Source organism: Lepidochelys kempii, chromosome 26 (assembly GCF_965140265.1).
Source record: "Lepidochelys kempii isolate rLepKem1 chromosome 26, rLepKem1.hap2, whole genome shotgun sequence".
Lineage (NCBI taxonomy): Eukaryota > Metazoa > Chordata > Testudines > Cheloniidae > Lepidochelys > Lepidochelys kempii.
Window position 1 is genome coordinate 15,987,293 of NC_133281.1, and position 71,337 is coordinate 16,058,629.

At 49.0% G+C, this 71,337-nt stretch overlaps 1 protein-coding gene across 5 annotated transcripts; it reads right to left on the reverse strand.

Annotated features, from left to right (window-relative positions):
• Window positions 1-20,425: 20,425 nt before the first annotated feature.
• Window positions 20,426-56,531, reverse strand: CKAP2L (cytoskeleton associated protein 2 like). 5 transcript variants are annotated; one of them, XM_073324779.1, is made up of 9 exons: window positions 56,434-56,531; window positions 46,551-46,617; window positions 40,586-40,652; window positions 36,660-37,966; window positions 33,864-34,068; window positions 31,182-31,337; window positions 29,563-29,626; window positions 21,764-21,959; window positions 20,426-21,115 (listed from the first exon to the last, which is right to left on the reverse strand). In XM_073324779.1, the coding sequence occupies exons 1-9, from the start codon at window positions 56,462-56,464 to the stop codon at window positions 20,899-20,901; spliced, it is 2,310 nt and encodes a 769-aa protein (XP_073180880.1). In that variant the 5' UTR covers window positions 56,465-56,531; the 3' UTR covers window positions 20,426-20,898. The 5 variants fall into 5 exon arrangements, with proteins under 5 accessions (XP_073180880.1, XP_073180882.1, XP_073180878.1 ...); XM_073324781.1 differs by lacking the exon at window positions 40,586-40,652 and adding an exon at window positions 52,626-52,718 and having other exon boundaries at window positions 56,434-56,512; XM_073324777.1 differs by lacking the exon at window positions 56,434-56,531 and adding an exon at window positions 51,128-52,156.
• Between the last annotated feature and the right edge of the window lie 14,806 nt (window positions 56,532-71,337).

Genomic DNA, 71,337 nt, shown 5'->3' on the forward strand with positions numbered 1-71,337 from the left:
ACACAGTCAGCGTCCTGCATCCTTGCTGGGTGGCTCTGTGCCCCCTGGTTAGGGCAACCTCTGGCATTCAAGGGCAGGCCGGCAGGATGGGGAGAGACAGACGTCAGCCTGACCTCAGGGGGCCAGAGCCCAGCTGAGCTCATCTGTGTTGCAACATCCACAGGGGGTTGCAGAGTCACTCTGCTGGTGGATCTCTGCCTGCACTGAGGGGTGTGGGGCTGGTGTGCTTCCCTCGGGAAATGCCTGGGCACTGGGGGCTCTCTGCCACCCCTAGAGGGGACCCTGATGCAGGAGTCATTCCAAGGGAGGTGGATTGGGGGCAGGAGCTGGGGGCTGGGCTGAGCTGTCCCGCACCACAGGGAGGGCGGCGTGGGGCGTCCCCTCCCCCCTATGGTACCAGCTACCTTCCCTCAGGCCCTGTGCTGGCCTCCTGCCGGCACAGCAGACAATTCAGCGGCTAGTATTCGCAGGGCACTCTTCCGAGCAAGCTCACAGCTCTGGGGATCACACAGTACATGCTGAGCCAGGGCGTATGTGAAGGTGGCTGGATTAGCAGAGCTGTCCAGAGTGACTGAAGGGAGACAGAGGGGAGGGGGCAGCCCCAACCCCAGAGGGGGTTGGGGAAGGGGCTGGCAGACCCAGCTCCCGGGGCAGGCCAGCTTTGCAGCTTCCACCATCCTGGGCACCTGCCAATCAGGCCAGGGACGATTCTAGGCCCAGGGAGCTGGGCAGCAAAGGGGTGGGGGGGGGGGGTGTAGGACCCCAGCTTTCCCCTGGCTGCTGAGTGAAGTGTGGGGGCAGATGCCTTGAGCCCTGGGTTGGAATTGGACTCTGCAGCTGGGAGGTGACTGGTCCAAGGGGCTCCGATCCTGAGCGGGCCCTATGAGCAATACCCTACAGTGGAACGTGGGGATTGGAGTCACCCTAGCAGTCCGCCATAGCCAGGGGGTCAGGGCAGCCAGCAGACTAATGGCCTGGGGCCCCCCTTCCCAGCGCCCTGGGGGGTCACTTCAGTGTAACTGCATCGACCCCACTGCAGTCACTCTTCATAGATCTTGGCAGGAGTCAAGGCCAGGTCCGGCCTGGGGCACAGGCGGGAGGGGCGGTGAAAGGGCAAAACCAACAGAAAGGGGGAAATGGAACTGTGGAGCAAAGAAAAGGGCCAGGCGGCCGCGGCCACGTGCAGACTGAAACCCCCCGCCACACCCCATGCAGAATCGCCCCTTCCCCCCCTCCCCCTCCCCCTCCCGCCCGCCATGGCACAGTACGCACAGCGGAAAGGAACCTGGGAGCTGAACTCAGCAGTGGAATCCACCACCAGGGGGCACCCTGGCACCAAAAAACCGGGGACCCAACTCAGCCTTCGAATGGAGGAGGAGATCCATCTATCCCCAGACCCCCCCTGCAATCTATCCAGTGTCAGACACCCCCGCTCTATCTATCCCCAGCCACCCCCTCTATCTATCTATCTATCTAGCCCAGAGGTGGGCAAACTACGGCCCACGGGACCATCCAGCCCGGCCCTTGAGCTCCCAGGCAGGGAGGCTCGACCCCAGCCCCTCCCCTGCTGTCCCCCCCTGCAGCCACGCCACCGCGCGGGCTTCTGCCGAGCAGAGGGGCAGCGTGTCTAGCTCCAGCCGGGCGGCGCAGCTGCCAGACATGCTGCTCTGAGCAGCACGGTAAGGGGGCCGGGGCTGGGGCCAGAGGGTTGGATAAGGGGCCAGGGGTCCCAGGGGGCAGTCAGGAGCAGTTGGATGGGGTGGAGGTTCTGTGGGGGGGCAGTCAGGGGATGGGGAATGGGGGGGTTGGATAGGTGTGGAGTCCCAGGGGGCCTGTCAGGGGGTGGGGTTGTGGATAGTGGGTGAGGCAGTCAGGGACCGGGGAGGGGGGGCGGGGGGGGGGGTTGGATAGGGGGTGGGATCCCGGGGGAGCAGTTTGGGGTGTGGGGTCCTGGGAAGAGGTAGTCAGGGGACAGGGAGCGGGGGGCGGTTGGATAGGGGCAGGGGGTACCGGGAGGGGGCAGTTAGGGGACAAGGAGCAGGGGTGGTTGGATGGGTGCGGAGTTCTGAGGGGGACAGTCGGGGGGGTGGGAAGTGGGAGGGGGCAAATAGGGGGCGGGGGCCAGGCTGTTTGGGGAGGCACAGCCTTCCCTACCCGGCCCTTCATACAGTTTTGCAACCCCAATGCGGCCCTCAGGCCAAAAAGTTTGCCCACCCCGATCTATCCCCAGCCACCCCATCTATCTTTCTATCTGTAAGGGGACTGTTGCCCCCTTACTAACATTCAGTGGGGTGTTTTAGTTGCTAGCTCCCAGTACTAAAAAGGGGGAAGGGTCAATGGGGAATCAGGACCCTGAGACTGACAGCCCCCAGGAACAATGGGGAGAGGCCAATGCTCCAGGTCAGCCTGAATGATAGGGCGGGCAGGCTAATCAGGGAGTCAGGAGGCCACGGAGGTCCCATCCTCTGTGTGAGCTGGATTTGGGTCAGACAGAGTGGGGCTGAGCTAAGGAGAAAGCAGGGGCCAAAGCTCAGCTGGGGAGCAGAGCTGGGCCAGATGCAGAGGGACCAGAAAAGCAGCCCAGAGAGAGCGGACCCTGTCCTGGGAGCAGAGCTGCAGCCCCAAAGCCAGAGGCGCAGCCCAGAGAGAGCAGACTTGCCCTGGGAGCAGAGCTGCAGCGACCTGAGCTAGAGGGGCCAGAAAAGCAGCCCAGGAAGCAGGTCAGTGCCGGGAGCAGAGTCACGGGAGCAGAGTCACAGAAGCAGCCTGTAGAGCAGACCTGTCCTGGGAGCAGAGCTGCAGCAACCAGAGCCAGAGGGGCCAGAGCAGCAGCCCAGGGAGCTGGAGGCAGAGCAGCTGCGGTGCAGAGACCGAGTGGTGGGGCTGCGGCTGGAGCCGTCCGGAGCTGGGTGCAGGGAGCAGCTGGGGAGAGCGAGGGGGACCCTGGGCAGCAGGCCCAGCACAGGGAGACGCCTCAGCCAAGGGGCTCTGCAGGCCAGACTTGGATCGTAACCCTGACAAGCTGGGGGCGACACTGGGCAGAAGGGTCCTATCACTTAGAGCCTGAGGGCGTGTGGCCACCACCAGAGCAAGTGTCCGACCCACAGCATCCCTGCAGCACAGCCAGGGCCTGAGCAGGGGCCTGGGACCGACAAGGAGCAGACTGTGAACTGCCCAGACGTTACAGAGCCACTGTTTGTGATGTTCCCTGCCACAGAGCCGGGGTGATGTGTTTCCTTTAACCTTTCCCATTTCCCCTTATTCTTTTTAAAATTAATTGTTGATTAAATAACTTGCATTTGCTTTAAAGCGTATGTAATGGTCAGTGAGTCGGAGAAGTGCCCAGTGCAGAGAGAGCACCCCGGAGTGGGGACACCCTAGCCCCTGTCATAGAATCATAGAATATCAGGGTTGGAAGGGACCCCAGAAGGTCATCTAGTCCAACCCCCTGCTTGAAGCAGGACCAATTCCCAGTTAAATCATCCCAGCCAGGGCTTTGTCAAGCCTGACCTTAAAAACCTCTAAGGAAGGAGATTCTACCACCTCCCTAGGTAACGCATTCCAGTGTTTCACCACCCTCTTAGTGAAAAAGTTTTTCCTAATATCCAATCTAAACCTCCCCCACTGCAACTTGAGACCATTACTCCTCGTTCTGTCATCTGCTACCATTGAGAACAGTCTAGAGCCATCCTCTTTGGAACCCCCTTTCAGGTAGTTGAAAGCAGCTATCAAATCCCCCCTCATTCTTCTCTTCTGCAGGCTAAACAATCCCAGCTCCCTCAGCCTCTCCTCATAACTCATGTCAAAAGCTTTGCTAAAGTCAAGAAACAATACATCCACTGCTTTCCCTTCATCCACAGAACCAGTAATCTCATCATAGAAGGTGATTAGATTAGTCAGGCATGACCTTCCCTTGGTGAATCCATGCTGGCTGTTCCTGATCACTTTCCTCTCATGTAAGTGCTTCAGGATTGATTCTTTGAGGACCTGCTCCATGATTTTTCCAGGGACTGAGGTGAGGCTGACTGGCCTGTAGTTCCCAGGATCTTCCTTCTTCCCTTTTTTAAAGATTGGCACTACATTAGCCTTTTTCCAGTCATCCAGGACTTCCCCGGTTCGCCACGAGTTTTCAAAGATAATGGCCAATGGCTCTGCAATCACAGCCGCCAGTTCCTTTAGCACTCTCGGATGCAACCCGTCCGGCCCCATGGACTTGTGCACGTCCAGCTTTTCTAAATAGTCCCTAACCACCTCTATCTCCACAGAGGGCTGGCCATCTCTTCCCCATTTTGTGATGCCCAGCGCAGCAGTCTGGGAGCTGACCTTGTTAGTGAAAACAGAGGCAAAAAAAGCATTGAGTACATTAGCTTTTTCCACATCCTCTGTCACTAGGTTGCCTCCCTCATTCAGTAAGGGGCCCACACTTTCCTTGGCTTTCTTCTTGTTGCCAACATACCTGAAGAAACCCTTCTTGTTACTCTTAACATCTCTGGCTAGCTGCAGCTCCAGGTGCGATTTGGCCCTCCTGATATCATTCCTACATGCCTGAGCAATATTTTTATACTCTTCTCTGGTCATAAGTCCAACCTTCCACTTCTTGTAAGCTTCTTTTTTATGTTTAAGATCCGCTAGGATTTCACCATTAAGCCAAGCTGGTCGCCTGCCATATTTACTATTCTTTCGACTCATCGGGATGGTTTGTCCCTGTAACCTCAACAGGGATTCCTTGAAATACAGCCAGCTCTCCTGGACTCCTTTCCCCTTCAAGTTAGTCCCCCAGGGGATCCTGGCCATCCGTTCCCTGAGGGAGTCGAAGTCTGCTTTCCTGAAGTCCAGGGTCCGTATCCTGCTGCTTACCTTTCTTCCCTGCGTCAGGATCTAAGTTGCTCCCAGCAGGATCTAAGCTGCGTCAGGATGTAAGCTGCTCCCAGCTACTTGCAGCCGAATGACACTAGCCAATACCCCCAGTCCCAGACACAACCTTGGGAACTGCCGTCTTCCAGTATCTAGTTATGCCTGCCTGACGCTGCAAGCTTATATAGGTTTGTCAATTTAACAAAGAAATTTATATGTACCAGGCTTGTTCTCCCAAGAGGAGTCTCTGACACACTGAAAACCAAATGCACGGCTTCAGGTTGAATAAACAAACAGATTTATTAACTATAAAGGTAGATTTAAGTGATTTTAAGTCAAAGCACAAGAAGTCAGATTTGGTCAAATGAAATTAAAGCAAAACACATTCTAAGTTGATCTTAACACTTTCAGTGCCCTTACAAACTTAGATGCTTCTCACCACAGGCTGGCTGTTCAGCCAGGCTCTCCCCTTTGATCAGTGGTTCAGTCACTTAGTGGTGGTGGTGGTGGCTGTAGATGTAGGTGAAGGAGAGGGAGCAGGGCAAAATGTCTCTCCCTTTTTTCATGTCCTTTCTTTCCTCCCCCCCTTCAGGTGAGCATTACTTCATTGCAGTCCCAGACTGCCCAAAGGAAGGGGGTGACCATTGTTCCTATGAGGCTGGGCTGGGTTCATAGAATCATAGAATATCAGGGTTGGAAGGGACCTCAGGAGGTCATCTAGTCCAACCCCCTGCTCAAAGCAGGACCAATCCCCAATTTTTGCCACAGATCCCTAAATGGCCCCCTCAGGGATTGAACTCACAACCCTGGGTTTAGCACACCAATGCTCAAACCACTGAGCTATCCCTCCCCCCATCCATGTTCTGAGGTGTAAACTGCCTCTCTGTTCTTGGAGAGTTTTTGCATGGTCTGGCTTTAAGCCATGAGGATACATTTTCAGCCTCATAACTATATACATTAAATTATAACCTATAACCTTACTATAACATTACTGCAACATCACTATAACAACCATGCTCTGGTGCATTATGAGCCTTCCGAAGACATCCAACATGACAAACTTTGCATTGGATACCACACAATCATTTTACAAAGATGAACATGTGGGTGTAGGGTGTTCCCCAAGGTAAGAGCGTCACATCTAGATAACACTTAATCCTGCCATGAGTACAAGGGACTGGACTAGATGACCTCTGGAGGTCCCTTCCAGTCCTAGGATTCTATGATCCAGTTAAGGGCTGCCTCCTGTCTGTAACCTTTACACACACCTTCTGCAGGGAGAGACAAGCTGCTGCAGGCAAGGAAGGCTGAGACAGGGCTGAGGGACGCTCTCCTCCAGACCCACCAGGAAGCTACAAACCAGACTACCTCTTTGGGGGAAGGACTGACACCCGTGACCCGGGGAAACAGCTGCTCCTGCTCCTTCACTGGTAGGGTCACCACGGGGCTGATCCCTGCACTCGCAGCATGTCCCCCAGGGCTGTCAGGAACCCAGCAACAGACACAGAGTGGAGCCACCAAGATGCTTAATGTCTAGTTGGCAAGCAGTATTAAGCGGAGTGCCCCAGGGGTCAGTCCTGGGGCCAGTTTTGTTCAACTTCTTTATTAATGATCTGGATGATGGGATGGATTGCACCCTCAGCAAGTTTGCAGATGACACTGTGGAAGTATAACATTGTATAAGGGGACATGCTGGATACATTGTATATGAGAGGGCATGCCAAAACATGTTACAAAGTATCTGAGGGAGCACACGTAGGGACAGTTAGCTTTTGAATGGAGAAGCAATTAAGTAGGCATCATGTCTTATACAGCACGTCTGTATAAGTAGGGGCATAGCGAGCAGATCGAGGGACGTGATCGTTCCCCTCTATTCGACATTGGTGAGGCCTCATCTGGAGTACTGTGTCCAGTTTTGGGTCCCACACTTCAAGAAGGATGTGGATAAATTGGAGAGAGTCCAGCGAAGGGCAACAAAAATGATTAGGGGTCTAGAACACATGACTTATGAGGAGAGGCTGAGGGAGCTGGGATTGTTTAGCCTGCAGAAGAGAAGAATGAGGGGGGATTTGATAGCTGCTTTCAACTACCTGAAAGGGGGTTCCAAAGAGGATGGCTCTAGACTGTTCTCAATGGTAGCAGATGACAGAACGAGGAGTAATGGTCTCAAGTTCCAGTGGGGGAGGTTTAGATTGGATATTAGGAAAAACTTTTTCACTAAGAGGGTGGTGAAACACTGGAATGAGTTACCTAGGGAGGTGGTAGAATCTCCTTCCTTAGAGGTTTTTAAGGTCAGGCTTGACAAAGCCCTGGCTGGGATGATTTAACTGGGAATTGGTCCTGCTTCGAGCGGGGGGTTGGACTAGATGACCTTCAGGGGTCCCTTCCAACCCTGATATTCTATGATTCTATGATCAGAATGGAAGGTGTGAAGGGCAATTAGTTAAGTTAACTGGAAGCTGTTAAAGGAGATTGTTAAGGGTGGCAGGTAATTGAAGATACGTGACTGGTCTCAGGGATCTCGAAGGGTGGTGACTAAAATCTTTTTCTTCTTTTGTCTGTAACTTCTCTGTAACTTGTTCTCCAGCAAGCTGTATAAATTAAGAGACACAAGCCCCACTCTGGGGGCTCACTTCTAAATGTATTAGCAGAGCAGCTTTGCTAATAAAACAGAGTGGTCTGATAAATTGTGAGTCTGAGTCAAACTTTGACAATTTGGAGGTTCCACCGAGATGGCAAGTGGCTTCACTGAGGCTGTGTGATCCCTGACTGCCTTGCAGGACGATCGTGGCAGCCGGCGCCTGGACGCTTAGTCCAAGCGATCCTCCACAAGACAGAAAGGTACACAGCAGCAGCGCAGTCTACGCCATTGAACTTGTTGGTTCCCACTCTGTTCGGGTAGGGGTCTTTGGACCCAGCTTCTGGAATCAGACGTCTCAGGTAATTATTATTTTTGTGCTTTATCCGGTTTGAGGACTGTCTTGTCTTTGTGTATATCCGTCTTCCCCGTGGTGTATGTGTGAATCTGGGAGCCATCTCTGTCCGGAGACTGGCTGACCAAGGCGTCCCCGTCCCCACGGTCTGAATAAGTGGAATCTGCACAGCTGCAGCCGCACCACGCCTTGGGTATAACCCCTGGTGTGAAAGCAAGGGCAGTTGAGGCCGTAGCCTGTGGGCTCCTTTCTGTGTGTTACACTGGGTACCGCTCTGCTGAGCCCGAATTTCCTTCTTGTGTGAGTGCTGTGTGAAGTCCTGCTGGATGGGTAATCAGAAGTCTAAGGAAGAACAGTTCCCTAAGGGAACTCCAGCTTATTTTATGTATTTTAGGAGGGGTCCGGACTCTTGTAGATTTCTTGAAAAATGGTCCAAATTAGCTCTAGAGAACCCCAAATTACAGTGGCCACTGTTAGGTTCTTGGGACAAGGATCAAGTGGATGCTTTAAAAAGCAAACTCGTCCTCCCAAAAACCAAATTGGAGAGAGGAGAAGTAGACTGCTTCATGCAGTGGTGGGAAGAGGCAAATCGTAGATGGACTGAGTCAAAACTCACCTCTCTTAAAAATTCTATAAAAAAAACCTAACAGTTCAATTGGATGCAGTCTCTCCCACCCCTAGTCCAAGCGCTCCCCTTTGCCCAGTCCTGTGCAATGATCCGGATCGAACCCGACCCCCACCATACTCCTGTGCAAATAAGAAATCAGAAAAGGAAAAATCTTCAGTGACTACAGATAATGAAAGCGAAGAAGATACCCTCATTGGCCTCGCAGCTCTGCAAAATATTATGAAGAAGAAATCCAAAGCAGTCTGCAAAGATTCTCTTGACATCTCTTCTTGGAAAAGAGAACCTGATGGGAGGTTAATGAGAGACTCTGATCAAACTGTTGTGGCACCCTTACGAGTCCTTAAGATGGGAGAAAGTGAGTCCATATGGGATTATAAGACCTGGACTTGTACGGAACTTTTGTCTATAGTTAAAAGTTTTCCCAAACCACAGGAAAACTCTGTCAAATTTGCTGAGGAGTTTCTGTTAATCTGTGAAACCTATGAACCCTCTGAGACAGATCTCCTCCAACTGTGTAAATTGTTAGCTCCTGCCAGTTATTATGCAAAATGGTTGGCTGCCGCAGACTGGCCAGCTGAGGCACGCCACTCAACCATGAAAGGTACTGGACCAGATTTGGCATACAGAGACCAGTGTATGGCTCTTTGGAAGTGTCTGCATCAAGCCATTCCCAAAGCGTGATCTCCTAAAACAAACTGGACAGCAATACGTTGCTGTAAGCAAGGGCAAGGAGAAAGCCCAGGTGACTATAGGTTCCGGCTAACTGATATTTTCCTACAATATTCAGGAATACAAGAGCCCGATGTAAATGGGCAGGGGGCCTTGGCACATGCATTTGTTGATGGTCTTCTCCCTGCCACAGGCAGCATGTTAAAACGAATAAGTGTGGGATGGGAGACTGAAACCATGGACAAATTGCTGGCAGTAGCAGAGCATTGCCACCGCACTTTAAAAGGATAGGAGGAACAGTCCTCCCAAAAGTTAATGGCTCAGCAGATACAGCATTATTCAGGACTAAGCAGACCACACCGGGGACAGGGACGGGGTTGCGGAAGGGGGTGGGGGGTTGGATTAACTGGGGTTTGTAACTACTGTAAACAGCCTGGACACTGGAAAAAAGAGTGTCCAAGACGACCTAATAATTGTATGGGAAATCAAGTGAACCCCCCGCTGGTTCCTCCAGCTGATCCCCAACCCTATTTTTCACCCCAACAATGACGGGATGCTGGGGAACCTCACAAAGTTTTAGCTCCCTTATTACCTCTGTCCCCTACTGGAGAATGTGTCCTGACTGTAAATGATCTCTCTCTCCCTTTCCTTCTTGATACTGGAGCTTCTCTTTCTACAATCCACACCACTGACTTGCCTGAGGTTCCCCGATCTGGAAAATCTGTGTCTGCTGTTGGCATTACAGGGATCCCTACCTCTTTTCCCCTCTCAAAACCTTTGTCTGTTCAGGTCGGTCCCCTCTCTGAGGAGCATGCATTCCTCCTCTCTGATTCCACCCCTGCAAACCTTCTGGGACGGGACTTGCTATGCAAACTTGGCTATTCTATTTACTGCTCCCCAGATGGTGTCTATCTGCAAATCCCTCAGTCTTCCTTATGTGATTCTGTAGCCTCCCTGCTGTCTGAAACTTCCCTCTCCACTCCGGTCCCTTGCTGTCCCTTAACTCCGTCCCTAGAGCACCTAATCTCTCAGGTTCCTTCCTCCCTATGGCCATCGCACCCATCTGAAGTGGGCCGATTAAATACTGACCCAGTTCGGATTACTGTAGACAATTCCAAACCTCTGCCTCGCCTGTCTCAGTATCCTTTGAATCCTGAGGCAGAGGCTGGGATTGCTCCAGTTATATCTGCATTAAAAGAACAAGGAATTATTGTCCCTTGTTCCAGCCTCTGTAACACCCCTATCCTCCCCGTTCAAAAAGCTGACGGCAAATCGTGGCATTTTGTTCAAGACCTTCGAGCTATTAACCGAATTGTCATACCTTCTTTTCCAGTGGTTCCTAACCCTGATACAATACTAGCGTCTATTCCTCCAAATGCAACCCACTTTACTGTTGTAGATTTGTGCTCCGCTTTCTTCTCTGTCCCAGTTCACTCTGACTCCCAGTATCTCTTTGCCTTCTCCTACAAGGGTCAGCAATATACATGGACTACCCTTCCCCAGGGGTACACAGAGAGTCCATCCTATTTTTCTCAAGCCCTAGCCAGGGATCTCGCTGATCTGGTTTTCCCATCAGGATCCACACTGATCCAATATGTGGACGACTTACTCCTGTGCTCCCCCTCTCTGTCTGCCTCAGAAACTGATTCACTATCACTTCTCACAGCTTTAGCAAACAAGGGTCATAAGGCTTCTCGCACAAAATTGCAGCTCTGCCAAACCTCTGTCACATACCTAGGCTTCCTTCTCTCCCAGGGCTCCCGTACGCTCTCTCCAGCCCGGGTACAAGCCATCCTTAGCTTTCCCCAGCCTTGCTCTCCACGCCAGGTCAGAAAATTCTTAGGCATGACAGGGTTCTGTAGGCAATGGATTCCCCAATATGCTTCTCTGGCTAAACCACTCCAAGAACTCACTCGATCCTCTGTACCTAACCCCATGCCATGGCCACTTGAAGCAAATGCTGCTTTCATCTCCCTTAAGCAGAATTTAGCCTCTGCCCCTGCCTTAGGGTTACCTAACTATGACAAGCCTTTTACCCTTTTCTGTCACGAACAATCTGCTTGTGCCCTCGGGGTTCTTACTCAGGAGCACGGTGACAGAAATCGCCCGGTGGCTTATTTTTCTGCAACCATGGACCCTGTAGCCCAGGGTTTACCCCCTTGCCTACGCGCTGTAGCTGCTGCAGCACGCCTGGTCGAGATGTCTGAGTCCCTTGTCCTCCGCTCTCCTCTCACTCTCATGGTTCCCCATTCTGTGGAAACTCTCCTTCTGCAACGCAACACGGCTCACCTCTCCTCTGCTCGCCTCACTAGGTATGAACTTTTGCTGCTTTCAGCCTCACTTATCACTATTAAGCGCTGCTCCCGGTTAAACCCTGCTACCCTCCTTCCTTTACCTAGTGATGGTGAACCCCATGACTGTCTTGTAACTGTCTCCGCTATCACTGTCCCGCGCCCCAACCTTTCAGATGGACCTCTCCCTAACTCTGAGCTGGTCCTATTATAGAAATGACCAAGGCCACCTTCTTGCAGGGTATGCTGTGGTCTCTCTCTCAGAGACCATAGAAGCTGCGCCTTTACCCTCTGTGACCTCTGTCCAGGTGGCTGAACTGATTGCTCTAACCCGTGCCTGCTTTCTAGCCGAGAGGCTCTCTGCCACTATTTTTACTGATTCTCGGTATGCCTTTGGGGTTGTGCATGACTTTGGCACCCTCTGGCAGGCTCGAGGTTTTCTTACCTCTGCTGGTACCCCTATCAAGAATGGCCCTACATTGCCGCCCTCCTGTAGGCAGTTTTACTACCGTCTGCCTTGGCAATTGTTAAGTGTACTGGCCACTCAGCGGCAGACACCGAGGTGGCAAAAGGTAATGCACTTGCTGATGCTGCTGCAAAACATGTCGCCACTATAAAATCTTCACCAGAAGCGTTTCTTGGTCCCCTCTCTGTCTCTGTAACGCCACCATCCCTGTCTCATCTCGCTCAGCTCCAGGATTCTGCCCCAGAAACAGAGAAAACTCCTGGAGTGCTTTGGGTTGCTCTTTGCATTCTGATTCCCTTTGGCGATCGCCCACCGGTACCTTTGTAGCCCCCCTCTCACTCTACCCGTCCCTAGCCACCCTGCTACATGGTGTTTCGCATGTCGGCAAGGAGGGGATGGTCTCTGCTATGAGTAAGGCGGGGTGGTGGGCTCCCCATTTCAGCTCCTTTGCAACCACCACTGTGCCGCTTGTGTTACTTGTCAAAGCCACAATGTCGGCAAATCTGTAAAGTAACACAAGGGTTCTGGGGTTTGCCTCAAGCACCTTTCCTACACTGGCAACTCGATTTTGTACAAATGCCAAAGTGTCAGAAATATGAATTCATTTTAGTTATGTCTGTTTTTGGGTTGGATTGAAGCCTTTCCCTGTCGCAAAGCTGATTCATTGTCTGTTGCAAAATGTCTGTTAAACCACATTATCCCTACCAAGGGAATTCCTGCCACTTTGTCTAGTGACCGGGGAACACACTTTACTGGAAAAATTGTTCAACATCTAAACCAGGTATTACATGTCACCCACCTGCTGCACTGCCCTTACCGTCCACAGAGTGCAGGGGCAGTGGAAAGGCGAAATGGTGTGCTTAAAAATAAGCTGGCAAAAATCTGTAGTTCCACAGGGTTAAACTGGCCAGCTGCTTTACCACTGGCCCTTATGGAAATTCGGTCATCCCCATCCCAGAGACACAAATTGAGTCCATTTGAAATCATCATGGGACACCCTATGCGAACAATGGCTACTATTACCCCAGCCCCAGACCTAAACCTAACTCACAGCACGCTCCTCCAGTACTGCAAAGGGTTAATGCAAGCGGTGAGCTCCTTCCATTGGCAGGTGGGAGCAGCTTGGCCGAGGGAACCCACCTCTGCTGCCTGTCACACCCCTGAGCCTGGTGAGTGGGTCTGCCTGCGGCACCACCTTCGGAAGCCCGCCTTGGAACCCCGGTGGGAGGGTCCATACCAGGTACTGCTCACCACCCAGACAGCAGTGAAATTATCCGGCATCGCTGCATGGATCCACACCCCACAGTGTAAGCCAGCGCCACCTCAAGGGGACCCAGCACCTCTGCAAGACCACGCAGAACCAGCTTCAACCCCAGAAGACAAAGAGGAACAGCCTGCAATACCTTACAATCTGCGCTCTCGTAAGGGTTGCCAGAAGCAGAGGGTAAGCAGACAGCAGGACCCAACAAACAAGAAGCAGTAGTGAGCCTAGCGTCTGCTGCCTGGTGGACGTAAAACCATGACTGCGATTCCCTCGAAAGGGGTTGTCGGAACCAGAAAGGGTCCTGCTTCCAACATGTGTCCTTTGAGAAGCTTAATCCTCAGCTACTGTGTCCTGAGGATCTGGGCAATCCAGAGTGACAGTGACAATTCTTTCATCCAACAACAGGTGCAGATAGCCCAGATCCTGAATATTTCTAATTGCTGGGTCTGCAGCCACATCCCAGCTCACTCACAAGCTAGTATCCCCACCATGGCAATCCCTGTGAATTCCTCAGAGCTTGCTGGAGAACCCTATCCACTTGAAAGGACATGGAAGGAAAATGACACTTGGGGCCTGGGAAAAACATATGTTCCTAAACTTATAAGTGTGGTGAAAGGAAAGGGCCACTGGTGCTGGGTGTGTAATGGGACAGGGCTGAATCTAGGGAGGAGCAGCTGTCTCCAATACATCGTGTCCCGTGGTGTATGGGACGATTCAAACAAGGTTGGAGAATGGCGAACCGGGTATGGAAAGATAAACTTCCTCTCAACCTGGGATCAAACCAAAGATTCAATCTCTTGCTCCTCCTACAGCCTCCCTGAGAAAAACAGCACCATCTACAAATGTCGTGTGAATGCTACCTCTTCTCCCAGTGAAAATCATCCTGTGCCCTTTGGGGGATACTATTCCTCCTTCGTAAATTCTTACATGTCAAAGGGTTGCAGTCAACCCTTCCCAGCTTTAATGGGACATCATTGGGTTTGTGGGGAAAATGCTTACACTGTGTTACCAGCAAATTGGTCAGGTATCTGTTATCCTGCTCAGCTTTTCTCACAATTCCAGGTGCTTCAATCCCTCGCACGAAATCGCCTCCGTAATTTCAGGCGAAAAAGGAGGGACTTGCCAGATGCTAAATGGTATGTGGAGAACATAAGCCCCCTAACTTGGGAAGAAGCTGTTGGCATTTCTTTAGTCCCAGTAGGGGGGGGTAATCCACCATGCAAAAAGGCTTTTAAGGTTACAAGCGGTGGTTGAGATCATGGCCAATGAAACAGGAGAGAGCTTAAAAGCTCTAGCCAAAGAAGCAGGAGCGGTCCGACAAGTGGCCCTCCAAAACCATCGGGCATTAGATATAATACTGGCAGCCAAAGGAGGGACCTGTGCTCTAATTGGAACAGAATGCTGTGTATACATACCTGATAATACTAATGAGGTAACAAATCGTGCTAGCCATCTGGAGCAAATTGCATACCTTCCCCACGAAGAACCAAGTTCCTTGTGGAAATGGATAAGTAACTTATTCAATTTCTCTAGTCTGGGAAACTGGTTGTTTCAAGGAATCCTGACTATCCTATTTGGAATTCTAATAATCTTTGTGTGTTTTCAATTGATTTCTTGTTGTATCCAAAACTGCACAAGACACACCATCCATCAGGTTACCCCTAATCTAATGTTGTTAAATGTCACCAGTGAAAGTAATGAAAAAGAACGATTGATGTATGGAATCCAGTAAGTCATTGGTCATAGGCGTAGCCTTGACCAAAAGGGGGGATTGTGTTAGTTGTATAACATTGTATAAGGGGACATGCTGGATACATTGTATATGAGAAGGCATGCCAAAACATGTTACAAAGTATCGGAGGGAGCACACGTAGGGACAGTTAGCTTTTGAATGGAGAAGCAATTAAGATAGAGCCAGCACATCTAAGAAGCAGGCATCAGAATGGAAGGTGTGAAGGGCAATTAGTTAAGTTAACTGGAAGCTGTTAAAGGAGATTGTTAAGGGTGGCAGGTAATTGAAGATACGTGACTGGTCTCAGGGATCTCGAAGGGTGGTGACTAAAATCTTTTTCTTCTTTTGTCTGTAACTTCTCTGTAACTTGTTCTCCAAAAAACTGTATAAATTAAGAGACACAAGCCCCACTCGGGGGGGCTCACCTCTAAATGTATTAGCAGAGCAGCTTTGCTAATAAAACAGAGTGGTCTGATAAATTGTGAGTCTGAGTCAAACTTTGGCAGTGCTGAGTGGGTGCTGCCTGCAGGGTCTGTCGGAGGCCTGATGCTTTCCCTTGTTCCGACGTCTCTCCAGAGCCTTGGAAACCAGCAACCCCTTGTTAGCACTGAGCGAGGGCTGTGCCGTGACCCATCCCAGAGTCGGGCAGGGCCTTAGTCCTGCCTCTTGTGTCAGTTACACCCAGACTGGGTAGGGTGGGATGCCCTCCTGGGAGGAGGGGGGCTCAGGGGCATCTGACACGCACTTGGCAGAATTAGCCCGGGCCTGTGATGTTAACTGGGCCCCATTGTAGGCATGTAGCAATTGCCCCTTCTGGCTCTTGTTCAGTCAAGCTGAGCACTGTGCGGGGAGCGGCTGGGACTGCCCCCTCCAACAACACTCACCTTGGTGCTGTGCTGTGCTCTCCTGAGGCCCTTGGAGAGCGGCAGCAGCGAGCGCCTGGACATCAGCTCCAGCAAGCACCAGACCCAGGTACCCAGTGCTCTTGGCTCAGGGAGGGGCTCTGGGGCCCTGCCACTTGTTTTAAGAGCTGTGGGAGTGAGAGAGCAGAAACATGCTTCCTGTTCCCTCCATGCCTCTGGCAACAGGGGGCAGGAAGGTGAGAGGGGAAGCCTGTCAGCTGGTGCTCCTGGCTCATCCTGCTCCACCCCCAGGGCAGGGAGCAGCAGCCCACCCCAGCCCCCAGGGCCTGGCCACAGAATGATCCCTGCTTCCTCATGTCTAGTTATAGCTGCTGTTGTGGCGTGCGGGCGGGCGTGTGCGTGTCAAGCCTGGTGCTGGGGCTCCTGAGTTCACCTCCTGATCCCTTCCCCACATCAGAAAGGCTTGTGTGCCTTCTCCTGCTGTTTGATGGTGCTGTGGCTCCCCCCTGCTTGTTCTGCAGAAGCAGATGCCCAAATCCTCTGTTGCCAGAGCTGATCTCTGCACGGATGGGCAAAAGGAATGAACACAGTGGGTGCCAGGTTGGTGCCAAAGGGGCAGCAAATTCTGAGCCTCCTGTGCCAGACAGAAGAGCGACTCTCTGCTGTGGTGATGTTTGAGCTTCCAGGCCAGGAAAGGCTAGCACTGGAGAAAGCAGGCACAGCCTGACTCAGTAGGATCTGGGGATCCCTGGCAGGGATCCTGTAGGACTTTGTTGGGCCTTGTGGTACATAGCCCTGAGCGTTGGCCAGTCCCCCGGAGCTTGCACCTGTGCCTGTTATGACGTTTGTTGCGGTGTCTGTCCTGTATCTGACTCTCCATTTAAAAAAGGGTCCTACACTGACAGGCCCCCGTCTCTTCACTGGGGGGCCAGGGCAGGGCTGGGCCTCAGGCCATGCTGACTCACATACGGTCTCCTGCAGAAAGTCACTGACAGGCCCCCGTCTCTTCACTGGGGGGCCAGGGCAGGGCTGGGCCTCAGCCATGCTGACTCACATACGGTCTCCTGCAGAAAGTCTCTCATGAGATGGACATGTGCTACAGGAAGATGGGCAGCCTCTTCCTCTGTGGTTCCCGCCAGACACTCTTCGCCAACCAGTTGATGCGCTATGCAGACCTCTACGCCACTTCCTTCATCAACTTCCTCTACTAGCCCTTCAGCTACCTGTTCCGTGCACCGCCCGTGTACACGCTTGACCAGGGCTAATCCAGGGCAAGAAGATGGGCTGGGTCCACAGGGAGCCTGGAACTCCTGGGTTAGAGAGGGAGATGATGGCCAGGACTCAGCCCTGGGTCAGTCTGGCTGGTCTGTCCTGGGAGCTTGGCCATTGTCCGGAGGGAAACTCAACAGGGCTATCCAATGGGATCAGGTTCACCCGAGGCCAGGATGCAGCTGGCCCTGATGAGGGCAAGAAAGGCCTTGTGGTTCAGGCACTGGGTTGGGAGCCCGGAGAGCTGGGCTCTATTCCCAGCCCTGCCAGGGACTCTCTGGGCCTCAGTTTCCCCAAAAGGCATGCTGCTACTTACCCCTCTTGTGAGGCTTCATTAATATGTGGGAGGTCCTTTTGAAGCCCTCAATGGAAGGAGATGTATAAAGGCAGGGAGGTGGCTCTTCTGGTGTCTCTTGATATGCGGGGAAAGGCCACTGCGTCTTCTGGGCACTGGGTCCATCCAGTCGCTGCTTCCCTAGATCCATGGGGCCGCAGAGCAGGAGGAAATCAGCCAAGTACTTGCCTGTAGTACTCAGTCAGGCCACTGGATGGTTTTGAATTAGACAGGAAGGTACAACTGTCTTGGTTCTTTAGTGTCCGTCACTGTAGTATTCCAGCAAAGCTTTGAGCTGAGCACCGCAGGGCTCAGTGACCCCAGCCTTGTACTGTCTCCCTGATCTCCTTTTCGACTGGGTGCATCATACACACAAATCAAATCATTAGCCAGATGCTGCTGGGTCAGCTTATCCAGGCCCACGCTCATGGCTTGGGGGAGATGTCGCAACCCAGCTCAGATTTGCTGTCTTTTGTCCTTTAAATGTTTAGTAACTCAGAAAACTTGAAGCTCTCCCACCAGAGTTGAGGGGAAAATACAACAGGTTGCCCTGGACCCAGTGTGGCTGTGGGCTAAAGCCCTGCAGCAGGCCTGGGATCCCGCAGGACCTGCTGCCATAATAGTGGGAGTGGGTAAAATGTACTTTGTTGTGGGTGGGAAAAAAAACAGTCTGCAGGAATTTGCAGGAAAACACTAAATATCTCGTCAGTTTGTCATAAATAAAATTTCAGCAATGTAAAGCCACTTTTTCTGTAAAAAATAAAGGTTTTAATACTTAAATTTAAGTGAGGGCTAGAAAGATTTGACATTATAACCAGACAAAATATTTTTTACATGGTTTAAACAAGATTTGCTTAGTGGTAAAAATGTCTGAAATCCATTTTTATATAATAAATTTCTCTCTCTGTCTCTCTTTTTTCCCTGAAGTTGCATGGGGGAATCCATCTCTTGTGGGAGCAGAGGTTTTTTTGCGGGTGGGAGAGGGATAAAAATGCAAGAAACAAGGCAGAAATGGGTACTGCGGGGCAGGACAGGAGTGGCCTTAAATATATAGTCCTGTGCTGATACCTGCTACATGAGAGGGGGTTTTAGAGCAGCAGTGACATGGACACAGCTCTCAGGTGGTGCCAACCATCTTTTCCCCACCTACCAGCTCTTATTCCAGAACCTCAGAGGCATTTTTCAGGACACTGACGAGGCTGAGGATGACGACGACGACAACTGAGCCGGGCCACAGGCTGATTGCTGACTGGACAGCAGCCGCCAAACCTAGAATAAAGCATTTTTCTGAGGCATCAAAATCCTGTGAAACGGGAGGGTGTTCTGAAACTGTCCCTGCCTAGGAGGCCCCTTTGGAATCCAGCAGTTATTTGCATTTTCCTCCAGGGGTTTATTCAGTGGAGACAGTTCATGGCCAGACATCCCCTCAACTGCCCCCTGAGGCAGGAAAGCTTGCAGCAGCCAGGGAAGGGAAGAGGCCACTGCTGATGCACAGGAAGTCTGGGGTACCCTAGTTTCTCTGCCCAGTCCCAACTCTGATTTCTCCTTTGCTAAGTTGACTCATGTAGCAGTTGTTGCTTTGTGCGAGTGTACTACAGCGGTGGGATTCCTGTAGTCAGATACCCACCCCTTACAAGCCAGGAGTGACCCTGACCGATTCCACTGCCATTACATGGGATGTTTTGGAAAAGAAGGCTCCCCATTCTCTGGGGATTGTGGCTGAACCTGGATTCTGGGGCTTGGAGCAGGCAGTGCTGATCTGTGCCCTCTGCCTCCACTCCCCAACCACCCCCCCTGGCAGTGTGAACTCTCATTCAGTGTACATTGGATTTATTTGAGCTGGAATCCCAGCTCCTTCAGGAAAAAGAAAAGGAGCACTTGGGGGCACCCTAGAGACTAACAAATTTATTTGAGCATAAACTTTCATGAGCTACAGCTCACTTCATCGGATGCATGCAGGAAACACTCTGCAGCCCCACTGCATTTATATCAGCAGGGATGCTTGATAGTGCCCAACCCCCTCCCACAAACTGAGTACTGTTAAGTTTCCTAGCCTGAGAACATTGGGCTTGTCTGTCTCACTGCAGTCTCTGTTTTTAAAGGCTTGTGCTATACAAATGAAGGCTTATGAATGAAGGTTGCCCTAGGTCTGTTCAAGGAAAGAAAGGAATCCAAGTTGTCCCAGTAAGGCTCAAACCTGACTGAAGTTTGAAGTCACAAGCTCCATACTTTTTCCCTTTGGTGCTAAACGATGGCTCCACTGGAAATGCAGGCGTACCTTAGCACTGCAGCCTTCCAGAGCAGGGCAGAGAAAGTTCCTGATCATAAATTTAAATCAAGTCAGCTACCAGAGTGGTGCAAAGACTATCCCATAAAGTGAATAGGCATCCAGATCACAGCAGCATCCAAGTATACATACCATCTATCCCTGAAATAGTGCTGAGAGGGCCCTACCTATCATAGGTCAAAGGGGATGGAGTGTGTGCGCGCACATGCATTCTCCTTTGGGTCTGAGCACCCTAGGCTGTGTGCAGAGCTGCTCCTGCATTGCCTTTCATGGCTCAAAGCATACAGGCAGCTCTTTGAGAATGGAGGAGTTTGACGAGGTGGGAGAATTTTTAAGGCTATTGTATACATTTTTTAAAATTTAGTTTATTCATAAAGACACTACAAAATAAGACCAGCGGCTACTGTCTTCGGAGGGAGAGGGTCTGATATATGTCCCCCAACTCAGTGTGGAGACTGGGACCAGGCACAACCCCCTCTTGGTATTGAGCATTCAAGATGCTTTAGAAATACTTAGTCACCTGAAGAAAGGTGGTCACTGAAATACTGCACTGCTGTGGTACTGGGAAGTCCTGCAGCCAAACCAGCTGCTCTAAATTAATCCTGAGTTTTCCTGCACCATTTTAAGAGGCACAAGGCTATTGGAGGTGCCAACATCAGTTGTGCTGAGAAGCCCTGCCCATGTGGTGGGATTAGGGCCCAGGGCCCCTTTGCAAGGTCTTTGCTTTGCTCTGGTGTCCCCTCTTGGCTCATCATACTGCAGGGCTGCTATTCTAAGGCCTGCAGTATGTGGTAGGGAAAAAAGCTTCTATTTAATGCTATTTAATGGCTCAAAGTTTTCAGCATTAGTTTATTCATCACAGTACCACCACCTAGGTCTTACATAGTGCTCTTCCATGCATTGATCTCACAGCACTTTACAAAGGAGGTTGGTATTATTATCCCCCACTTTACATATGGGGAATGTGAGGCACAGACAGATGTTCAAGGTCACCCAGCAGGCCAGTAGTAGAGCCAAAAACAGCTACCTTGTGTCCCAGGCCACTGTGCAATGTGCTAGGTTATACTGTGTCACAGGGTATGTACATTATTAAGAGTAGTAACACTGTAGAAAGGCAATTACACATTTCCCCCAGTATATTTACAGCCTCCCCTTTAGTCAGGCAGAGGAAGCCATAACAGAGGCTCTGGCCATGAAGCTTGGATAACACTGTGGGTGCCACCAGCCTGTGCTTGGGGCCCCTTTTGATGCAGTGGAAATGCTTTGGATATTCTTGCTGCAGCATTTCTCTTCTGAGCACTACAAACCCTAAAGCTCCAGGTCCTCCTCTTCCAGCAGGGCCTCATTTTTACGAAACACGAACTGGCTCACATCCTCCATGGCCATTATTTCATCAAGGGAAGACACTACAGTGTCGTGTTCCTTCAGCATCTCTGGGTAGCGAGATATGGCGTGCTCTATCCGCAGAGAACGCCGCACTGGGGTTAAGAATTTCCAGTCTTGCATATCAGACAGTCCCTTTATTCTGCAAAGAGAAGAAGAGAAAAAGCCCCTTAGCTGAAGCTTGGCTGGTTGAAGAGTCCCATTGCCCTGGTCTGGTCTCCCACACGTAGACCCTAAACAAAGACACAGCACTATAAAGCAGAAGAGGTTTGGGGAGCTACTAGATTCCTACCATCCAGGCTGGGATTACCCCTACCCACAACGAAAGGCCCGCGCCCATCTGAAAGGCTACAACATGGATCCCTTCACTGAGGCTTCCTTCAGATCGGTCTCCCCCTTAAAAAAATCACTAATCAGGGGTACCACAGCTCTGCAGGGCTCACTGTGATGATGGCCACTCTGCCCACCCCTGTCCGCCATCCTGTTAAGGTCTTCCCCACATTTTGCTGACCTGGAAACAAGAACTCAGGGCTGATGTAGTTGCAGCCATAATCCAGACACTGCAGGATCAAAGCCCCAGGGAGCCTTGCCCTGCAAAGCTCAGGAGCAAGACAGGAAGCCAAAAACTGCCTCATGACCCCACACACTGATGGGAGAAGCATGGCCGATCTCTTGGCCAGTGACATGCTGGCTGATAGCAACAGGTAGAAAGGTCTGATCACTGGACGTGAGGAACAGTATACAACAGTAGGGATAAGAGCAGCTTGAACTGCAGGTTACAGGTTCTTACCTGGGCACTGGGACAACTTGTAACTTGACCAAGGAGACTGGCTTGCTAGTCAAGAACCTTAAACTGGATTGTGGAGTTGCCACAGCCTGCTCTCTCAAGCTAGGGCAAGGAGTTCTGGGCCCCTGAAGCACTGGCTGTTCAGCTGTATCCTCCACTATGAGAGAGCTGACTTCAGCAGAAGGGTCTGCAGGGACCCCTGGAGAGGAAGAAAAAGGGCATGTGTCACTCTTCCTTCCCCATGCTGAACTCTGGTGTACAGATGTGGGGACCTGCATGCAAGACACTCTAAACTTATTTTTTTACCAGCTTAGGTTAAAAACTTTCCCAAGGCACAAATTCCACCTTGTCCTTGAACAGCATGCTGCCACCACCAAGTGATTTAGACAAAGAATGAGGGAAAGGATCACTTGGAATTCCTGTTCCCCGTAAATATCCCCCCAAGCCTTACAACCCCTTTCCTGGGGAGGCTTGAGAATAATATCCTAACTTATTGGTTACAATGTGAACACAGACCCAAATCCCTGGATCTTTGGACACTGAAAAAAAAATCAATCAGTTCTTAAAAGAAGAATTTTATTTAAAAAAAGAAGAAAAGGTAGAAATCCCCGCTGTAAAATCAGGTTGGAAGATAACTTTACAGGGTAACAAAAGATGCAGAAAACACAGAGGAACCCCCTCTAGCCTTAGTTTCAAAGTTACAGCAAAACAGGGATAAACCTCCCTCCAGCAAAGGGAAAATTCACAAGTTGAGAAAACAAAGATAAACTAATATGCCTTGCCTGGCTGTACTTACAATTTCTGTAATATGATAGACTGGTTCAAAATGGTTTGGAGGACATGGATTGATGTCCGGTCCTGCTTAGTCCCCAGAGCGAGCGAACACAGAAACAAAGAACCCAAAACAAAGCCTCCCCCCACCCAGATCTGAAAGTATCTTTTGTCCCCCTTGGTTCCTTTGGTCAGGTGCCAACCAGGTTATTTGAGCTTCTTAACCTCTTACAGGTAAGGAGGAATTTTAGACTACCCTTATGGTTATGACAGCATGTCAATTCCAAGTTTTGTGGCCCCTGCTTGGCTTAAAGAGGGAAGGAAGGAAGCTGCAAGCTGAAGTAGGATTACAGTAATGCAACACTTTGGAAGAAGCCAGTATTCAATCTGTTATAGCAAACAGTGACTTGCAAAAGAAAACTGGTCGTGGGTCATTCTCTGTGATGGAGTGAGGCACTGCTAAGGAAGGTATTTTTGTTTTTAGAAATATTAGAAAGCTGATTTCTGAAAAATTCACCCTGGAAAAAAGGCACACGTTTAACAGGGAGGGAAATTAACCCCCAGATCTGCTTCCCAAGGGATGGGATAAATTCATCAGCACATGAGTCTTTAAATCCAGATTGGAAATCTTTTTTTTTTTTTTTTTCCTACAGAGATATCTTGTAATGCAACCGCGAATTATTGGGCTTGACAGTGAAATCACAAGGTGATAATCTCTTGCCTGGATCACAATGGCCATTTCTGGCCATAACATCTATACAATATGTATCTTCTCTAAACTGGAAAGCACTATAGATCTTTGGAGAAATTGATGTATTATAGCAAACACTAAGGAAGTGACAGCTGATTAGCTGAGAAGGGAAAGGAACTTTTATTCCAACTGTAACCTCTATTTAACCCAAATACCCTACAAACAAATGAGAGAAAAGAGTTCTCTATTAAGATTTAGCAACACTGCCCCATGAGTGGAAAGCTCTTAACACACCTCCAAGACTTCCAGAAAAAAACAGGTTTGGTGGTCTCGATACTAAGATAACAAACAAGCATGAAAAATATTTAAAAACCTGAGGCCTTCTTTATCTCAAAGCAGCAAAAAGACAGACCTCTATTTATTTTTCTTTGGCTAGTCACCTTTACAGAGCATTTTCAGTTAGTGACTCATTCAGTTAGGAACATTAAGCACATTCATGTCCCTCAGAAGGATGAGCAGATTAGAGAGTGGATGCCGAGATACCAGATGTACTACTGGGGATGGCTGTTTGATTAGAAGACCAGCAGAGGCTTGAGGGTGGGGTGGGACAAGAGGTATTATCTTTTCTTAACTTCTTGATAATGGTCATCACTGCTTCTCTCCCCCATTGCATGTGCACCGAGAAACCTGCACTTCATCTCTTAACGATCGCAGGAAACTAAGGGTACAAGACCAGGATTCCCAGGCATACCTTTCTGCTGCCCATAGGTGGAGAAAAGCTGAAATCTTTGCTGTCCTGCTCTGTAACACCTGATCTTGCATCCTTTACCCTTCCACATAGGCCCTATTCCAGCCCCATATGCAAGGACATGTTGCATGGTCAGGCTTAAGGGAGCATTGTATTCAATAGACTCCATTGTTACTTTCTATCCCCTTGCATATAGCATGACCTACCATAGGCACTGACTTTTATTGTTCCCAGTGGGTGCTCCACCTCCACTTCACCCTAGAGCCCCGTCCTACTCCACCCCCTCCCTCGAGGCCCCACCCTCGCTCCAACTCTTCCTGTCCCGGCTCCACTCTCTGCAGGCCCCGCCCTCATTCCACCTCTTCCTGCCTCCCCCCACCCCCCCCAAGGCCCCATGTCAGCTGCCGAACGGTTGAAGGGCAGCCCAGCTGTGGCTAGCAGGTGTTGACCACCCCCACTATTTTTTCCTCTGGGTGCTTAAGCCCTGGTGCACCCACAAAGTCAGTGCCTGTGCCTGAGTCTCTCCTCACTTGTAGCAGTGTAAATCAGGAGCAATCCCAACGAGATCAGTGGAGTTACACTGGTATAAAATTAATGAATCATAGTTGGTTCACCAGCCTGGGACGCAGTCTAATGAGTGGCTCTGTGGTTCACCAAGACAGAGAAGGCATGTCAGACTGGCACTGCCAGCAGGAATCTGAAACACATTTCTTGAGTTGAAGAGGGCGCTAAGCAGGGGTGAGTCTAGCTGGCATAGTTTAGGGTTGGGAAAGGCACTGTAGTGTAAACAAGACCTGCATTAACCATGTTTTTCGGCAGTTAATTTACATTTTTTCTTGAGGAAGAGCTGTTAGTGAGGGGGCATAATTGGAGGGCACCCATGGGAGGGGAATGATCAGCCACTTTAGCTACCAGCTCTGCCTTCCTCCTGTCCCCACCATGCCCCCGGTAAGGCGGGAAGGGCCAAGGGAAGAAAGGGGGATGGTAACTGATGGGCTGTGAGGAGCACATCCACCAGCTGGAGGCAGCAAGAGGAATAGCAGGGAGCCCTAGACTTTGTATCTACTTTAGGGAGCTAGTGTAAAGGAAGGGGCTCTGCACAGCCCTCTGCAGTACAGGAGTACTGTTGATGTGTGGAATGGCCCATTCAGTGGGGTGTGCTCAGATGAATTACGATGGTCCAAAGAGATGAATAGTCTAACGCAGTAGCTCTGGGTGGTGTGAAATGACCGATTTATCTCAATGGGAGTTCCCCTGTATCTCAGTTTCAGTTGTGGAATACCATTGTTCAAGGTAATCTCACTATGCCTCTCAGTTTTAGAGCAACTGGAATATTAAAATTTTCTTATGGGGTGGGGGGTGGGGGGGAAGGAGAGACAGTATCTGAGAAACGCCTGACCCAAATTATTCCAAACTTGCACCGTTGCCCCTGTTGTGGTATACCAATATCCTAGATAATCTCACTGTGCATGTGGAATTTAGAGTACTTTGAAAAAGAAGCTAATAATGCAGGGGGAGGACATATAGAATCATAGAATATCAGGGTTGGAAGGGACCCCTGAAGGTCATCTAGTCCAACCCCCTGCTCGAAGCAGGACCAATTCCCAGTTAAATCATCCCAGCCAGGGCTTTGTCAAGCCTGACCTTAAAAACCTCTAAGGAAGGAGATTCTACCACCTCCCTAGGTAACGCATTCCAGTGTTTCACCACCCTCTTAGTGAAAAAGTTTTTCCTAATATCCAACCTAAACCTCCCCCACTGCAACTTGAGACCATTACTCCTCGTTCTGTCATCTGCTACCATTGAGAACAGTCTAGAGCCATCCTCTTTGGAACCCCCTTTCAGGTAGTTGAAAGCAGCTATCAAATCCCCCCTCATTCTTCTCTTTTGCAGGCTAAACAATCCCAGCTCCCTCAGCCTCTCCTCATAAGTCATGTGTTCTAGACCCCTAATCATTTTTGTTGCCCTTCGCTGGACTCTCTCCAATTTATCCATATCCTTCTTGAAGTGTGGGGCCCAAAACTGGACACAGTACTTCAGATGAGGCCTCACCAATGTCGAATAGAGGGGAACGATCACGTCCCTCGATCTGCTCGCTATGCCCCTACTTATACATCCCAAAATGCCATGGGCCTTCTTGGCAACAAGGGCACACTGCTGACTCATATCCAGCTTCTCGTCCACTGTCACCCCTAGGTCCTTTTCCGCAGAACTGCTGCCGAGCCATTCGGTCCCTAGTCTGTAGCGGTGCATTGGGTTCTTCCGTCCTAAGTGCAGGACCCTGCACTTATCCTTATTGAACCTCATCAGATTCCTTTTGGCCCAATCTTCCAATTGGTCTAGGTCCTTCTGTATCCTATCCCTCCCCTCCAGCGTATCTACCACTCCTCCCAGTTTAGTATCATCCGCAAATTTGCTGAGAGTGCAATCCACACCATCCTCCAGATCATTTATGAAGATATTGAACAAAACCAGCCCCAGGACCGACCCTTGGGGCACTCCACTTGATACCGGCTGCCAACTAGACATGGAGCCATTGATCACTACCCGTTGAGCCCGACAATCTAGCCAGCTTTCTACCCACCTTATAGTGCATTCATCCAGCCCATACTTCCTTAACTTGCTGACAAGAATACTGTGGGAGACCGTGTCAAAAGCTTTGCTAAAGTCAAGAAACAATACATCCACTGCTTTCCCTTCATCCACAGAACCAGTAATCTCATCATAAAAGGCGATTAGATTAGTCAGGCATGACCTTCCCTTGGTGAATCCATGCTGGCTGTTCCTGATCACTTTCCTCTCATGCAAGTGCTTCAGGATTGATTCTTTGAGGACCTGCTCCATGATTTTTCCAGGGACTGAGGTGAGGCTGACTGGCCTGTAGTTCCCAGGATCCTCCTTCTTCCCTTTTTTAAAGATGGGCACTACATTAGCCTTTTTCCAGTCATCCGGGACTTCCCCGGTTCGCCACGAGTTTTCAAAGATAATGGCCAATGGCTCTGCAATCACAGCCGCCAATTCCTTCAGCACTCTCGGATGCAACTCGTCCGGCCCCATGGACTTGTGCACGTCCAGCTTTTCTAAATAGTCCCTAACCACCTCTATCTCCACAGAGGGCTGGCCATCTCTTCCCCATTTTGTGATGCCCAGCGCAGCAGTCTGGGAGCTGACCTTGTTAGTGAAAACAGAGGCAAAAAAAGCATTGAGTACATTAGCTTTTTCCACATCCTCTGTCACTAGGTTGCCTCCCTCATTCAGTAAGGGGCCCACACATTCCTTGGCTTTCTTCTTGTTGCCAACATACCTGAAGAAACCCTTCTTGTTACTCTTAACATCTCTGGCTAGCTGCAGCTCCAGGTGTGATTTGGCCCTCCTGATATCATTCCTACATGCCCGAGCAATATTTTTATACTCTTCCCTGGTCATAAGTCCAACCTTCCACTTCTTGTAAGCTTCTTTTTTATGTTTATGTTTTTATGTTTATGTATATTGGGAACCTATTGACCAAATGACCTAAATTTGCACCATAAATTCTACCCCAAACCCTGAATAGCTTTTTAATTATTTCTTCCCCAAAACGGAAGAGGGTGGTGAGAATTATCCCACGATTGATCCCAAAAGAGTAATATCAGGACCAGAGCCTTAGTTTGAAGCCCCAAGTATGTGTAAAAAAAAAAAAGTTATTAGAAGTGTAAAATTTGAATGTTACATGATTATTTTAGTGGGACTGTATCTCACTTAAACGACCTTAAAAATCTTGACTACTAAACCAACCCTGTGGTTATTTTCAATGACAAGATTTTTTTGAGGCCCTCTTTTTCTTAATCAGCTTTCTCTTACCCTAACCCAGCACTCTGTTCTATATGAACTTGAAACGGTGGAAAGGGAGAAATTTTCACACCCAGATCCAGTCTTTCATCCCCACAAAGTCAGCAGTTACCCTGATTTCAGGGAATTAGGTTTGTAAAGAATAATTTCATTTTTAAAGTTGATCTGTAAGGGGCAATAACTGAGACTGTGCCTTCATTTGATTTTTTTCAGATGTGTAAAGAAAACATGTGTGCATGAAGATTTGGGGGCCTAGGTGTTTTGTTTGTTTGTTTGCATGTTTGTTTTGGGGAGGGAAAATACATTTATGTTGCCTCCTTTTATATTAAAGACCCAGGTCCTGCCTAGCCTGGGGGACTCATGCTTTGGCTTTGTCTAGACTGGAGTTGGTGGTCCTCTTATAATTTGAGCTAATTGATTGCAAATGCTAATTATGTTGATAACTGAGGTTCTCCCCAATTTTTTTTTGGGGTGGGGCACAAAGTTTTGTGGTTTGCCTGAGGCTGAGCCACCATGTCCTGATACTTAGCAAGCAATTGGCAATCTGACAGTAAATGCTAATAATTACAACAGGAGGACAAATGCTAGTCCAGACAAAGCCTATGATATCAAGAGAACTAGTGAAACGATATCATTCACAAGAGTCAAGAGACAGAAAATTGAGCAAAGGAGAGGAGAAGGGATTTTAAATCACATTTTGAAAAACCCTGTTTTGTCACATTTTGTTAACACCTATTTAATTTCAGTGCCAAATGAGTACTTTAGATAAAGAATGAATAGGTGCAAGGGAGGACGAGAGAAACAAATTTGCCCCCATATTTTTACTATCCTGGGGGGGGACGGGGGGCAGGACAGTTCCCCCACCCTTCCTCCCCTAAATAGTACCCCTGAGGACAGACACCTCCCCACCTAGGCAGAGCAGAGCAGCTTGGCATTGGCAGAAATTGGGGAAGGCAGTGCAGTGACTCTGCATGTCCCCCCACCCCTAAACTGCGCCCATGGTGGACTCCCCTCCCCCTCTCCTGACACTGCAGTGCCCCCACTCCAGCCAGGCTCCCTCTGCCTGAAATAGGACTCATCTAGTGCTGCTTGCAGTTGGAGCTGGTTGGGAGCTGGATCTTGAGCAGGAGATCTAGGTAGGAGGCAGGGCGACCCAGGTGAGCAGGGTCTCACCGCTGCTGATCAGGCTGGGCTTCTGCTGAGCAGAGGGAGCCCTGCACTCCCCCCTCGTCCACCCCTAACCCTGGCTGAAGCAGTGGAGCAGCTCCCTGAGGCTGCTGGAGGAGGGCCCCACCCCCACACCGAGGGCTGAAGTAGGGCTGGGTCAGCCTCTGCAGCAACAAGCCCAGGAGCTACAAAAGTTGAACAGCTCATAGGTGATTAACGCAGCTGTCTACTAACTGGTTGGTGGGGGCAGGGCTGCCTAGGAGTTACTGATACCTGGCTGGGACTGCAGCTCTATGTGACCTACATTTTCAAGACTTAACAAGCTAGCCTGGCTTTCAGAGGAGCTGAGCATCTGCAATCTCCAGGCAAGTCGGGGGGGTGCTTGGGGGGTTGCTCAGCACCTATGAAAATCAGAGCACTTTGATGCCCAAATTTAGACACCCAAGTCAGAAAGCTGTGACCTTATTTTCCTCCACTCCTAAGGAAACATCATCCCTCTTCAGAGGGCCTTTTCCCATTCATGCGTTCTTCCAGTTTCACCCAGCTAACCATTTGCTCAGTCTTTTCAAGGCTTAAGTTTCATTTAGTATGTGTTACCTTGGGATGCATTGTCTGTATTTTTCAAAAACTCAGCAACAACTTCTCTCAGCTCCTGGATTGGCTGCAAGAAAAAAAATTGAGAACTTTAAGGTCAGAGCACACTTGACTCAGGAAAATGTGGGCACCCGAACCAAGACTTTGGGTCCCAAAGAGTGTAGTGTGTTCGGAACTCACTATTCCATTAAATCATAACCCATCTCCCCACACCAGGCAGCCAAACTAAGGTGAATCAGTGATAAAGAGAAGAGGAAATATTTGTAAGCAGACTGAAGTCTGTTCTTGAACAAGCAAGCAGAGGATTGCTAGATGCTGTCAGCAAGAAGAGAAACATTCCACCCCCTCCACACTTTGGTCTGTGTCGTTACAGTTCCGGTGTCCACAGTATGTTCCTGTCCTCTGGGAAAGCCTGTCACACACCTCAATGTCAGACTTTCTAAAATAAAGATTAACTGCCACCATCCCATGCTCCTGAGAGGGCTACAAGCCAGAGGCTGCAGTGACACCAGGTGGAAACAGACTAGGCTTGAGTAGATGGAAGATAACAAGAAATAGTACAAGTGCATAAGAGACCTACATACTATGGCTGCAAATTGTCAGCTGTGCAGTCTGCCCATAGCTCCTCCCACAGCCCCTCCCACCAAACTATGCTGCCTTCATCAAGCCACGGCGACTTCCAAACTCTGGTTGCACCGAAAACTTAACATTGCCCTCCTTTCTACACTGTGATGGGGAGCAGGTGTCTCAGTAACTCCTGTGTGTTTGGAGAAATGATTATACAGTTGACCAACTATCCTCACCTAAAATTAGGGCTAGAGTGTAGCCATTTCATTGTGTCTATTGTTAGGCAAGACTTAAAATTCAGTTAGCAGTAAGACAGAAACCTATGTAACTAACAAGCAGAAACACCGGAAGCCCAAGGACACTGACAACTGTAAACACTTAATAAATGTATATGGTCAAATGTTCGCCCAGTAATTCGGCTCTTAGAACAGAACAAACCTTCTCTTCACAGCCCTCCGGATATATGTAAACACTCACCCCCACCCCACCCCTTCGCCTTAAGGTAGTTATGAATAAGTGATGTAATCAAAACAGTTTGATACGTATGTTCTGTTCCTGTCACTGTCATGTTAAGTGCATTCTCTGTCTCTGAAACAATGTTTGTCTCTGTAAGAACAAAATAAATGCAAATGAAGTGATAAAAGAAAGGTATATAATTGGTCACTGCAACCCCACACATTGGAAGGTGTTTATCAGTCTTCCCGGTACTGTAAATAAACCCCTTTCAGGCAAGCACAGACAAAGTGCTTGCCTGATTCTTGGGGAAAAGAATCTTTTTGCCTAACACTATTCACCCCCATATAAGCAGCTTTAAGAGACATTCAACTAATATGTTTACCCACAAACACACACCCTCTAGTCAGATCTGCCTATTGATCTCTGGAAAATTTGTTTAGCTTATTGGAGACGACGGGTCACCATCGCTGTTTTCCCCAGCCTTCTGAGACAGGAAATATCTGAATGAGGTTTGCTGATGTTGAGGCCACCCGAACTAGCTGGGACATTTGCAAATTCAGAGGAAGTTCTGAGGAGAAGTTTGTGGAGCAATTACTCACCGCAGCACCAGCACAGACCGCTGCTTTATACAACCCAGTCATGTCAATGGTGCCATTACGAGCCAGCAGCTTTGCCTTACATATCCAGAACTTTGCAAACTTCTCTGCCTCTGGAACACTGGACAGTGTGTTGAAGAGCTCCTCTGAAGGAAATCCCTACAAATCATATCAGGAAGAAAGCTGCAGGTTAGAAGGGAGGAAAGCCACTGACAAGGTTAACGGTTAACATCCCTCAAGGAGAGGAAGGATGGTCTTATATTTGAGGCACCTGACTGGGACTCAGTTAAATACCCAGTTCTGACATATATTTACTGTGGTGACATTGGGCAAATCATAGAATCATAGATTATCAGGGTTGGAAGGGACCTCAGGAGGTCATCTAGTCCAACCCCCTACTCAAAGCAGGACCAATCCCCAACTAAATCATCCCAGCCAGGGCTTTGTCAAGCCTGACCTTAAAACTATCTAAGGAAGGAGATTCCACCACCTCCTTAGGTAACACATTCACTTTCTCTGTGCCTCAGTTGGTCATCAGAAAAATGAGGATAATGTTGTGACAGGCCTATTGGTGGTTCACAGCTGTGTGTCAACAACTCATTAGGCCTGACATACTCACTACACCTAATACACTGGTCAGGATATATACCCCAAAGGTGTCATGTAATAGGTCATTGAAAAACTAACAACTTATTAATCATTAATATTCTTGAAAGCTATATGTATGATCAACCCACAAAGGATTATAGAGATGTGCTGGAATTATGATTAAAATGTATTTAAGACAGACAGGTATGGGGGAGTTGATAAACAGGTATTTTCCAGACAAAGGAATGCAGTTCCGCCTGCTTGAATGTGTCTGCTATGTAAATTGAGCAAGGTGTGACCCGAGACAAAGAAAAGCCTATTTGCATGCCAGGCAATCAAAGCCATCGGCAGAGCACATGGAGGAAAAAGTGATCACTTAATCTCACCGCGGGATGGAGACTGCGCCCCCAGGAAACCTTCCTGCCTCTTGAAATTTGAGTGAGTGAGAGAGAGAGACAGACACTCTTTTCAAAGGTTTACTGGACTATAGAGAAAAGGGCAGAGAACCCCGAAGTTATCCTTCACCTGAGAAGACAAGGAAAACCAGCACCTTGGATTCTGTGGGGATTCTGACTAAGAGCTAGTCAACCACTGCTGGAAAAGAAAGATCATTCAAGGAGTCCTCACCAAAGACTGTAGCTTGTTAAGTTAGGTCTTAGGTCATTAGAAAGCATATTTTTACATTTGTTTGTAATCCTTTCTATCTTTATTCCTTGCACCTGGTATCACTTAATCCTGTGTCCTTTTGTTAAATGAACTTGTTTTACTTTTACTATAAACCAGTTCAGTGCTGTGATTGAAATGTCTGTCAAATCCCAGTTAAATTAATGAGTTGTAGTGTATTGTCTCTTTAAAAGAAGCAACAAATTTAACTTCTGCAAGTGCTCCAGGAGAGGGCTGGACACTGCAGGGAGACAGCTTTGGGGAAATTTGGGACTGGGAGAATGTTGGTCACTGGACGGTGGAAGCCAGGATGTGACCTGCACGATTGTGTGCACGCTGTTGGTGTCAGAGCTGTCAGCCGCAGCAGCATAACATTTAAGGTACCCAGGGTTGTGGGGCAGGCAGTGACACAATCCCTTCCTGGTCTGGGTGGAACCCCGAAGTGTCACAGATGTATCACAGGGGTGTTGCGATGATACATTTAATTTCTGAGGAGCTGATACTGTGGTGATGGGGGACCATATAAATACCTATACAGATCATGTACAGTCATGTGGCATTTCCAGCAATGAAATTCAACAACAGTAAGGTTCTTCAAAAATGTACAGATTTAGACACAAGTTAAGGTATGATGCTGGACTTGGAAGTTTCTGGGACAAAATGCACTGTGAGCAGCAAGAAAAAATTTGTGACAAGAAATTTTAAATCGTGGGTAACGCTCAAGGTATCAATTATTTTGTCATCTATTAATGATGTAAAATTCCCATTTTAGCACAGATTTCAGTGCTGCTTTGCTCCGTAACGGAAATCTCCACAGTCCACAGGATCTCAATTATATCTCTTACTGCAGTGGGCTATGGAATCCTTCAAGGAAAGCTGAGCAACAGATTTTCATCCTATCACATTAATATTTCATTGGTAGGAAAGAAATTCGGTCAGTATGGACACTGCAATTTTGCCTTAGATCTGTACTGGGAGTTTGCTCCAACCCAGATGGCTGCACCTAATTTAGGCATCAAAGAGCAAATTGCAATGGTCCTCATCTTGACTACAGAGACACTGCAGAATGGGGCTGATTGATAAGAACTATAAGAACGGCCAGACTGATGGTCCGTCTAGCCCAGTATCCTGTCTTTCGACAGTGGTCAATGCCAGATGCTTCAGAGGGAATGAACAGAACAGGGCAACTATCAAGTGATCCACCCCATTATCCAGTGGCAGCATCTGGCAGGCCAGATCCAAGCAGTAAGGCCACTGAGCAAAAAGAATGCTGCATGCTGGGGCCTGCAGTCTTCACAAACCATGCCCCCGTATTACAAGTTAGGGTTGCCTCAAGCTACCTCTGCAAAACTTCATATGCTATCTCTGCCTAACAGTCTCCCAAAACACATTAAGAGGAGCAGATTGTTAAAGCCACTCCTGCTCTGTCCTCACCTTCTCAACCAGTTCCAGACACTCTGCCAACATGCTGTTGATCTTGTCCGACACGCAGAGCTGCTTTCTCTTCTCCTCCTCCTCCTCCATGCCATCCCAGAAGGACAGGTTCCTCATTGTCTTGGTTGGCTTTTTAGTAGGCAGTGTCATGGGTGGACGTTTATACGATTTCCCTTTGGATGCCAGCCACTGCTCCAGTTGCTTCCTATCAAAGGGCAAATAGATCATTAGGCCATCAACATCGGATCACCAGTTCTCATTTACCAATGCTATCCCCTGGGCTACAGCTCTGATTTTTGTCTTAGTCATATGTTGCTCATAAAGAGCTAATAGATATGACAAATATTCCAAGATCTACTGAAAGAGCCGGGCAAGGCTAGGAAAGAACCCTCCTTTTTAAAATTAAAGAATCAGTTGCACCTCTTCTTTCCTACTCAGTAAGATGGTGAGATCACTGGTGTTTCCAGTCAGACCATCGCTACAGTGCTTGATTGATTTATAAACAAATTACTACATTCTGAATACAGCGTTCTAATGATTCAACATTAAACCAAAGCCATAAGCTTCAACACTTGTCCTATGCTACGGGAAATTTCAGAGAACCCTTCTTGCTGCATCTGAATTTACAATCCCTTTCTATCCAAAGTGCATCATTAGCACAATCTCATTGCACTCTCAGGCCCACTGCAAAGCGAAACTGACCCTATTCTAGCAAGTTTCACTTTACTGTTTTTGCTGGGGGTAAGTAGAGGGGTGGGGTAAGATATGCACAGGAGAAAGGGAATTGCAGAAAGGGTATCATGCTGTTGCTATTGCTGCTGCTCAAGGAAGAGCTCCAAGTTTAGCAGAGAGCTACTTACCAGGTTGATATGAAAGAAGCTACCCAGTGAGTTCCAGAGACAACACTCTGATGGGAGGAGAAAGGAGCCCAGAGTGCCTCCCTTCCCTTCTCCTAGGGGTTACCCTTGAATTTCAGCAGGACCCTGTCTCCATTCTTGATCAACCTTTAGTTAATCAGGTACATTTTTGAAACTCAGACTAGAAGATATGATGACCTGGAAGATTTAGGCCCTAGTAATGGGCAGCTCTAAGCAAACCCATCCAGTTTAAAATTATTATATTCAGGGCCAAATGTTTGCCTTAAAGCAACTCCATAATTCATAGGATCTTTCAGGTACTTTCAAATACATTAGAAGGTTTAGATTCTGTGCTTTCCAATGAGCCCAGACGGCAGCTTGAAATGAGCACGAGAGAGAGGAATTCAATAGGCAGCAAAGTTGTAGGGTTTTTCTGGAGGTGCGGAGCAGTGATTTTAGTAAAAGAATGGGCCCACCATCCAAAATGATTGCTTTTCAAAGCAGCCTGTTTGCATAGTCTGCAGGACAGAGGGAAAAGAGTAAGGTTCTTTACCTTTCAAATGTTCTGGTCAGAAACAGGCCAGAGCTTGATTGTAACCTGGATGCTAAGGCAGACTCGTGGCTTAGAAATCTCATCTATTTCTCATTCATGTGTTTTTTCGGTCTCTGGACCAGGGATCGGCAACCTTTGGCACATGGCCCACCACAGTAAGCCCTCATTGCGAGCTGGGCTGGTTTGTTTACCTGGCGTGTCCGCAGATTCGGCCGATCGCAGATCCCACTGGCTGCGGTTCGCCACTCCAGGCCAATGGGGGCTGTGGGAAGTGGCACGGGCCAACGGATGTGCTGGCCGCCCTTCCCACAGCCCCCACTGGCCTGGAGCGGTGAACCGCGGCCAGTGGGAGCTGCGATCGGCCGAACCTGCAAAAGCACCAGGTAAACAAACCAGCCCAGCCTGCCAGGGGGCTTACCCTGGTGGGCTGCGTGCCAAAGGTTGCAGATCCCTGCTCTGGATATTAATACCAGTCAGAATGTAAAACACCTCAGTAGCCCCAAACCACTAAAAACGACAGACTACTACCAACAGAACTTGCAGGTCAATTTAAGAAGATATTCCATCTCCTTTCAGGTTGACATAATCCTGAATAGATCTGGTAAACCATTTTTGAAGGAATAGAACACCTATTGAAATGTTACAGATATCTTGGTGCAGATTAGCAGCATGTCTACCTAGCACTAGGTAATAAACATTTCACTTCCCCAGACCGGATCTGTCCATATCCCAGACAATAGGATTTACCCTAGCCTGCTTTCAGCAGACCACCTCAAACAATGCACTGAATACAATTCAAAGAGCTGCATTTCCTGCATATGTTTTAGATATTGCTTGTTGCATGGGAAATACTGAGTCCTTATCTCTTATTCACAGTGTTGTTTAGAAGGGTACTGACAGAATACTGCAGTTTAATACATATCCAAATTGTGGACGAAATCTGGTGGGAAGCATCCATCTGAGAGGTGAAAAAACACTGGGATCCTGGTGAACAAATGAACCTCGAGCATCTCACTCTGCCTCAGGATGGCTGTATCTAATTTAGCAATAAGTAAGCTTTCTCTTGAAGAGAAATTTCCTTCAAGAGGTATCAGTAGCTGAATTAGACACAGTTACTGCACCAGTGGGGTGGGGGAGAAGGTAGAGGCCCAGCCAGGGCATTTGACCCCCTCATGGAGAGGGAGGCAGCAGAAAGGTAAAGCAGAGCCCTTGCCACCATGAGGCAGGAGCTCATCTCCTTTGGGTTGACTCTGAAGAGGCATTACCTCCTGTCTCTCCATGAAGACAACTTGGCTTGGTGAAGGAGTGAGGAAACAGGTTAGCTGCCATGTTCAGGGTTACAGGCAGGAGAGAAATGAGGAGAGAACCAGAAAGGAAGTTACTTACTTGCGATTCTCAGCAGCTGGGGTCTTGGGATCCTGATTACCCGGAACCTCTCTTACCCTTAACAGCTCTTGCTTGGGTGTTTCTCTCATATTCCTAAGCATGCCAACACTGGCTTGGTCTCTGGACATGCATGTGCTTGCAGTACAGTTTCTGGGGAGAGTGCTTTTGGATTTTGTATTATAAGTCTGAGAAGCTTTCTTCAAGTCTTTAATGCACTGCTTCCCTTTTGTTGCATTCATTTGCCAGTTGGCTGTGCCACTTGTTTTTGAATTGGGTCTCTCTGACATGAGTTTTGATTTTGCTTTCAGTTCCATCACAGAGGGCCTCTTGGAAACATGAGAATTTATGGGACACCTTGTCAGTTTCAAATCTTGTCCAGCTCTAGCCTGTTGTTTGGACCTTCCAACTTCCAGAGCACCAGGAGTTTTACATGTTCTTGAGTGCTTCACATATTGCTTTTGTGTGGCCTGTCTTCCAAGACCGAGCCTTCCAACTGCCTGTAATTTCACTGTGTTTTGCCTCACAAAACTGGGATGTAGACACTGTTTTTCTGCACCTGATTTCTTGGATAGCCAAGTTCTAGAAACAGTAAATATTTGGGAAGGAGGCACTGACCCCAGGGCTTTGCTGCTTGGTCTTTGAGGATACATGATTTTACAGCCAGGTGGAGATTTTGCTAGTTTATTCTGAATTAGTTTCTTACTGGTCCAACAGGCAGTAACTCGGTCTTTCAGACCCACATTGTTCCTTGGAGCTGTGCCCAAGGTATGTCTGTGAACCAAACCTATTTTCCTCTCTGGCTTGTTTAAACCAGTCCTAGATTGTACTTTGATGTCCAGCCCAGACTCTGTCCTGTTCTCAGAAGATTCTAGAGTGGTTTTACTAGGAAGGTTTACTTTATCACAGTCTACCATTTTTTGCAAATTCTCAGTTACTGAGTGGTGCTCCCCACACTGGGGATCTTTTCCAGTCTCGGTCAACATTACAGCCCTTTGATCTGTGACTGTCCCCGGATTTTCAGATTTCCCAGTCTCTTGTATTTGATTTAACTGATGACAGGTAGAAGATGATGCCATTCTGTTCAATTGCACACAATGGCTTTTGTTTGGCAGAAGGTTGGCAGGTGGCCCTGTACTCTTTCCCAGAAGGTTGGGAGGTACAGTCTTTGGCCTGTGGGACCCAGGGGCATTTGAGGACCTGTGCTGAAGAGCATGACCTGCACTTCTTGTATTTTTGACAGCAGGTGCATGATCCTTCGGTATGCATTTGGACCCTTTTGAGAGAACATCCTTCTTGGGCTGGACAACCTGAGGAAAGAGAGGATAAACATTAGTCTTAAAAATAAGAGAAATGAACAGAATCCACCCCCAGATTCAAAATTAGATCAGGAGTTCATACTTCATATACATTTGAGAGATAGTTCTTTCTTGTTTGCAATCCTTGGGCCCTCTTTCCACACCCATTCTCTATCGCACAGAGGCCCTGTGGTAGCTGTTTACATGAAAGAGTAATGGACGCAGCTGTCCTGAAGTTTTCAATATCAGAGGCCACATGCACAGACCTCTCCATAAAGTGCATCCTGAGGGGAGACTCAACTTTTGAGTGCACTTAGAGAAGTCTGTGATGTGCCCATCTTCTAAGCAAATGAGGCACTGAGTGTATCCATCATTAAAAGACACAAGAGCCTTGCAAACAGGGTAGCTCTTAAAGCTTGGGAATGTACGCATTGTACTCAGTGTTGGAGTACTATCCCAATACATACATGTGCCAATCCAACAGGGACTGCTGACCAAAAGCCTTCAGCTCAAGTGCACTAGGCATGCACATACCAACAGTGAAATATGTATGTTGACAATCACCCAAAAGGAGAACAAAAATCATTTAAAAATAGCCATTTAAGGTGGTTTAGTTTTGTTTGGATGTAATCCACACTTTCAGTTCTGAACTTCTGTGCAGTGTTGCTACCCTGGTAGACAGCTGGTGTTTCACCCCAGAGATAACTCTATCTTAGCAGTGGCTGAAACAACAAGCATATTGGCATGTTTCCAGAAGGAAAGAGCTATAATGATGATATTTTAAAGTCTGAATTTAATGCTTATTGACTAGAGGTCTTCAGCATTTTTAATATATTTAGTAAGAAAAGATTTGTATTTAATTGCCTCTTATGCCAAGCTAGCTAGCACTCTATTGACACCAATCTCTTTAGGGCAAGGAATCCATTTTATTGTGTCAGGTTTCAGAGTGGGTAGCCGTGTTAGCCTTTATCAGCAAAAACAACAGGAGTCCTTGCGGCACCTTTCAGCCTAACAAATTTATTTGGGCATAAGCTTTTGTGGGCTAAAACCCACTTCATCAGAGGCAGGGAGTGAAAAATACAGTAAGCAGTATATATATTACAGCACATGAAAAGATGGTTTCCGTACCAAGTTGGGGTGTGTGTGTGTGGAGGGGTCAGTGCTAATGTGGCCAGTTCAATCAAGGTGGAAGGGACCTATTCTAAACAGTTGACAAGGGGTGAATATCAACAGAGGGAAAATTACTTTTTGTAGTGACCCAGCCACTCCTAGTCTTTATTCAGGCCTAACTTGTTGGTGTCTAGTTTGCAAATTAATTCCAGTTCTGCAGTTTCTCGTTGAAGTCTGTTTTTGAAGGTTTTTTGTTGAAAAATCACCACTTTTAAGTCTGTTATTGAGTGTCCAGGGAGATTGAAGTGCTCTCCTACTGGGTTTTGAATGTTACAATTCTTGATGTCTGATTTGTGTCCATTTATTATTTTCCATAGAGACTGTGCAGTTTGGCCAATGTACATGGCAGAGGGGCACTGCTGGCATATCATAGAATCACAGAATATCAGGGTTGGAAGGGACCTCAGGAGGTCACCTAGTCTAACCCCCTGCTCAAAGCAGGACCAATCCCTAACTAAAGCATCCCAGCCAGGGCTTTGTCAAGCCTGACCTTAAAAACGTCTAAGGAAGGAGATTCCAACACCTCCCTAGGTAACACATTCCAGTGTTTTACCACCCTTCTAGTGAAAAAGTTTTTCCTAATATCCAATCTAAACCTCCCCCACTGCAACTTGAGACCATTACTCCTCGTTCTCTTATCTGCTACCACAGAGAACAGTCTAGATCCATCCTCTTTGGAACCCCCTTTCAGGTAGTTGAAAGCAGCTATCAAATCCCCCCTCACTCTTCTCTTCCGCAGACTAAACAATCCCAGTTCCCTCAGCCTCTCCTCATAACTTATGTGTTCCAGTCCCCTAATCACTTTTGTTGCCCTCCGCTGGACACTTTCCAATTTTTCCACATCCTTCTTGTAGTGTGGGGCCCAAAACTGGACACAGTACTCCAGATGAGGCCTCACCAATGTCGAATAGAGGGGAACGATCACGTCCCTCGATCTGCTGGCAATTCCCCTACTTATACATCCCAAAATGCCATTGGCCTTCTTGGCAACAACGGCACACTGTTGACTCATATCCAGCTTCTCGTCCACTGTAACCCCTAGGTCCTTTTCTGCAGAACTGCCGCCAAGCCATTCGGTCCCTAGTCTGTAGCGGTGCATGGGATTCTTCCGTTCTAAGTGCGGGATTGTGCGCTTGTCCTTGTTGAACCTCATCAGATTTCTTTTGGTCCAATCCTCTAATATGTCTAGGGCCCTCTGTATCCTATCCCTACCCTCCAACGTATCTACCTCTCCTCCCAGTTTAGTGTCATTTGCAAACTTGCTGAGGGTGCAATCCACACCATCCTGATATGTGCCACCATATTATGGCATATATCACATTGCGAGATGTTCAGGTGAATGAGCCCCTGATGGTGTGGCTCTTATTGTGTGTTTCTACAGAGCCCCTAACCATGTCTGGGCTGATTCCAACATAGAATACAAAACTAGAGTGTCATAAGAGAAAGGTCTTTTCTACTTACAGGCCCTGATTTAGAAAGTGGTGGTAACTGTGGATTTGGCTGATTGGTCCGGTCCTTTAAATAGGGTCTATAGAAATCAAACAAAATATCAATGTACCAAACAGGGTGTTGGATGAAGGATTAAACATTAGGCAACAATTCAAAAGCAGTTTTAGTGTTAGCAGTTTCTGAGAAGCTTTTTAATAGCAGAGACCAGTTAGTAAACTGTGTGACACTGGCAGACCAGGTGCCAGCTCACGCCAGAGCCCCATGTCAATTCACTTATGTATTAGTATAGATCAAAGTGACTGTTAAATGTATGTGTGACACTCTGTACCCTAAAGCAACACCCTGGCAACCCCATATTTACCATGGTGATAGGATTATGATATGTTTTGTACAAAGCATTCCTTGTAAGGTATCATTTTAAAAGTCTTAATCTGTTGAACATTAATATCCTGTGGAATTGTATGCGCTATCATTGTATGTGGAGTTATGGAGTTTTGCTATGTGTGTGTTACTGAAAACTGTTGTGAAGTTGGAAACACCCACATCCAGCCTTTCAGGTACAACAATGGAGGAACCAGGTGCGCTAATGGCCCATTAAAGGGACTACATACTCACAAGGACTGTCCCAGGAACCATATACAATGGAGACTTCTCAGAGATAGCACCTATTGAGACTGCTTGCCTCACATCATAGCAAAGGATCTTTCCAACAAGCTGGAAGAAGCTATAAAATGGGGAAGTGACATCATCGTTTGTCCTCACTCCCCTCACAACTCAACACCTGGAAACACATCTGGAGAACAAAGACTGAACTGGGGAGGCGGTCCGAGGATGAAAAGACCCCACCCCCTGTGTATGAAGGAACTATACCATTAGGGTGAGACACTGCTTGATTTAAATCATGTCTAGTTTATAGAACGCAAATTGTGATTTTACTTTTATTTCTTGGGTAACCAATTTTGATCTGTATGCTTATTACTTATCACTTAAAATCTATCTTTCTGTAGTTAATAAATCTGTTTTATATTTTACCTAAAACAATGTGTTTTGGCATAAAGTGCCTGGGAAATCTGCTCAGGAACAAGAGCTGGTGCATGTCCTCTCCACACTAAGGGAATGGTGGACTGGGTTATAAACTTACACTGGTCAGGCTTCTGTCCAGGGCAAGACGGTACAGTTCTGGGGTCCTAGACTGGGGAGCTGTGGGGAATTGGCTGGAGCCTCTTTAGTGTTGGTTCATGAGTGGTTGGCAAAAACATTCATGTATCACAGCTTGGTGTGTCGCTGCCTATGGATTTTTTTTTTTTTTTTAAATTGAAGTGAAGATATATTTACCATTGAAATAAACTGGCATTGGAGGCTAGGGCATAGGCAGTTGTGAGCCAGATCTAATGCTGCAGCAGCCAGCGTGAATGCTAGATACAAACCCCAGGAAAGGCACAGCACTAACATGTCCAGGGCAGTTCTCCCTACTTCTCATGAGGCTTGAAACAGCCAAGCACCCACGTGGGGTGCAGAAGGTGAGAACCACAGCAGCCATGTTAGGCCTGGAGGGTTATTCCATCTCCACGTCCTGCAAAGGGAGTTGCTGTTAGTTTCTCACCCACGGTACCAGCTCCGGCACATGCGGGTCATAAGTCCATTTAGGAAAGATGCACTTGTACAGATTCAGCAGCACCATGTCCTGGGATTTCAGCTGTCCATCAATATGACACTTCATGTGACCATGAGTCCCTAGTGGCTCTGTGATTTGTCCTTTGTGGCCCCACTTGGTCCTCAGCTCCACTGGCTTAAACCACAGCACATCCTCTCTGTTAAAGAACAGCCATCTTGCTAAAGATTTTGAAAGGGTGACCACTGAGCACCAGCTGCTTGATGATGTGTTAAGTGCAGTACCTGGAGAGGTCTGGAGTTTGTAACAGCATCACAGTGTGAGAAGGAGCCCAGGTTGGTAAGCCAGAGGGCTCAATGGTACCCCAGTTCCAGGTTGCACCCCGGGGAACCTGTCACAGTATCAGAGTGTATTTGGTGTTTAAACTTCATGAGAATGAATGGGACGTTTCTTGCATTGTTTTCACTTATCTGTATCCTGTTATAATGTGGTAGCAAACATTTACATTGTGTATATCCCTGTAACAAAATAACCCATCAAAGGACAAGGACACCTTGTGAAATGCAAATGAAGAACTTTAACAGAAAAGTACTAATTTCAAAGCAAGTGATCATTGTGTGAGATGACCGAGGTCAAAGACCCAAAATGCATTCCTTGGTCATCAAAGGAAAAGCCCACGTGGGTATTAACACTGTCAGCTTGTGTTCTGTGAGAAGCCGCTATAAGTATGGATTCAAGGAAAGATCTTTCATCTCTGGATTGTTTGGACTCTTACAGGGAAGTGCACCAGACACAAAGCAGAAATCCCCCGAGACAATCGGAGTATCCTGAAAAGACTTTTGGGAAACTGGCAGTTTATTGTATCACTGCCACCATTTGGAATGACAAACTGTGACTTATCTGTCAACATATTTTACCTGCTTTAACCTCTCAATAATTCTTATTTCCCTTTCTTAGCTAATAAAACTTAGTTTACTACAGAATTGACTACCAGCGCTGTCTTGAGTGTAAGATATAGAGCACCAGTTGATTTAGGGTAAGTGACTAGTCTCTTGGGACTAGAAGCAACCTAAATGTGATGTGATTTTTGGTGTAACCAACCATTTTATCAAAAAGTCCAATTTTGTCTGGGTGGCAAGATACACTGGAGAGTCTAAAGGCCTGGTCTACACTTGCAAGTTTTTGCACTAAAAAAGTCAGCTTTTTGCACTGAAACAAAGTGGCATCCACACTGACAAGTCATTTTTTGCACCCAAACTCCTCAGTTGCAGTGCTGTAAAGAACCATCCCAATGATAGACATAAGGCCTTTTGCGCTGAGGCTTTAATACTGTAGTGCCAGTGTGAACGCCTTGGTTGCTTTTATCACTGGAATTGGCCTCCGGAAGTGTCCCACAATGCCTGCAGTGACCACTCTGCTCATTGTTTTGAACTCAGCAGCCCTGCAGGCATATGCATCCCTCCCCTTTCAAAGCTCCTTTCTGATGTTCTGACAGCCTGGGCTGCTGTGCTGCTCTGGGACATAGAGCAAATCATTATTGAGGAATGCTCCTGCTATCTCCCACAACAGGAACAGAGGCAGGCAGGGGTGCATATGTATGTGTGACAGTGAGAGAGACTGTGCTATGCAGAGCTGGGGGGGGGGGGGGCAGCTGAGGTTGGGGTCTCCCCCTCCCCATGTCTCAGGACTGATTACTTCCAGCGCCTGTCTGAATTTATGAGACAGCATGCCAACACTCTCCTGCAACACACGATGTCTGTCTTCTCCCCCTACACACACTTGCTGTCACACACTGTTCCCCCCCCCCCCCCAACGTCAGTTGAAAAGCAGCTGGCAATGGAATTGAGAAACCTATATCATGTGAGGCTGTACCTGCCCTGTGAGGCATTGCAAATCCTTCCCAAAGCACCCTGCAGCCAGTTGCATAGTGGAATAGCTACCACAGCTGCTCCAGCAACACAAGGAGCTAGTGTGGACATGCAACAGAGCTTTTAATTGAAGTGCTTTAAAAATGGTATAACTTTTCGCATAAAAACTTACCAATGTAGACATACTGTAAGGCAGGGGTGGGGAACCTCCAGCCCCCTACTTAATTTCATCTGGCCTGCGGCAATTTCATCTGGCACTGGCTGGAAGCCCTGAGCCTCAGTGCCCCCTCCATGGGGCTGGAACTGCAAGCACTGGCTTGCCCCACTGTGTGTGGAAGCTAGGATGCCAGGGCTGTTGGTTAGCTATCTCTGCAGCCCTTTCTAGGCACAGGGGTGATCAGGGAAGCTCCAAGTCCATGTGCGCCTATTCCTGCCTGCACCATACAGAGCCACCTGGCCACATCAGGAGTGGCACAGGGCTAGGGCAGGGAGAGGAGCCCGTTACGCTGCCACCTGAGGTAAGCGGCACCTGGCCAGAGCCCAGACCCTTCACCCCCTCCTGCACCCCAACCCCCGGCCCCAGCCCTGAGCCCCCCCTGCACTCCAACCCACTCCCAGAGAACGTACACCCACCCCAAACCCCCTGCCCAAGGTCAAAACTCCCTCCCCCACCCTAACTCACTCGCAGAGCCTGCACGTCCACTCTGAACTCCCTGCCCCAGCCCTGAGCCCCCTCCTGCACCCCAACCCCTTGCCCCAGCCCTGAGCCCCCTCCCACACCCCAACCCCCTCCCAGAGCCTGCACCCCAACCCCCTACCCTAGCCCGCTTCCTGAACCCCTCATTTCTGGCCCCACCCCGGAGCCTAGTGGAAGCCCTGACGGCCCCTCCCCCCCCGACAGAGCTGTGTGGGCCCCATGACTGATTTTTCTGTCGGTCAGTGGCCCCCAATAGAAAAAAGGTTCCCCACCCCTGCCCTAAGGGGACTGTCTGTGACTCCATAATAAGACTCGTATAGTGATCCAGGAGTTCACATTTATTACTGGCTTGGTGAAATCTAATTATAGAACACACCACCAGCTTGGGGTGTCGTCCCTAAGAGAGGGACTCAGGGTCAGGAGCCGCTCCAGACAGCATGACAAACTGTAGTGCAATATTAATAAAGATTACCAACTCAACAGGAATTTCTAGAGAGATTAATTTTTGCTCAGATACCACTTGGATGGTGGGATACAAGGGCCTAGATAGAGAATATATATCTGATCATAACTGCGCACTGACTAAGTGACTGAAAGATTATGGATTTTCTCCCCTCCCTACTAAGCTGTATTTCTGATCTTTAGGAACCGCCAAGCCATGCAGTCCTCGAGGCCCTCCACTACCACAGGCAACATATGGATTCAATTTTGGCCATTATTTGAAAGGCAGGGACCAGTTTTCTAACCCTGGCTCCCAGCCCTTATTCCTCATCACCCCACAAACATGTATGAATTTTTTTAATTTTTATTTATTTATTTATTTTACAAAGAGGACTCACTTTTGCCATAGTACTAGTACCTGTCAACTGAACATTATGCCAGAATTAAAGAGTCAAGATGAGAAAGTCTCTAATGCCTCTCCTCTACCACCTCACACTATCTGAGCTATTTGCTTCCTCTCCTTGGTAGCATGACTTTAAAAATATTAGCACCAAATCTCCCCATATCACCTTCAAATTCCCCTGCTCTATTCTCTCCAGGTCACTGTTATTAGGTTCTGCTGCCCTATATTTTTACTACCTCTCTAATGTTGGCATCAGCCACAAAATGCAGTCATTGTGCAATTTACAAACCTCAATTAAAGACAGACAAAGCATTTACACAGAATATAGTTGAAAGTCAACTAGAAATCTAGTCTTTTTTTTTTTTAAAGGTGAATTAAGAACAATTTCAGGTTCTACACCTGCTCCTTCCCACACGACTCCATCTGCCAATTGTGGCTTTACAACCTCATTTTTAAAAAGTTTTTCTGTGAGAGACCCCCACAGAAACAAGGGAAACTGATCAAGGCCGCTGTCCTCCAACAGGATTTCCTTAAGCATAAGAGTCTGTCCTCAGAAATCCTACTCCAGGATTGAGCCCTAACTCACAACGAATAAGATTTTTTTGTCAAATACACAGGGTGATTAATTTTTCAGTTACAGTAATCTTAGGTCTAACTATAGTCAACATATTCAGACCAGTGTAATTTGAGTCAACTATATCCCTTTAATTGGACAAAAAGACTCAAAAAATACATGAAGAGGCTATAACTAAGAAGAGATGATTCTGTTTTGTGACAGCAACTCTGTGGGGCCCACAACTTGAGAACCGGGGTACTAAAATATGTTCCTCTTTGTAATTATAGGGGGCAGCTAAGCACAGGGAAACAGGAATTCTCAGCTAATCATTAACTGAGAATTCTGAAGTTAAATATTAGCAAGCAAGACAGGATTCAATTAAAAATTTGTTCAAACTCACTTTGTATTTGGACATTTCAGCTTTCCTTTAGCTGCTAAATACTCCTGAAGCTTGTTCTGCCGCTCTTCTGCAACGAGATCATAGTAAAGTATAATATACATTTTAAAAAAAATCATAGGACTTAATATTTCTAACATATTAATTAGAGTGGCTGATTTGTTTTAATTCACATTTAAATTATTTTACCCGAAAACATCTCTTGGGCTCCCTTCTCTGCTGACTGCACTAGGCGACACTATTCCTAGAAATATGTCACTGAAATGGATGTACCATAAAACTAGTTTATATTTGTGGTGTTAATATTCAAGCTAACATCTGAAAGTAAGACTTGAGTTCTATAAGGCATAACAAAACAAGGTCTCATCTTTCAGATGAAAGTTTGTTTTGTTTGGGGTGATTTTGGGAGTACAGGGCAGGATGGTGCTGTGCTGAATTGTTCAAAGGTTAAACTAAAAAGGAGAACTGAGGCTATGTCTACACTACGGACCTTACAAAGGCAAAGGTCTCCTGTGTAGCAGCTCTATGACAGTGGGAGAGCGCTCTCCTGTCGGCATAATTAAACCACCTCCAATGAGTAGCAGTAGCTATGCCAGCAGGAGACACTCTCCCTCCAACATAACGCTGTCCACCCTGACGCTTTTGTTGGTGAAACTTATGTCAGTCAGCGGGGTGGTTTTTTCACACCCCTGACCGACAGAATTTTGCCAACAAAAGTGCTAGTGTAGACAAAGCGTAACATGATGTTTACTGCCATCACATAGTTCACTCTGTTTGTCTGTTATACCCCTTGCCCCACCTGGTGTCTGTCCTATCTATTTAGACTGTAAGCTTTTGGGGGCAGAAATCATCTACTACTGTTTGTACAGCGCCTAGCACAATGGGGTTGGCCCCTAGGCACTAGCATAACAAACATGTTAACTAAAATGAGTTAACAGATGCTTTCCCCCACCCCCAAAGTGAGTGTGACATTCCTCTCTGGTATTATCTGGACCAGTGATCTGCTAGGTTACTCCAGTCCTTGACTCTGGGAGCCAGCCTTACCCTGCTCTGCTGTGAGAACCCCCATTCCTAGGCTGTTCTTGCACAGCCTCTGGCATGTAAGCTGCTCCTTGGATTGTGCAACCGAATGACACTAGCCAATATCTCCGGTCCCAGACACAACCCTAGGAAACCTCTGTCTTGCAGTGTCCAGGTATGCCCGCTGGACACTGCAAGCTTATATAAGTTCGTCAGTTTAACAAAGATATTGATATGTTATCAGGCTTGTTAGCCCAAAGGGAGTCTGACACGCTTCAAACCAAACGCACTGCTTCTGGTTGAACAAACAAATTTATTAACTACGAAAGATAGGTTTTAAGTGATTATAAGTCAAAGCATAACAAGTCGGATTTGGCCAAATGAAATAAAAGCAGAACGCGTTCTAAGCTGATTTTAACACTTCCAGCACCCTTACAATCTTAGGGCATGGCTACACTTGCAGATGTAGAGCGCTTTGAGTTAAACCAGCCCTAGGAGACCCCAGCAGGGAAGCGCTGCAGTCTGTCCACACTGACAGCAACAAGCGCACTGGCGTGGCCACATTTGCGGCACTTGCAGCAGCATTGGGAGCGGTGCATTATGGGCAGCTATCCCACAGAGCACCTCTTCCCATTCTGGTGCTGTGGCTTGTGGGAAGGGGGTGGGGCATTCTGAGTCCTGTCCCAATGCCCCGTGATGCATCGCTTCGCATCCCAGCAATCCCTGTGATTCCATCCACATTTGGCACCATCTTTCAACGTTTTTTGTACTGCGCGCGCTGTCTTCCCTTTCGGTCTGCGGGAATGGATGCCGAACTGCTGAGGAATATGCTGATGGGTCTCGCCAGCATGTCACGAATTGCAGTCGAGTTACTCCTTAAGCTACAAACTGACAGTGAGGAGTCTGACGATGTCGACTAGCATAACGCATACAACATGAAATTGCTTGTGACATTCACGGACATGCTCACCACAGTGGAACGCTGCTTTTGGGCTTGGGAAACAAGCACCGAGTGGTGGGATCACATCGTCATGCAAGTCTGGGATGATGAGCAGTGGCTGCAGAACTTTCAGATGAGAAAAGCCACTTTCATGGGACTGTGTGCTGAGCTCACCCCCACCCTGCGGCGCAAGGACACAAGATTGAGAGCTGCCCTGCCAGTGGAGAAGTGGGTGGCTATTGAAATCTGGCAACTCCAGACAGCTACTGATCGGTCACTAACCAGTTTGGATTGGGAAAGTCAACTGTTGGAATCGTGTTGATGCAAGTTTGCAGGGCCATTATTTGCATCCTGCTCAGAAAAACCGTGACTCTGGGTAACGTGCATGACATTGCGGCCGGCTTTGCACAAATGGGTTTCCCTAACTGCTGAGGGGTGATAGATGGGACGTACATTCCAATTCTGGCACCAGCCCACATGGCCGCCAAGTATATAAATGGGAAGGGATATTTTTCTATGGTTCTTCAGGTGCTTGTGGATCACTGTGGGCATTGACATTAACGCAGGCTGTCCTGGAAAGTTGCATGGCGCACCCATCTTTCGGAACACTGGCCTGTTCAGGAAGCTGAAAGCCAGGACTTTCTTCCCAGACCGGACGATCACCGTAGGGGAAGTCGAAATGCCCATTGTGATCCTTGGAGACCCCACTTACTCTTTAATGCCGTGGCTCATGAAACCCTACACAGAGAGCCTTGACAGCAGCAAGGAGCGGTTCAACAACAGGCTGAGTCGGTGCAGAATGGCTGTGGCGTGTGCTTTTGGCCATTTAAATGGCCATCGGTGCTGTCTGTATGGGAAGCTGGACCTGGCCGATGACATCATCCCCATGGTTATATCCACATGCTGCACCGTCCATAACATTTGTGAAGGGAAGGGTGAAAGATTCACTCGGGCATGGACCTCGGAGGTTCAACACCTGGAGGCTGAATTTGAACAGCCAGAGACCAGGGCTATTAGAGGGGCCCAGCGCAGGGCTGCAAGGATTAGGGATGCGGTGAGGGAGCAATTTGAGGCTGAAAGCCACAAGTAATGTTTGTTGCCCTGCACGGGAGTGAAGTGCAGCAGTTCCAATGTTAGTAGGAATCTGTGTTTGCTATGTATGATGCACTGACTTGCAGTGCCCGTTGCTTTCCTGGGCTATGGTATCTTTTACTTAATGCAGTAATAAAGAATGTTTTCAAAGCCAAAAAATTCATTTATTGAAAAGAAACACAACTGCTTGGGAAACAGAAACGGAATGACACATCTGTGCTGTGTGGCACGAGGGAAGGGAGTGGGGTGGGGAACACGACAATCATGGATTTGTGTATGTCCTGTTATCATACTCAGCCTTTGTGTCTGGAGTGCCATGCAATGAGTGCTGCACTTCAGGCTGGCTAAAATGCATGGTGATGGGGGTTGAGTGCAGTGGGTAAGGGTCGTAGTTTGCAGGGCTGGGTGGTGAAGCTACAGGTGCTGGAGGCAGCTGGGGGCGATAAGAACCTGGATGTTGGGAAAAGTGGGTTGGCAGTGACATGGGGGGCACAAGGGCAAGTTTTGGGAGAAGGGCTGCAGGGGGCACAGGCATGGAAGTTCTCCACCTGCAGTGCTATGAGTGCCTGTATCAAGTCTGCTTGGCGCTCCATGATGCTTAGCAGCCGCTCCGTGCTTTGGTGCCGGCAATCTGCATTCTGCTGGTGGACCCTCCTTTCACTCTCCTGCCACTCCTGCACTTTTTGATTTTCATTAAGGACTGCTGCATGACTTCATGCAGCATGTCCTCTTTGCTTCTTCATGGACACTTTCTGACTTTTTGGAGTCATAGAATATCAGGGTTGGAAGGGACCCCAGAAGGTCAAAGGTCAAGAGTCTTTTGGTCCTTGATAACAAGGACGGCTGGGATCTCAAGGTTGCATCTGTAAAGCCAAAATGCAACACTTAACGTAGGCAGCATTGTTCACACCAGACAGAGCAATGATTCGGACGTACTTAAAGTACAGTGTACACAATAGCAGAAATTGCCCGTCCCAAAGCGAGCGCACACAACCCACAGGAGTCCCAAAATGATGAGTAAGCACAGGGGCAAGGGGGACTGATTGTTTTACAGCCGTACTGTCCTCTGGGGTTCTGTGCCTTGGGGAGAGCCAACAGCTGCAGGAGGACCTTATACTGAACACTATCCCCAAATTTTCCACAGGATGAGTTCATCCTGGAAGATATCTCGCTGCTGAGGGTGACCTGGGAAGCAAGGGAGGGTCTTCTACTACAATGCGGCTTCTGCTCTGGCCCATATACAGCTTGCCTGTGTGCAGCAATAGTCCCCCCAGCCCACCACAGCACAGTGGTGCGGACATGTTAGCCTTACTGGGACAAGGAGCACAGTAGCTCTGCCAAGGAACCTGCGCAAGCGGATTCCCCAGCTTCTGCATGAGACCTTTGAAGAGATCACTGAGGCCAATTACCACAATGTGAGAGAGCACATCAATGCCCTATTCCGCATCTAGGCATGCATGCGGCCCTACCCTCCTAGCCCCAAGAGCCCACACCAAACAACTTCCTTCCCAAAATAAAAGCCGCTTACCGGGAACGTCCTCTGCTGTTTGATCTTCCCCAAGCACCGTCCGCTGCGACGGGCTACCTTCCTCCTGGCTTGAAAACAGCTCCTGGCTGCATGCATCTAGGGATGCCAGGCTGTCCCCCTCTTTCTCAGCACGCTCGCTCCCGCTTTCCTCTTCCTGCCTTGTTGAACTGGGCTCTGAAGTGTACCTGGTGGTCTTCAGAGTGGAGGTGGGGTCACCCCCAAGTATTGCGTCCATCTCTTTGTAGAAATGGCAGGTCACGGAGGCAGCACCAGAGTGGCGGTTTGCCTCCTGCGCTTTGTGGTAGGCATTCCGCAGCTCCTTCACTTTAACCCTGCACTGCAGTGTGTCCTGCTCATGGCTCCTTTCCATCATGTCCCTTGATATCTGCCGGAAGGTACTGTAATTCCTACAGCTGGAGCGCAGCTGGGACCTGACAGCTTCCTCCCCTCAAACACTGAGGAGGTCCAGCACCTCGCCATTGCTCCATAGTGGGGATCGCCTAGCAGGTGGAGGCATGGTTACCTGGAAAGATTCACCAAGAGCACTCCACGCCTGGCTAAGCAAACAGGAAGGGGATTTTCAAAATTCCCAGAGAATTTAAAGGGCGGGTCTGACAGTTGGTCACCTGAGGGCAGGGCAGTAGAGTTCAAAGTGATGACCAGAGTGGCTAGAACAGGCATTGTGGGACACTACTGGAGGCCGATCCGAGCGCATTAATAGACCAGGGCATCCACACTGGCGCCGCGATGCTCCAGCTGGGGCCCAGCAAGTGTTCTGCTTCTCAGAGGTGGATTATCAGGAGTGCTCCAGCCGTGGAGTCCAGGCGCTCTACGTGCCTTGCCAGTGTGAACACGTCAGGGGTTAGGGTACCCTGGGCTGCTTTAATACACTCTAACTTGCAAGTGTAGCCAAGCCCTTAGATCAAGGACGGGCAAACTTTCTGGCCTGAGGGACACATCGGGTTTCCAAAATTGTATGGCGGGCCAGTTAGGGGTGGCTGTGTCTCCCAAACAGCCAGGCGTGGCCCAGCCCCCACCTCCTATCCGAACCCCCAGCTTCTCACCCCCCAACAGCTCCCTGGGACTCCTGCCTCATCCAACCCCCCCTGCTCCATGTCCCCCCCACCCCTGACTGCCCCCTGCCACCCCATCCAACTCCCCGCTCCTTCCTGACTGCCCTTCTGGGACCCCTGCCCCATCCAACCCCCCTGTTCCCCACCCTCTGACTGCCCCGACCCCTATCCACACCGCCGCCCTTGACCACCCCCTGCCCTCTATCCAAACCCCCCCCCCCCCGTTCCCTTACTGTGCTGCCTGGAGCACCGGCTCAAGCCACGGCTCTGCAACTGCACTTCCCGGCAACCCAGAGCACAAGGCTGAGGGGGAGGGAGAACAGTGGGGGAGGGCCCGGGGGCTAGCCTCCAGGGCCAGGAGCTCAGGAGGCCGGGAAGGAGGGTCCCGCGGGGCAGATGTGGCCCACGGGCCATAGTTTGCCCACCTCTGCCTTAGATGCTTCTCACCACAGGCTGGCTGGTTGCCCTTCAGCCAGGCTCTCCCCTTTGATCAGTGCTTTAGTCACTTTGTGTGGTATCTGTAGATGTAGGTGGAAGAGAGAGGAAGCATGGCAAACATCTCTCCCTTTTATCATGTTCTTTCTTCCCTCTTGGCTTTGCCCCCACCCTTCAGAGTCATGTGAGCATTACCTCATCACAGTCACAAACTGACCAAAAGAAGGGGGTGTGTGACTCACTTGAGAGTCCAACAGATCCTTTGTTGCTGCAAAGGACGCTGGCCTCGGGCTCCTGTGAGGCTGGACTGAATTTGTCCCATACATGCCCTGATGAGGTGTGAACTGCCTCTTTGCTCTTAGAGAGTTTTTGCCTGGGCTTATTTTAAACCATGAAGACACATTTTCAGCCTCCTAACTATATACATAGTCCAGGAGAGCTGGCTGTATTTCAAGGAATCCCTGTTGAGGTTACAGGGACAAACCATCCCAATGAGTTGAAAGAATAGTAAATATGGCAGGTGACCAGCTTGGCTAAATGGTGAAATCCTAGCGGATCTTAAACATAAAAAAGAAGCTTACAAGAAGTGGAAGGTTGGACATATGACCAGGGAAGAGTATAAAAAATATTGCTCGGGCATGTAGGAATGATATCAGGAGGGCCAAATCGCACCTGGAGCTGCAGCTAGCCAGAGATGTCAAGAGTAACAAGAAGGGTTTCTTCAGGTATGTTGGCAACAAGAAGAAAGCCAAGGAAAGTGTGGGCCCCTTACTGAATGAGGGAGGCAACCTAGTGACAGAGGATGTGGAAAAAGCTAATGTACTCAATGCTTTTTTTGCCTCTGTCTTCACTAACAAGGTCAGCTCCCAGACTGCTGCGCTGGGCATCACAAAATGGGGAAGAGATGGCCAGCCCTCTGTGGAGATAGAGGTGGTTAGGGACTATTTAGAAAAGCTGGACGTGCACAAGTCCATGGGGCCGGACGAGTTGCATCCGAGAGTGCTGAAGGAATTGGCGGCTGTGATTGCAGAGCCATTGGCCATTATCTTTGAAAACTCGTGGCGAACCGGGGAAGTCCCGGATGACTGGAAAAAGGCTAATGTAGTGCCCATCTTTAAAAAAGGGAAGAAGGAGGATCCTGGGAACTACAGGCCAGTCAGCCTCACCTCAGTCCCTGGAAAAATCATGGAGCAGGTCCTCAAGGAATCAATCCTGATGCACTTGCATGAGAGGAAAGTGATCAGGAACAGCCAGCATGGATTCACCAAGGGAAGGTCATGCCTGACTAATCTAATCACCTTCTATGATGAGATTACTGGTTCTGTGGATGAAGGGAAAGCAGTGGATGTATTGTTTCTTGACTTTAGCAAAGCTTTTGACACGGTCTCCCACAGTATTCTTGTCAGCAAGTTAAGGAAGTATGGGCTGGATGAATGCACTATAAGGTGGGTAGAGGGCTGGCTAGATTGTCGGGCTCAACGGGTAGTGATCAATGGCTCCATGTCTAGTTGGCAGCCGGTATCAAGTGGAGTGCCCCAAGGGTCGGTCCTGGGGCCGGTTTTGTTCAATATCTTCATAAATGATCTGGAGGATGGTGTGGATTGCACTCTCAGCAAATTTGCGGATGATACTAAACTGGGAGGAGTGGTAGATACGCTGGAGGGGAGGGATAGGATACAGAAGGACCTAGACAAATTGGAGGATTGGGCCAAAAGAAATCTGATGAGGTTCAATAAGGATAAGTGCAGGGTCCTGCACTTAGGACGGAAGAACCCAATGCACCGCTACAGACTAGGGACCGAATGGCTAGGCAGCAGTTCTGCGGAATAGGACCTAGGGGTGACAGTGGACGAGAAGCTGGATATGAGTCAGCAGTGTGCCCTTGTTGCCAAGAAGGCCAATGGCATTTTGCGATGTATAAGTAGGGGCATAGCGAGCAGATCGAGGGACGTGATCGTTCCCCTCTATTCGACATTGGTGAGGCCTCATCTGGAGTACTGTGTCCAGTTTTGGGCCCCACACTACAAGAAGGATGTGGATAAATTGGAGAGAGTCCAGCGAAGGGCAACAAAAATGATTAGGGGTCTAGAACACATGTCTTATGAGGAGAGGCTCAGGGAGCTGGGATTGTTTAGCCTGCAGAAGAGAAGAATGAGGGGGGATTTGATAGCTGCTTTCAACTACCTGAAAGGGGGTTCCAAAGAGGATGGCTCTAGACTGTTCTCAATGGTAGCAGATGACAGAACGAGGAGTAATGGTCTCAAGTTGCAGTGGGGGAGGTTTAGATTGGATATTAGGAAAAACTTTTTCACTAAGAGGGTGGTGAAACACTGGAATGCGTTACCTAGGGAGGTGGTAGAATCTCCTTCCTTAGAGGTTTTTAAGGTCAGGCTTGACAAAGCCCTGGCTGGGATGATTTAACTGGGAATTGGTCCTGCTTCGAGCAGGGGGTTGGACTAGATGACCTTCTGGGGTCCCTTCCAACCCTGATATTCTATGATTCTATGATTCTGGAGAGAATGCCCTAGTGCAGCAGTTTGGGTGCCTGACTGTGAATATAGGGGAAGGTATTAGTCCAGTATGGCACACACAAATGCGTTTATTGACCAAAAAACGTAAAAGAAAAGAAGAAAAAACAACAGTTCAGTGTTCAGGCGTTTGGCATAAAGGGAATTCAAGGTGGAAAGAGAATGAGGCATTAGACTAGAGCAGTGGTTCATTAGACTAGTACCCGGTGTACCCATGGGGATACATTGAGGTCTTCTAGGGAGTACATCAACTCATCTAGATATTAGCCTAGTTTTACAACAGGCTACATAAAAAACACTAGCAAAGTCAGTACAAATTATGGATGTAAGTAGCATGTAAAAACAGTAACCATGTAACCGATTAAAATTCTATTGGTTACACAGAATCATAGAATATCAGGGTTGGAAGGGACCTCAGGAGGTCATCTAGTCCAACCCCCTGCTTGAAGCAGGACCAATCCCCAATTTTTGCCCCTAAATGGCCCCCTCAAGCATTGACCTCACAACCCTGGGTTTAGCAGGCCAGTGCTCCAACCACTGAGCGATCCCTCCCCATGATTAAACGTTTACCTGGGGAACTCGGGGTGCCAGTCACTGGCCCCCCAGCCAGGGTCCCGCAGCCCAGAGAGACCCCAGGCACGCAGGGATGCCAGGCAGCAGCAGGTCCGGCAGCCCAGAGGGACCCTGGCCACCTGTGGCCAGCAGCCCCAAGCTACCTGGCCAGAGTTTAACCATTAACAGAAACCAGTAAGCATCACGCTTATCAGGTAACCTCTTACATCCCGAGTACAAACTAAAATTTCATCTCGGGAAGGAAATATTTATCGTGCTCTCTATAGGAGACACTGAGGCGTCAGCCAGTTGGTTTTCTACGCCACGGTGAGCGAGCCAGCGGGCGCCAGTCCCGCTTGGGGGGACTTTGTAAACAGGCCGCTTCTAAGGGAGGGAAGGGGGGGCGCAAGACCAGCGGCTCCTATACACGCCAGGAGAAGCACGGCTGCCCCCACCCAGCCCCTGACCCGCCGCCGCCGCCGCCGCTCCCGCCCGGGCAGCGCCCCGGGGCCCGCACGCGGCCCGGCCTCTCCCAGAAGCGGGGGGCGGGCGCCCCACAGCCCGGCGACCAGCGATGGGGCCGCCCGCGCCGCGCAGGCGCCTGAGGGGGGGGGGGAGGGGGAGGCGCCCCCCCCCGCCGGGCCCCCGCACCTCAGCCCGGAGCCCTTCCCCGGCCCCAGGCGGGCGGGCGGCCCCAGGGCTCCCAGCCCGCACTCACCCTGCGCGGCCGTGGCCCGCGCCCGCCCCATGGCGCCCCGGAGCTCTCCGCCGCAGCCCGGCAACGCGCCCCTGCCCCGCCCTTGCCGCGGCCGACCGCTCCTGCGCGCTCATTGGCCAGCGCCGCGTTCGAAGTAGCCAATAGGAGAGAAGACGAGCTTGAGGCCGTGCGCGGCGCCGGCGATTAGCTTGCGAGGCGCGCGAGCGGGACCGCGGGATGTCAATCATGGGGTGCGCGCTCCGTTCCCGCCTCTTTTCTGAGGGGGCGGGGAGAAAGGCATCTCCCCGGCTGAAGTGGGGCGGGGCTGGCTGTGGGATTGCAGGCCAGGCTTGGGATCAGGGTGCTCGGCGCTGTACACTGCACCCAAGGCACTGTCTCACTGCTGCGGGTGCCAACTTTCTGATGAGGACTAACAGATTTATTTAGTCTTTAAAGTGCTACCAGACTCCTCCTTGTTTTTGTGGATATAGACTAACGGCTACCCCTCTGATACTTGGCAATTTTCTAATGGTACAAAACCAAACCATTGGTTAGGGGTGGAATAGCTTGGTGGTTTGAGCATTGGCCTGATAAACCCAGGGTTGTGCGTTCAACCCTGAGGGGGCCATTTAGGGATCTGAGGCAAAAATTGGGGATTGGTCCTGCTTTGAGCAGGGGGTTGGATTGGATGACCTCCTGAGGTCCCTTCCAACCCTGAGATTCTAGGATTCTATAACACTCCTGCCTGCCGCTGCTTGCTCCATCCTCCCTCACTTGCTCTCCCCCCACCCTCACTCACTTTCACAGGGCTGGGGTGCGGGAGGGGGTGTGGGCTCTGGATGGGGGTGGGGCTGGGGTTGAGGAGTTTGAGGTGTAGGGGGGCTCTGGGGTGGGGCAGAGGGTTGGGTTGTGGGAGGGTGAGGGCTCCATTTGGGGGTGCAAGCTCTGGGGTGGGGCCAGGGATCATAGAAGATTAGGATTGGAAGAGACCTCAGGAGGTTAGCTAGTCCAACCCCCTGCTCAAAGCAGGACCAACACCAACTAAATCATCCCAGCCAGGGCTTTGTCAAGCCTGACCTTAAAAACCTCTAAGGATGGACCTTCCACCACCTCCAGTGCTTCACACACTCCTAGTGAAACAGTGTTTCCTAATATCCAACCTAGACCTCCCCCACTGCAACTTGAGACCATTGCTTCTTGTTCTATCATCTGCCACCACTGAGAAGAGCCGAGCTCCATCCTCTTTGGAACCCCCCTTCAGCGAGTTGAAGACTCCTATCACTCTTCTCTTCTGCAGATTAAACAAACCCAGTTCCCTCAGCCTCTTCTCATAAGTCATGAGCCACAGCTCCTTGATCATTTTTCTTGCCCTCCATTGAACTCTCTCCAATTTGTCCACATCCTTTCTGTAGTAGGGGCCCCAAAACTGGACGCAATACTCCAGATGTGGCCTCACCAGTGCCAAATAGAGGGAAATAATCACTTCTGTTGGGGACACTGGGGCATGGCCACTAGGTAAATCGAGGGGATGGAAGACCACCAGTGTCGATGAAGCCCCCTCGCACTAGGCCCAGGTGTCCTTGCCCCCCCCCGCCTGGAGGCACTCGCAGCAGTTATGCTGAGGATCTGCAACAATATGTTGCAAAGTCAGACTGACTGAAACTAAACAAGGCCAAACAAGGCAGATATGGAAGAACAATGCTGAATAAAGCAGCTTTATGTATGGTTTAACAGATGGTACAGAGAACAAGGGAACTAGCTGGGAACTGGATTGGCTGGCTAGATGGATACTTAGGGCAGCTTGCTATTGGATAAGTATGCTGAAGAAAGGATGTATAAAAGCCTGTGTAACTTCCTGCTCTGTGTGCAGGATTTGAGATTCTATTCTCCCTGTACCTCCTTTGCAGCTGCAAATAAACTTTTCTGCTTCTCCACCTCGTTGTGATTATTTGGTGACGCACACCGGGCAACGAACCTTGCTGTTGTTCGCCTCTGGCACTGGGTACCAGCAACAGCTTTTGGCATCCCTGGGTGGGCAACGAGGCCGCTATTTAGAATCATAGAATCATAGAATATCAGGGTTGGAAGGGACCCCAGAAGGTCATCTAGTCCAACCCCCTGCTCAAAGCAGGACCAATTCCCAGTTAAATCATCCCAGCCAGGGCTTTGTCAAGCCTGACCTTAAAAACCTCTAAGGAAGGAGATTCTACCACCTCCCTAGGTAACGCATTCCAGTGTTTCACCACCCTCTTAGTGAAAAAGTTTTTCCTAATATCCAATCTAAACCTCCCCCACTGCAACTTGAGACCATTACTCCTCGTTCTGTCATCTGCTACCATTGAGAACAGTCTAGAGCCATCCTCTTTGGAACCCCCTTTCAGGTAGTTGAAAGCAGCTATCAAATCCCCCCTCATTCTTCTCTTCTGCAGGCTAAACAATCCCAGCTCCCTCAGCCTCTCCTCATAACTCATGTGTTCCAGTCCCCTAATAATTTTTGTTGCCCTTCGCTGGACTCTCTCCAATTTATCCACATCCTTCTTGAAGTGTGGGGCCCAAAACTGGACACAGTACTCCAGATGAGGCCTCACCAATGTCGAATAGAGGGGAACGATCACGTCCCTCGATCTGCTGGCAATGCCCCTACTTATACATCCCAAAATGCCATTGGCCTTCTTGGCAACAAGGGCACACTGCTGACTCATATCCAGCTTCTCGTCCACTGTCACCCCTAGGTCCTTTTCCGCAGAACTGCTGCCTAGCCATTCGGTCCCTAGTCTGTAGCTGTGCATTGGGTTCTTCCGTCCTAAGTGCAGGACCCTGCACTTATCCTTATTGAACCTCATCAGATTCCTTTTGGCCCAATCTTCCAATTGGTCTAGGTCCTTCTGTATCCTATCCCTCCCCTCCAGCGTATCTACCACTCCTCCCAGTTTAGTATCATCCGCAAATTTGCTGAGAGTGCAATCCACACCATCCTCCAGATCATTTATGAAGATATTGAATAAAACCGGCCCCAGGACCGACCCTTGGGGCACTCCACTTGATACCGGCTGCCAACTAGACATGGAGCCATTGATCACTACCCGTTGAGCCCGACAATCTAGCCAGCTTTCTACCCACCTTATAGTGCATTCATCCAGCCCATACTTCCTTAACTTGCTGACAAGAATACTATGGGAGACCGTGTCAAAAGCTTTGCTAAAGTCAAGAAACAATACATCCACTGCTTTCCCTTCATCCACAGAACCAGTAATCTCATCATAAAAGGCGATTAGATTAGTCAGGCATGACCTTCCCTTGGTGAATCCATGCTGGCTGTTCCTGATCACTTTCCTCTCATGCAAGTGCTTCAGGATTGATTCTTTGAGGACCTGCTCCATGATTTTTCCAGGGACTGAGGTGAGGCTGACTGGCCTGTAGTTCCCAGGATCTTCCTTCTTCCCTTTTTTAAAGATTGGCACTACATTAGCCTTTTTCCAGTCATCCGGGACTTCCCCGGTTCGCCACGAGTTTTCAAAGATAATGGCCAGTGGCTTGCCCGGACCCCTCCTGGAGGTCGAGGATTGCGGCGAGAACCAACGCCCAGCGCGCACCAGTGAGTTCATCAGGGGCCTCGGAGGAGATGCGATTTGATCGACCCCGGAGGGCACAACAGTGCAACACACTCATATAGTGGAGAAGCAGCTGTGGGAACCGGTCCCTTGGACATAGGGGAGGAGCAGCTGCGGGTGACGGTGAGGAACCGGTCCCTTGGATAAGGTAGGAACCTTTTGAAATCCGGATTGTATGCTCTGTTGGAACCTGGGAACCCTGAGTTACCCTGTAGGTATGGGACAGGGACAGAGCTCAGAGGTTAGGGCACGGTGTACTCCCCTAGAATGCATTCTAGCAAACTGGAAGGTATTTGGTGAGGATCAGATGACTAAGAGTCAATTAAAACAATTCTGTACAGTTGACTGGCCTCAATATCAACTAGAGGACCAGGAGTGGTGGCCACCAGGAGGATCAATTAATTACAACACGATCCTCCAGTTACTCCTGTTCTGTCAGAGAACAAGGAAATGGAATGAACATATGTATGCACATTTGTTTTTGGCTTTATGTACTCGACCAGATATTTTACAACAATGTAATCTGACTCCGGCTGGTTCGGTAACAGCTAATGTTAGTTCCCAGACCCTCACCCCCACTGTAATGGCAGAGCCGGTGTCCCCTTCGGCCCCTACACCCACACCTTGTAACCTTGGTTGGCCTATACCCCTTGATCACCGAAACTAAAGTTGCCCAGTGTGGATCGGACAGGCGTCCGGCCACAACTATGCAGGTCTATACTCATGTGCCCTTTAACCCTGTGGATTTGGCTGCTTTCAAAGCACAAGCAGGAGAGTTTTCCACCAACCCAAGCAAGTTTATTTCAGTTTTTGAGGGATGTCTTAGCAGCCACAAGCAGGACTGGGATGATTGTAACATCCTCCTGCGAACCCTATTGTCTGAGGTTGAAAGACAACAGGTTGTGTCCAAGGCAAGGGAGGAGGCGCAGAAACGGTACAACCAGGATCATATCAATGTCCCTGACCTGGATGCACAAGTCCCCCAAGCAGACCCCAGGTGGGATCCAAATGATCCTGGGGCTATGACCCACCTTACCTCCTATAAGGAGTTGCTTTTGCATGGACTCCGTCACTCGGCTGTCCGACATAATAATTGGGCAAAGCCATATGAAGTAATGCAGGATTTAAAAGAAAGCCCAGGGACCTTTCTACAGCGTATTCGGGACACGATACGACAGAACACTAATGCAGACCCCGATGATCGGGCAACTGAGTCAATCATTAAGGGAATTTTTACGAGCAGAGCAGCCCCTGATATTAAGAGAAAGTTACAAAAAAGGAGGATTTAATGGGCATGACCATGGCACAAATCTTAGAGACTGCAAACCGAGCTTATAGTCTGAGAGAGACAGAGAATGAGAGAAAGCAAGTGAGACTGATGGTAACAGCGGTACAGGCCGGCACTAAGGGAAGTAGCCAGTGAGGAAGGGGCCGTGGACAAGGACGTCCGGGCTCGCAGGAGAGACGACTGGGTCGCAACCAGTGTGCCTTGTGTCGACAAGAGGGACACTGGAAAAATGAGTGCCCAAAGAGGAAAGAAAAGGGGGGTGCATCTATGATGGTGATGGCGGAGCAGGAATAGGGGTGTCAGGGGAGACGGACCACCCTACCCCCAGAATCCCAAGTAAAGATGCGGGTGCGAAGCTCAGAAATAGATTTTTTAGTGAACTCTGGAGCAGCACAAACTGCCGTAAATCGACCCCTTCAGCTGCCAGTAGCAGATTCCCTTACCATGGAGGGAGCCACAGGCAGAGACACCAAGTGCCCAGTGTATGCCCAGCGGAATGCACTTTGGGAAACAGGACTGTATCCCACAAGCTGGTATACCTCCCTGAGTGTCCAACACCTCTGCTGGGACGGGATCTGCTTTGTCGCCTCGGTGCCACCCTGCATTTTACTGAGGATGAAATAACCCTTACCTTACCCCCTGAGAATGCATGGATCATGACCCTTGCAGTTGAGCCCTCAGCTATGCAAGCCCCAGAATGGAGCCTGTGGGAAGACCAGGTGTACCCCCTCGTGTGGGCATCAGGGATCCCAGGAAAGGCCACCCACCAGACCCCCATTACTATTCAGCTCATACCAGGGAAAGGCCCAGTGCAAGTAAAACAGTATCCAATCAAGAGGGAAGCCAGAGAAGGTTTACAGGAAACTATAGATCAATTCCTGATGTATGGTATTCTCCGGGAATGTCAGTCAGCCTGGAACACTCCCAATCTACCCGTACGGAAGGCTGATGGCACGTATCGGCTGGTACAGGACCTAAGGGCAGTCAATGAACGGGTTCAGACTCTGCACCCTCTTGTCCCTAACCCGTATAGTTTATTGGCTTCTATAGGGGGACAGTATACCCATTTTTCAGTCCTCGACCTGAAAGATGCTTTCTTTACCATCCCAGTTGCTACCCCATCACAGGAGATCTTCTCCTTCGAGTGGGAGGACCAAAATAGGGTTAAAAAGCAACTTTGCTGGACAGTGTTGGCCCAGGGATTTAAAAACTCCCCCACCCTCTTTGGCCGGGCCCTGGCCAGGGACCTAGAGGAGTGGGATAATGAGGAGGCCCTCCTTCTGCAGTATGTAGATGATTTGTTAATTGCCACTGTGGGCCTAACCCCCTGCCTTAAAGCCACCGTGAGCCTTCTGAATTTTATTGGACTCCAGGGATATCGCGTAGCACGGAGTAAGGCTCAAATCGCCCTCCCAGCGGTACGGTACCTCGGGTTCCACATACGGCAAAGCGAGCATCAGCTTTCAAACGAAAGGAAGGAAGCTATATGCCAAGTTCCTATCCCAAGTAATCGTAAGCGACTCAGGGCATTTCTGGGTATGGCAGGCTTTTGCAGGATGTGGATCACAGAGTTTGGACTATGAGCTAAACACCTGTACGACTGTGTAAAAGGAGCAGATCATGACCCCTTCTATTGGACCCCAGAGGCTGACAGGGCATTTAAAATCTTGAAAAGGAAGTTGCTGGAAGCCCCGGCTCTGGGCCTGCCGGATCTCTCTAAGCCGTTTCAGTTGTATGTACATGAACGAAAGGGGGTGGCCCTAGGAGTGCTCACACAGCTGTTAGGAGCATGGAGACGTCCCGTGGCTTATTTTTCTAAGCAACTGGATCAGGTTGCAAAGGGTTGGCCGGCATGTTTACGGGCAGTCGCAGCTACTGCCCTAGTGCTTGAGGAAGCCAAGAAGCTAACATTGGAAGGGGTTATAAAAATCTATACTCCCTATATGATCCGAGCCTTATTGGATGCAAAGGGAGGGCTCTGGCTCACCCAGGCTCGGATTGCTCGGTACCAGGCTAAGCTGTTAGAGAACTCTGAGGTCATCTTACAGCCTTGCCCCTCCCTTAACCCAGCCACCTTCTTGCCAGAAACAGAGGAACAGAAACATGACTGTTGTGAAACATCTGATGAAGTGAGCTGTAGCTCACGAAAGCTCATGCTCAAATAAATTGGTTAGTCTCTAAGGTGCCACAAGTCCTCCTTTTCTTTTTATGACTGTTTAGAGATCATAGATGCCCAGTACTCCAGCCGTCTGGATTTAAAGGATGTACCCCTCCCAAATGCAGATTATGAGTGGTACACTGATGGTAGCAGTACTGTAATAGATGGGCAAAGGAGGGCAGGTTATGGTGTTGTGACCCTCCATGACACTGTGGAAGCTGAAGGTTTGCCTGCAGGGACCTCTGCCCAGCTTGCCGAACTGATAGCCCTGACCCGTGCACTTGAACTGTCAAAAGGAAAGCGGGTCAACATTTTTACTGATTCAAATTATGCTTTTGGGGTGCTACATGCTCATGCTGGCCTATGGAAGCAAAGGGGAATGCTGACAGCCCAGGGCTCCCCAGTCAAGTACGGGCCCCAAATCCTCCGGCTCCTAGAAGCCGTACAACTTCCCTCGGAAGTGGCGGTGGTACACTGTAAAGCCCATCAAAGGGAAGATCAAGATGTGGCCAGAGGTAATGCCCGGGCAGATAGAAAGACTAAGCATGCTGCCACCCTGCCATCCCCTCAGACTGAGAATGCCCATATGCATGCCCTTATCCCATCAGTAGGGGAGCTTCCAACCCCTCAGTACTCTGGGGAGGAGAGACAGCTAACTGACAAACTCGGTCTCCGGGAAAAGGAGGGATGGCTCCATTCCCCAGAAGGGAAGGTCCTCTTACCAAAGGGCCTAATCCAGCCACTGCTGCAGAAACTACATCAAACCACTCATGCTGGCAGGGAAGCACTTATCCAGCTAATGGGAAAATACTTTATCACTTCCGGACGCCGACCCCTGGCTGCCCAGGTACAAGCGGACTGCTTAGTCTGCCAAAGAATAACCCCCGACCGGGACATCCTGTGCCACCAGCTGCCCTAGAACCCACTCCGGGCCCCGGACAAGTGTGGCAAATAGACTTTACCGAGTTTCCCCTGACCCAAGGGCTCAAATATCTCCTTGTCATAGTGGATCGGTTCAGCGGATGGCCAGAAGCCTTCCCATGCCGTAACTGCGCTGCCAGAACAGTGGCCATCAAGTTTGTTAAGGAGATCGTTCCTCGCTTTGGACTCCCCCTGTGGATGGAATCTGACAACGGGACACACTTCACGTCAAAAATCATTCAAAGCATCTCAAATGCCTTACAGATCCCCTGGAAACTCCATACGCCCTGGAGACCGCAAGCCAGTGGGGTAGTGGAGCGTACCAATCAGACCCTTAAACGGCATCTGTCAAAAGTGTGCCAAGAAGCCTCACTGCGATGGCCTGATGCTTTGCCCCTTGTCCTACTCCGTATCCGCGCTCTCCCAAAGGGTAGATTAGGGCTTAGTCCCTTTGAAATTATGTTTGGAAGGGCATGGCCTATGAATGACACCCCGGTTCTGTCAGGGGAATGGGAGTTCGGTAATGTTTTTTTGTCTCAGTATATGTGTTCCCTGTCTGCTGTTCTCTTGTCTCTTCACAGGTATACCAAGGATTCCCAGCCTCTCCCCTTGGACTCTCCCGTCCACTCCTTACAGCCCAGCGACTCCGTGCTTGTTCGTACCTGGAAAGATGAGCCTCTCCAGGAAAAGTGGAAAGGACCCTATACCGTCCTGCTGATCTCCCATACAGTGGCAAAGATCGAGGGACACAAGAACTGGATCCATCACTCGTCTAAAGGCAGTACCCGCCTCCTCGTCAGCAGAACAGTGGACCGTCCAACCTGCTGACTCTTCATCTAGTAACGATCTCGGGCTAAAGCTACTGTTCAAGAGACACAAATAGCGGGCACCTTAATGCTAAAATGGGCCCACCCAGGTACTGGAGACCCTGGGTTGGAAAGACTCTGGTGATAATTAATTGGGTAACATTGTTATTCTCTGTATTGTTATTTCCAAACTGCATATCGGGAGCATAACTCCTTTGTTTTGCTTGTGCACCATGTTGCTACTTTAACAAACCAGACTAATTGCTGGGTATGTGCTCCAACTCCACTGTCCCCCAAAACAGGAATGCCCCTTGACATATTGCCCTTGACCCTAGCAGAATTAGCCGCCACCAAAGAGCAGGAAAGAACGGACTCGCCGTTTTGGAACAAGACCTCTTTACAGCAAGCCACCTATCAGGACCAGGAGTATTCAGTTGCAGTACTCACTGAGGGAGTGTTATGTTTTACCCGAAGCCAATCTGATCACGATGGGCGTCCTGTGGGAAAAAGCTCCTGTGTTATTACACAGTAGGCTGATGGGTATTGGATAAAGACCAAGAAGGGAGGTCAGCAGTGTGGGTGTAATGGTTCCTCCTCTTTTGGAGAAACTCTTACAAATAATCTTACCACAAAAGAAGGGTTTGGAAACATAACGTGCCGTCCAGTTAATATCTCCAATGTAGCAAGCCAATGGAGGGTTTGTAGTGGTCCCTATGGCAAGTGTAACTTAAACGGCACAATCAGAAACACTCCCACTTGTACCCAATCAGGAGAATGGGATGCCCCCTTAGGGGCATATAAACTGTTTGGAAAAGCAGCCAAACCAGCCTTAAATATCCCAGGAATCCTCTTAAAAAACAGTCCTTACTGGGCCAAACAGGGTCACTATTTTGTATGTGGCCGAAAGGCTTACAAGGTGCTGCCAGCCAACTGGACAGGTAGCTGTTATATAGCTCATGAAGTTCCTCATCTGTCAATAACTGCCACACTGCCAAAGAAAAGATTAGAAATGCCCAAGATACCTCTGTTGAGTCACGAGAAAAGACTCTGTGGTGACTGACTACGGCATTGGAGGGCAATATAAAAAATCCCCTCACAACCAAGAAGCTTGTAGGGTGCTCTGTACTGGGAATAGCGCCACTGTTTACCGGGCCAGCCATGGCATGCATAGGCCGCTATACTATAAGGCTGCAAATGGTACTTAAAAAAGTGCCTTAAAGTTAAAGGACTCGATTAGTAATTTAGGGTAAGCAGTAAAAACATTAAATAAAGAGGTACAACAGCTCAGGACCTTTTCCCTCCAAAACAGGCTGGCTTTGAACGATCTCTTGGCATCCCAAGAAGGGGTTTGTGCCCTCGTCGAACCCCAATGTTGTATATATGCGTAAGCAGTGTCAGGATGAGCTCCAACCTGACATCTGGTGGTGAGGTGTGGCAAGTTGTGGAAAAGAACTTCAGGGGCCGATCTCATTTGCATAGGCACACCCACCCCACCTAGAATGAGGCCATAGCTGCCCAAATGGTCACTTTGGCTGCTGTGGGATCCCCAGTGTCTCTGTTATTGGGGCAGGAAGAATAAATTGTTATTACCCTGATTATGGGAACTGTGCTTGGAACTGTACTTGGCCTTTTGTTATGATGAAGGGACTCACCATCAACTAAGTAGCACTCGCTAGGCAAGGGTCATGGGTTCCAAAACTCTGTGAATTGAGAGAGGTTGGGGATAAGTATTAATACTTGGTGGTATGGGCCCCTTGGTGAGGGCCTTACATGCTAATTACCTTTCCTCCTCTCTCCACTGTGGACTATCAGAGCTAATTTTGATTTCATTAGAAGTCTAGTTACAGGCTGCTGAGCTCACTTTGGGCTAATGGTGCACCAGCACTGAGGCTCCTCTACTACAAACTGAATTCACTAAAGAGCTGAAATCGCTGAGTGTTGTGTTAAGTAGTGGGGGAGCCTGAAGATATATTGTGGAACAGTTTGTGGGATGGCTGGAGTGCCTTGGGGACAGGCTGGTGGAGTAGTTTATGGGATGGCGGGAGCTGTTGGTGGACACGGAGCGGAGCAGTTCGTGGACCGGCTGGTGGAGCAGTTCGTGGGACGGCGGGAGCTGCTTGTGGGCCGCGGAGCGGAGCTGAGTGAAGCAGTTCGTGGGGGGGCTGGCGGAGCGGAGTGAAGGCCTATGGAGCTGTGGGGCGGTCAGCTTCAGATCATGTAGGGTGCCTTTTACCCCCGCCCCCATCTCCACCCAGGTTGGGAGGTAAAGCTCTGCAGATAAACTTTTGAACTCTGGGGCTGCCCTGACCAGGGACAGAGACTTTTGGGTCATTGGACTTTTGGGACTTTGGGTGATTTCGGGTTGCTGGACTCAAGAACCAAAGGGAAAGGGCACGCCCCAATTTGCTTGGGGTGGGTTGTTTTGCTCATGGGTTGTGTTATGAATCCTGTTGGTGGTGTTTCCCCAACATAATGCCACATTGTTTCTCTCTGTTATTAAAAGGCTTTTTGCTACACTCAGACTAGGTGCTTGCGAGAGGGGAAGTATTGCCTCTGGGAGGCGCCCAGCGGGGGGGGTATATATTTGTCCCAGGTCACTGGGTGGGGGCTCGAGCCAGTTTGCATTGTGTTATTGGAATGGATCCCCTAGATATTGAACCCGGCCCTTGTTGCTGCCAACTCGGACAGGCAGAAGGGTTACATATGTAAATAATAGCAGTTATAAAATTTATAAAAAGGTGGTACAGGCTGAGGCCCATGCCCGAGCTGGAGCACAGGTTGCCTGTACTTCCCCCGAGAGTGATTGGTTGCAAACCTTGTTTTCAGGCTGGGGTTTGTCGTTTTGGCTTGGTGGTTTATTTAGCCTGTTATTAAAACTTCTTTTTCCTGTATTGCTTGTATCAATGGTATTATGCTGTTCAGTATCATGTGTCAGGACCCTTTTGCAAAAGTTAATAAGTCATTCTCTTCTAGGCTATCACAAAGGGCTTATGCAAAGTCCTATTGTAAAGAAATAAGTAGCCCAAGTGAGAAAACTCAGAGCCAAGGCTGTTGAGTGTTCTCAAAGGAGGGAGTAGTTGTTGGGGACACTGGGGCATGGCAACTAGGTAACTCAAGGAGATGGAAGACCACGAGTGTCGATGAAGCCCCGTTGTACTAGGCCCAAGTGTCCTTGGCCGCCCCCTGCCTGGAGGCACTCGCAGCAGTTATGCTAAGAATCTGCAACAATATGTTGCAAAGTCAGACTGACTGAAACTAAACAAGGCCAAACAAGGCAGATATGAAAGAACAATGCTGAATAAAGCAGCTTTATGTATGGTTTAACAAATGGTACAGAGAACAAGGGAACTAGCTGGTAACTGGATTGGCTGGCTATATGGATACTTAGGGCAGTTTGCTATTGGATAAGTATGCTGAAGGAAGGATGTATAAAAGCCTGTGTAACTTCCTGCTCTGTGTGCAGGATTTGAGATTCTATTCTCCCTGTACCTTCTTTGCAGCTGCAAATAAACTTTTCTGCTTCTCCACCCCATTGTGATGATTGGGTGACGCACACCGGGCAACGAACCTTGCTGTTGTTCACCTCTGGCACTGGGTGCCGGCAACACTTCCCTTGATCTGCTGGCAATGCTCCTACTAATGCAGCCCAATATGCCGTTAGCCTTTTGGCAACAAAGGCACACTGCTGACTCATATCCAGCTTCTCGTTCACTGTAATCCCCAGGTCCTTTTCTGCAGAACTGCTGCTTAGCCAGTTGGTCTCCAGCCTGTAGCGGTGCATGGGATTCTTCTATCCTAAGTGCAGGACTCTGTACTTGTCTTTGTTGAACCTCATCAGATTTCTTTTGACCCAGTCCTCCAGTTTGTCTAGGTCACTCTGGACCCTATCCCTACCCTCCAGCATATCTACTTCTCCCCACAGTTTAGTGTCATCTGCGAACTTGCTGAGGGTGCAATCCATCCCATCATCCAGATCATTAATAAAAATGTTGGGAAAAAAACGGCCTCAGGACCGACCCCTAGGGCACTCCGCTTGATTAGGGGTTACAGTGGATGAGAAGCTGGATATGAGTCAACAGTGTGCCCCTGTTGCCAAGAAGGCCAATGGCATTTTGGGATGTATATGTAGGGGCATTGCCAGTAGATCGAGGGACATGATCGTTCCCCTCTATTGGACACTGGTGAGGCCTCATCTGGAGTACTGTGTCCAGTTTTGGGCCCCACACTACAAGAAGGATGTGGAAAAAGTGGAAAGAGTCTAGCAGAGGGCAACAAAAATGATTAGGGGACTGGAACACATGACTTATGAGGAGAGGCTGAGGGAACTGGGATTGTTTAGTCTGCGGAAGAGAAGAGTGAGGGGGGATTTGATAGCTGCTTTCAACTACCTGAAAGGGGGTTCCAAAGAGGATGGATCTAGACTGTTCTCAGTGGTAGCTGATGACAGAACAAGGAGTAATGGTCTCAAGTTGCAGTGGGGGAGGTTTAGGTTGGATATTAGGAGAAACTTTTTCACTAAGAGGGTGGTGAAACACTGGAATGCGTTACCTAGGGAGATGGTGGAATCTCCTTCCTTAGATATTTTTAAGGTCAGGCTTGACAAAGCCCTGGCTGGCATACTTTAGTTGGGGATTGGTCCTGCTTTGAGCAGGGGATTGGACTAGATGACCTTCTGAGGTCCCTTCCAACCCTGATATTCTATGATACTAGCTGCCAAATAGACATCAAGCCATTGATCACTACCCTTTGAGCCCAAAAATCTAGCCAGCTTTCTATCCACCTTATAGTCCATTCATCCAGTCCATACATCTTTAACTTGCCGGCAAGAATACTGTGGAGACCGTATCAAAAGCTTTGCTAAAGTCAAGATATATCATGTCCACCACTTTCCCCATGTCCACAGAGCCAGTTAATTCATCATAGAAGGCAATCAGGTTGGTCAGGCATGAGAAGAATAGACAGGCCTGTAACCAGAGCTGATCCAGAGAATAGAAGGGTGTGCTGTCTTCCAGGTGCTAAGATTCGGGATGTAGACCTGAGGTTGAAAAGGATCCTAAAGGGAGTGGGAAAGAATCCCCTAATTATCCTTCATAGAATCATAGAATATCAGGGTTGGAAGGGACCTCAGGAGGTCATCTAGTCCAACCGCCTGCTCAAAGCAGGACCAATCCCCAATTAAATCATCCCAGCCAGGGCTTTGTCAAGCCTGACCTTAAAAACTTCTAAGGAAGGAGATTCCACCACCTCCCTAGGTAACGCATTCCAGTGTTTCATCACCCTCCTAGTGAAAAAGTTTTTCCTAATATCCAACCTAAGCCTCCCCCACTGCAACTTGAGACCATTACTCCTTGTCCTGTCCTCTTCTACCACTGAGAATAGTCTAGAACCATCCTCTCTGGAACCACCTCTCAGGTAGTTGAAAGCAGCTATCAAATCCCCCCTCACTCTTCTCTTCCGCAGACTAAACAATCCCAGTTCCCTCAGCCTCTCCTCATAAGTCATGTGCTCCAGACCTCTAATCATTTTTGTTGCCCTTTGCTGGACTCTCTCCAATTTATCCACATCCTTCTTGTAGTGTGGGGCCCAAAACTGGACACAGTACTCCAGATGAGGCCTCACCAATGTCGACTAGAGGGGGATGATCACGTCCCTCAATCTGCTTGCTATGCCCCTACTTATACATCCCAAAATGCCATTGGCCTTCTTGGCAACAAGGGCACACTGCTGACTCATATCCAGCTTCTCGTCCACTGTCACCCCTAGGTCCTTTTCCGCAGAACTGCTGCCTAGCCATTCGGTCCCTAGCCTGTAGCGGTGCATTGGGTTCTTCCGTCCTCAGTGCAGGACCCTGCACTTATCCTTATTGAACCTCATCAGATTTCTTTTGGCCCAATCCTCCAATTTGTCTAGGTCCCTCTATATCCTATCCCTGCCCTCCAGCGTATCTACCACTCCTCCCAGTTTAGTATCATCCGCAAATTTGCTGAGGGTGCAATCCACCTCCTTCATGTGGGAACAAATGATATGGCTAGATTCGTGCTGGAAAGTATTAAGGGAGACTGGCTGACTTTCAAAAATTAAGGAAATTAGTACGGGAAGTGGATTGGACTGAAGAACTTGTGGATCTAAAGGCAAAGGAGG

Excerpts from the sequence above, each read along its gene's own strand:
- CKAP2L (XM_073324777.1), bottom strand. The coding sequence starts at position 51,500 with ATGATGGAAAGGAGCCATGAGCAGGACACACTGCAGTGCAGGGTTAAA. Across the intron at positions 34,069-36,659 it reads CCAGCTGCTGAGAATCGCAA|GAAGCAACTGGAGCAGTGGC; the intron begins GTAAGTAACTTC and ends GCCCTTTGATAG. Across the intron at positions 31,338-33,863 it reads GTCTGGAACTGGTTGAGAAG|GGATTTCCTTCAGAGGAGCT; the intron begins GTGAGGACAGAG and ends TATGATTTGTAG.